The sequence below is a fragment of the Carassius gibelio genome, chromosome A7 (genome assembly GCF_023724105.1).
Source record: "Carassius gibelio isolate Cgi1373 ecotype wild population from Czech Republic chromosome A7, carGib1.2-hapl.c, whole genome shotgun sequence".
Taxonomy (NCBI): Eukaryota; Metazoa; Chordata; class Actinopteri; order Cypriniformes; family Cyprinidae; genus Carassius; species Carassius gibelio.
The window spans coordinates 29,146,429-29,218,517 of NC_068377.1; the positions used below are offsets into that span (position 1 = coordinate 29,146,429).

General features: G+C 36.8%; 2 long non-coding RNA genes across 3 annotated transcripts; one reads left to right on the forward strand and one right to left on the reverse strand.

The window, feature by feature from the left end:
- The first annotated feature begins 16,325 nt into the window (after positions 1 to 16,325).
- Positions 16,326 to 18,627, forward strand: LOC128016326 (uncharacterized). 2 transcript variants are annotated; one of them, XR_008184143.1, is made up of 5 exons: positions 16,326 to 16,434; positions 17,183 to 17,298; positions 17,417 to 17,501; positions 18,008 to 18,126; positions 18,247 to 18,627. It is a non-coding gene; the product is annotated as an uncharacterized LOC128016326 (long non-coding RNA). The 2 variants fall into 2 exon arrangements; XR_008184142.1 differs by lacking the exon at positions 16,326 to 16,434 and having other exon boundaries at positions 16,455 to 17,298.
- Positions 18,628 to 20,197: 1,570 nt separating this feature from the next.
- On the reverse strand, positions 20,198 to 23,044 carry LOC128016327 (uncharacterized). The gene is made up of 3 exons (XR_008184144.1): positions 22,913 to 23,044; positions 22,123 to 22,222; positions 20,198 to 21,391 (listed from the first exon to the last, which is right to left on the reverse strand). It is a non-coding gene; the product is annotated as an uncharacterized LOC128016327 (long non-coding RNA).
- Between the last annotated feature and the right edge of the window lie 49,045 nt (positions 23,045 to 72,089).

Here is a 72,089-nt window from a genome sequence, read left to right on the forward strand (position 1 = left end):
GCTTGCCTCTGGTGATTACGTTTTGGTTGCACCAGCAACTAAAGCAAACTCTGAGGTGTGGAAAAGTTTTGACCATGCTTATAATGAGAATAATGAGTGAATAATGACGCACCATCAGTGAGCGCAGGAACGCGCTGAAGACATATACAGTGGATTCAATCATTTTCCTCCACAAAAACATGTAGACCTAGCCTAATCTCTGTGAGTAAAGGTTTTTCAAATGATAACTAAATATTCATTGAGTCTTAAATGCATAATGTTGACAGAGTATTTACGCTAATGTTGGCATTATTCTTTTATTAAATAAAGCAAATCCGGCGGAGCCTTTATCTTAATTTCGTTATTGCCAAATACCCATCTTAATTTAAAATGTATCTTAATTTTTTTTTTATTGGTGCGTTGGTCTATTTATAGGTTAAATGAGCCTATGTCTAGAATGCTGAGATGTTACGATGTGACACAGGACTTATTTTATTTCTTTATTACAACTTCCAAGTGGTCTAGTCTAAGTTAGTTATGAGTAAATTATGTTAAAACATGAATAAATTGCTCATTGTTGGCAAAAGGCAAAAGAGCTGTGTGCGTGCGCACATTTGAATAATGTCGGGCTGTAAACGGGTTCGGGCTTTAAAAAAGCTGTCAATCAAAATGTACTTGTCGGGCTCGGGCCGAAACCTGTCGGGCTCGGGTCCTGTCGGGCCTAACTTTTAAGGCCCGATTACAGCTCTACTGTGCAGTGTGGGAGGCAATTATGGAATAAACATTGCATGACATCCGAACCTTTAAAGCTGCAGTAGGTAACTTTTGACGCTCTAGTAATTAATAAACAGAACTGCTTGCGTGTTGCGGAAGAACATCGTAGCCGGAACTACTTCTCTCTGTTTATGTCTATGAAGAATCACAAAGGTACTGGGTTACTCCGCCGCGGTACCCCCGAAGCAATCTAAAATAGTCCGAATATAAACACTTATTATAGGTGCACCCTAGTGATTCAGTACAGGCTAAAACACGGTTTGGAAAATGGATTCATGGTGTACTCACTCATTATATATATTTTGTATACTTTGTACACAAAAAAAAGTTACGGACCGCAATCGGGAGCGGTTAAGAGAAACAACCAATCAGAGCTGCGGTCTGTAACTTTTTTTTTAATCAAATAAGTGTTGAGGATGTTCCTTTCATTATTTGGAAAATAAAAAACATACAATACTGAAAAATACTTACAGATCTAGGAGTGTTTAGTTCATGTTTGTTGCTTGGGGATACCATGACAGACAGCTTCCTTGAATTCATCTTGAGTCAAAAGAAAATAGTATTTTCTCTTATCCCTTTATATCAGCTTTTTGCCAAAATTGAATGTGGTTGTGATCATCTTGACCCAGTGGAGACTAGGCCCAGACTCTCTGCTGCTAAATCGAGTGCTGCCATGTTACAAAAAACTGTTTACTTTTTTCATGTTCAGTTCCAAAAAAAGTCTTGACGCCGTTGAATGAAGCCCTTTTAAAGCTGACGTTTAATTTTATTCACACTTAACCTATTTAGGTAACCTTTCTCCAACCAAGCTGTCCCCTGAGATGAAAGATCATTTTTGAAGAAAAGACCTGGCAGTACGTCAACGCTAATCTGGCAACGAAAGCAATAGAACATTACATAAGTAGCCGCCATTACTGTTGTGGGCTGGTGTAATTGATGTAATTGATGTTTTTGTCCTGAAGTGACTTGTGTTTTCAAACAGTTTAACTTGCAAATACATTAAGGCCTGTGTTTCAGCACAATTTAATATTCAGAAATAAACTTGCTAATCTTAGTCCCTACAGACTGTAATTAATTCAGTGTTATGTCACCAAAAAATTACATATAGCTAATGTGCTGACTGTCTGACAACACTAGAGGTCTTTAGCTATAAATTAAGCTTAAACAACACTTTTTGTAAAGAGAATCACAAGTGGCCCTTTTATTCATTTCAATTGACTCACCATTGCCAGTAACCAATACAACAATATACTGTAGAAAACAAACTGGGAGTTGACTTGTTGTAAATCGCTGCCATCACAGTACAAAAAAATTAAAGAAAGTGAGATTTATGCTTTTGAAATCAACCCCCAAGTCTAACGTAATGTCAGGTCTGGAAATAAGATTCAGTTATAATTTTCATATGCTCTCCCTCTTTTTGGCAGACCCATTCACGTGCAAAAACTACTAAACCCCAAACCATTGAACTTTAGGTAACAGCTGAGACCTATTTGCATCTAAAATTCACTACAGAAAATACAGCTGTCACTCAGATATTTTCCTGTTGCCGAGCTTAAATGATCACAAGATGAGTATAAGAAAATGCACAGTGAATCTAACGTTACTTGGTTCTTAAAGTGCGATGTCTGACCAATTTTTTCTATTTCAAAAATGACTGTTATGTGTTTGCACTGTATCTCACCTCTCTTGTAAAGTGATTTCACCACACATGAACACATACAGTGACATGCATGCACATCATTTTTCAAAAGATGGTCTCTAGTATATTATTATAAAACCAGCACGCAGTGTGATTTCTCCCTCCATGTGCCAGAAGACCTCTCTTTGCATTGATGAATGTCTTTAGAGTCTACTGTACCCAGTAGCCAGGTACACCCAGTTGGCTGTTTCCATTAGGTTGCCGTGGCAACATGTATTAGATATGATGAATTAGGTCAGTAAGATGGATGACCTGTCTTGGCATTCATGGCAGAACATCTTGATTCAGATGTCTATTTCTACCTTTTTGGAAATTAATAGGTAAAGAATCTGATGAAAAATAGCATAAACAACAGTTATTGGTTAATATTCTGTGTGGGAATGTCTTGCAGATGGCTGTCACCCATGCAAAGCAACATGGTCATGCTTTTCATAAATTAGAGAACTGTTCACCATCTATGCGGATTAATGGGTAATACAAAATGTTTATGATTCATTAAGTGATCTGTATTATATTAGTTGATATTAGGTATTATGTATGCTTATTTCTCCTATGTTTGTTTGTTTTTCACTTTTTCCATCATCTAGTGCTTACTTTAAGGTAATCTTTAAAGACTAATAATTTAATTACACTGTTTTGTAGTCTTGAGCAGCTCTCAAATTGAATAATAGTTTTTCATACTGTACAGTATAATGCTGTAATGCCTAAATTGACTTAATTTATAAGGTCAGATTTACTAAATCAGTGGTTCTCAATTTCAGTCTTTCCAATACCATCACTCTGCATATTTTGCATGTCTCTCTTATTTAACACACCTGATTCAGATAACCAGCTCATTAGAAGAAAGCTGTGCATGAACTGTTTTCCCATTGTGTCCCTACACAATATTCAGTGCTCCCTACTCACTGAGCACAGGAAATCTTCACTTCAGAACAATGGCTGCATCTGAAAACTGAAAAATGCTGCCTTCGGAGGACGCATTCCAAGGTAGGCATCAAGGCATGTCCGAATTCAATGTTGGCTTCAGTTCCTGTCTCCAGAGACGCCTCCATTTGGCCAATTTTTGAAGGCAGCATAGATGTATTCTTTGCAGCCTTTGATATCCCACAATCCTGTGCGTTCCATTCTGTTACAGTTAAGCTAAATAATAAGATGGCGTCTGAAGGTTGCGGTCAGTTTGTGTTTAAATGTACATTTTTGATCAACGCTTTTCACTTTTGATGTCATTACTAGCAAGAAATTAATGTTGCAGTATTTAAATATTTGCTTAGTTATCACCAAAGCTCTCTATATTTTGCTGGATCGTTAAACCACCGTTACATTGCCTCAGAAGTTTCACAAGGTGCCTTCGTACAAAAATGCTGACTGCAAAGTCATTGCCTAAGTTTTCGGATGCAGCCAATCATTCAAAGATTCCATTCAAAGATTTGAGTTAGCACAATGGCACACAAAGCCATTTGACTTTCTTACAGCTCTGGTCATTTTGATTAGCTCAGCATGAAAAGATCTTTCCTGGAGCATTTCAGTCCTTGGTAGTGCAACTGAAGCAAACAATTAACTATGGGTAGCAAGGCACTGTCAAAAGTCCCTTGGATAAAGTTGTGTACAGGCACAAGTAATGAGATGGATGTCAAAGGATTTATCAATGCCTAGAAGCACAGTGAAGTCTATTATTAAAAAGTGGAAGGTATTTGGTACAACACAGACCCTCCCTGGATCAGGACATTGCTCCAAACCAAATTTATTTATTTGTTTACCTTTTTCTGACATGTTGGTGTTATATCTTTTACTTGGATGTTATAAGATACACTGAGTAAATGCAGCTTGATGAATCAAAAACAGTCTGTCTTCATTTCAGGCTGTGAAGCAACAACATTTGATTATTTTAAAGGGGGTGATTCTTTTCTCTAGCCAATGTATACGCTCCAATCGAACTGGAATTGTGGCGGAATATCTTATGATGTCCACTTGGCAGGGCACTTAAAGTTATGGTCGAATAGAACAAACAAAGAGTAGTTTTTAATCACCGAATAGTAGTTTTCTAAAAGAGTAGTTTTTAACACCAAAAGAGGGTTAGCACTGGCTTAAAAGTATAGTAAATCTGACCCTTAGTGTTTTATTTTTAATTATTTAGACAATATAATTTGGAATTTTATTTAGAGCATTGTCCATTTATCTGGCATTAAAATATATTATTGGTATTGGCCAAAATTTTTATATGACTGCATCCCTAGAAACATAATTTAACAATGTTTCTAAAGCACATCCAAAAAGAAAAGACAATACCATATGTTCTGTTAGAAGCAAATTTATTATTTATTTACATTTTATAAACTGTGTGTCACTTTGTTTGACCACAACATCCACGTCTTAAATGCAGCTCATATTAAGGCATTAACTACTCTAGGAACCTGTGGGCACACCATGAACACCAGCAAATCCAAGTACAAATGTAAGACTCATACAATAGAGAGGCAGTAAGATACTCCTTGAGTACAAATAGCTCTCTAGTTGTTGTCTACATCATACACTTTCAACATAATGCATTTCCACCAACCCAGCCAGAGAAAATATCATAGCTCCACTTTATTTTTCTTGCATGGTCGGTTTTCCTAAACATCTATGGCTTGAAGAAATATCAAGAAAAATCATAATTCAAAATTTGCTTGTGTGTGCGTGTATGTTAATGTGCCCGTCTCTGTCTGTGTGTAGTGTAAGCAAATGGAACTGGGATTTTTGAACAAAGGGAACATTCAGATGGTGCCATAGAGACAATCACTCCCGGGGATGTTAAGCCATCGGCGCTGGAAAAAGTTTGAGATCCAGAGAGCAGAAGCAGGGGTGTGGGATCTCGTGGTGTGTGCTGTACACTGATTCATTAGTGGGGTAATATTCAGAATCTGCTCCTTCATTTTTAAAATAGCAGAACTGTATAACGTTCTGTAACAATTCTCACACCTGAGTTTTGTTTTAAGTTAATCAGAACAGAATGCCATTCTCACATTTTATTTATTTCTTAAACTGATTTTTAGCAGAACCAAGACAAATGTAATCTTATTCCTTAATGAATAACCAGAGTGGTTATTTTTAGTGAAACAAAAACATATAACGCAACCAGTGTAGTTCAGTAACCAAACAAATTGTTCTTTTTAGTGAATCAAAACCATACAAATGGCTTCCTAAAACCTCACAATCTTCCCTTGAGTCCACACCTTTGTGATGTAATGACACTTATTGGGTAGAAGTCAGTTTGGGCTCAGCAGAAGTGTGTATTGAGGGTGCATAGCAGCCGGAAAGGGCTTTCTGAAATCTAAAATGTCAAATGGAACACTCTACAGTGTCGTGGACTTAACAGACAAGCATACACGGCGACCATTGTAAGCCCACAAGAACACAAGTTCACTTGAATTAAGTCATTAAGGACAGGGCCGTTGTAGACTGAGTCAGTTCTTTTTTGTAAATCAAAAACGCATCACATGACATGTGTAGTTCAATTGCTGAACGAATGACTCTTATGAGCCTGTTCTTTTTAGTGAGTCAAAGCCATATTAATAAAATGTTTTGGGCCCGGTTCCCCAAAACGTTCTTATCGCTAAGTAGTTCTTAACCTATTCCTTAACCTCTCTCTTAACCTTATGGCACGATTCCCAACACGTTCGTACGCTAAGTATATCTTCTGTAAGTCACACTTTCGTAAGGTTGGTCTGGACCATTCGTAAGCTCTCTCTTAGCGTTGTTTGAGCTCAAGAAGCTATTGTACAGCAGTCTTTAGAAACCAGCGCAGCGAAGTACAAGTCAAACTATGGTATGTTGACAATGTTGTGGCTCAACAACGATTCTATGTTATTTTTTAAGACTCATTATAAATTATGTTTGCAATGGACACAGGCCTATTTATGAAGTTGACTTTATGTGGCATCAGAACTAATATGGTGTATTAGCCTAGGCTTTTTCGTAATGTAATTAAAGCGAATTGGCAATCAAATTTTTGATCATTAAAATCTGGCAAACAATTTGGCTCTAAATGGCTAAGATCTATAAATGGGTAATCATGGTTGTGTCCAGTAAGGGACCAACTATAGCAGCAATCCAACGTGTCCTTGAATTGAATCAAAGACGGACGCGGAGCTGTTTAGTCCATGTCAATTTTTTTATTCGGCAAAACTTAAACCCTTTTGACATTTTGCCTGACATGGCAATATATATAAAAAAATTTGCCTCCCAAGACAACTCATTATGGAGCTGCTGGACCTTCTCAGACCTGCGCTTGCCAGGCAAACGCGGCAGAATTTTGCCGGGAGTTACATCCTGGTGGATGGCACACTCATCCCTATCACCAATCAGTGATTGATCAGGCGTACATATCACGAAAGGGAGTCATGGCCATAAACGTGCAGGTTATAGTGGACCACAGGGGTGTGATCTCCGACCTGGCGGCAAGGACCAGCAAAACTTCAAGTTCCTCTGACGAGCTTGTTGCCCTTTTTTACGTTGCTTCCCCCACCCCACAACTCTCTCGCTCTGTTCAGTGTAGATAGGTTGCTTTTTATTAAAAACATAAACCAATTGCAATCTGCATTAAACAGAAGTAACTGCAGCTGCTTGCCAATCAATTCTGATTGTAAAGTACCTTACCATTAATATAAAAGTGTATTATATAATTTTTAAAAGTCGTTAAACCCATGTCAAGAAGCGGCACAAGTGGAACAACGGGATAAGGAGGGTGGATGATTAGCGAGGGATACCCGGTTCGTCTAACCGTCAAAACATATTGTGTGAACATATTACTGACCATTTGATAATTTAATTTATAGTCTATATTCTACTCATAACTTAAACTATGGTAAAATTAATGTTACTGGAATAATTTGAGGAATGTTTCATTTGCATAGAACGTGTTGTCTTTCTTAACGCTGTATTGCACCTTCGCGTGAAATGGAAAATCGATTCCTGAGCAATCGATGCCAACTAATTCAGCACCCTCACTTTGGACAGTGCTCTTGTAACGTCGGACGTAAGAGGCAGCGTGTTAAGAAGCTTCCTAAGGGACACTTCGGGGAACACTCTTAGAAACATAAACAACTTTGGTAAGATATATCTTTCGAGGTCTTCTTAGTGCGCAAAGAGTGAGCGTTATCGGGGAACCAGGCCCAGAACTGTAATTGTAACAATTAAATTCCTTATAATGCACATCCTTTTTTCCTTACTGTTGACATATTTTATGAGGTGACAGGGCTCCAAACTGTCTACGGTCCAAACTAAAACGGTTGCAAATGTGACAAATGTCGCAAATACAACCAAAAATTTTAAATTGTGAGTGAAGTTGTTGCTGAGGTCACCACTGGTGACAAGGCCTATGTATTTACAATTTATAACTTAAACACTTGCATGTAATGCCTTTTTACTTGATTGTTTTGCGATCGCAAAATTAGCAATTTTCAGGTATAAAACTGAGACGATGTGCATCAAAGTTTTAGTGGAACATTTTTTTTTTTTTTTTGTTTGGAGCGCTGGGTGGGGTGTGTGAGAACATGATACAAATCAAAGTACCCGAGTCAGTCTGAACTGCATCTATATCAGATTTCCAGCATGTGTACACATCTAACTGTTTATTTCTTTTTACTAGCCAGGTGTCATTGCACCCTTAGGCTATGTTGCAGTGGGATATTCAGAAGCAGGGGCCCAGTACCCGAACAGACATCCCACACTGATCCCCTTTGGTGGACCACAGGGGCCTACGGAAGTACCACCCTCTGTGTCTTCAAACTGTACACCCCCCTGCAGACTCCCAAACTATGTCCACATTGGATACTGGGATCCCTCAGGGCATGAAGGGCAATTAAGCTCAGTACAGACGCCTTTTCTTAGACTAAAAAACACCCTGGTACCCACAAAAACCGGCCCCCGCAGTGCATGGTATTTATTTGCCTCCTCACACACGTACACATATGCAGACACATTCTTGACTAAGTACATTCTCATACCTTAACCCACATTCTGCCCAGACTCTCACACCTGGAACCAATGTGTGAATGACCAAGTGATGGAAGGTATGAACAAATGAACAAACAAGCAAGTATAAAGAGGAGTAATGAGTCACGTTATTCACCTTTATTAATACACATGTACACACAGACATCATTAGAGCCACCCCATACCTCTAAAATACCTGTGCATTTTCACAGACCTTTATCTGAACAGTTACCATCTAAGAGTAACACATTATCCATCCCTCCTTTTTTAATGTTTCATCCTAAGGGTTGGTCAAGAATTGTGATTAATCATTGATACATTAGAATGATTATACAGTATATCTAGTAAGCATTCAATGATTGAATGTCTAGAGATACACAGGCTTTTGGTGTATACATGAGCAGGTTTGTGTGAGTTTTTGTGTGCAGGAATCATTAGGCATCTCTTATATTGACCTCTTTTATGGGTAAACTGTTAAATAAAGTAAATAAAGGCAGTCTACTAATATTCGAATGAATATTAATAATAAAAATAAAGTCTAAACGTCTACATTTTATTTAAACTTTTGTATGCCAAGATACAAAAGTTGTAGTGCTGTTATATTTTAGTGCCATTCCCTGGAGTGTTAAAGTACTTAGCTAGCTTGTCCAGTGGCCACCCCATAAACTTTACTGCTCAGACATAATCAAACAGAATATTTTAATTGACTTTCATTAGGTTTTACAAGTCGCCACACTTTTTAACACACAGGCACCTCTAAAACAGGACAAACTAAACCCAGTAAAGCATGGATATAAACATAAACTTAATTTTAACCACTGAATGTATTGCTCAAGCATGATAAATAAGTGTAACTGCCATTAAACTGAGCCTGTAAATAGTTTTCAAAGTGGAAAACCTATTATTTAGAGTTGTATTCCAGATTATTCCAGACTATTTCTCTTTCATATTCACTGGTCTCCCAGGATTCCTTCTCTCCATGCTGCTGTTTCCTGCAGAACACCTTTGTTCCCCTCATTACCATGAGATGGTGCTAATGTAGTCTTTTGTGCTTCTGTCATGCCCATTGTTTTCATAAATATAGATGTAATTCCTACATTTTGTATACTGCTTAGAATGGCTTTTTTCCCTCTCACATTATTCGTTCACATTATCCGCTCGTTCGTCACATTGAAGAGAAAGTTTTATTGCGTTGTCATTTATCTTAAGCTGTTTATGGTTCATAGATATCTGAAACGCGTAAAGATTTATATAGAAAAGAAGATAAACTTCAGAATTAATCTCATTGAATAAGTAGTTTGGGCAAAATGTGATTGCACAGTTCAAACGACGAGTGAAAGAAGCAGGGAGGAGCGGGTCAGAGGTCATTGTGTCTCCTGTGCACATCTCTCTCTTTCATTCGCAGGGTTTAAGTGGTTGTATTATCCTCTAAGCCCTTGCTCCCGTGTTCTTCCTTTCTCTCCTATTGCTCTTTAAAGAGTAACCAGAGCCAGCGAGAGGACAGCGGGCATGCAGAGACAAACACTCTGGGCCAAAAAGTGAAAGAGAGAGAAAAAGGAGAGAAAGACTGTGAATGGAAGGAGAGGCCAGCAGCAAATGGGGCTGTTTTAGAAAGTGGGGTAGTTAGCAGATAAAAACTGTCTCCAGACTGTAAAAAGATCCTTCCTCTTCTTCTTCTCTCCCTCTTCTTTTGCCCTCCCTCTTTTTCTACAAAAGAAGCACCGTTTTTTCTTTGTGCCCTTAATTGGGCTCGGAGACAGAGAGCTACTCAAGGCCGTTGAGACCCCAGACGCCTTTCTACTGTTCATTCATCTCTCCTCTCTTTCTTTCTGTCTATTACTCTGACCCTCTTGCTTTTGAGCCCTCACTTTCTTTTCTGTCCCTCTCCCATCTCCACACCCTGTATCTCTCTCCTGTCTTCTATCTGTCCCTCAATTTTCTTTTTGTGTGGCTCTATCGGATTCTCAGTGGTGACGTATCTGTTACTTTTCCTTCACATTAGAGAAAAGCACACAAACACACGTATCAGTAGGACAAGAGATCGAGATTGTGTGTGTATATGTGTGTGTGTGCGTGTGTGTGTGTGTGTATGTATTAGTGATGCACTTTGCTGAACATGGGAAATTGAGGTGCAACTCTGTAGGTTCACTGAAAGGTTGATACATTCAGAACCGACCACACAAAGAGAGACACACGAGAAGTGATACCAAAAAGCATCAATGCCAAAAAGAGACTCTGTAACCTCTATATTTCCCTGTATGACAGAGACAGTGAATTTAAAGAAAATGTTTGTTAGTAGACCAAAATAAAGGATAACAATTGTTCATTAACTTTCAGAGGTTTGACATTTTACAGGAATTTGTTGAGGGTTAGTATTACACACAATGTAAATAGTCACACACACACACACACACACACACACACACACACACACACACACATATATATATATATATATATATATATATATATATATATGTGTGTGTGTGTGTGTGTGTGTGTGTTTTATTTACCCTTGATTAGGGGCTTAACACTCCTCATTACGCTGCATATATGCAGGTTTTGTTTGTCTTTTTGACAGTTTTCCTGAGCAGATACTGAATTTGATTTCTTTTCTAAAAGTGTTTGTGGACCACTAGAGGTTTATTTCTGAGTCTGTGAGCACATTTGTATGTCTGCTTGATCTGTTCACTCAGATGCTCGATGAGTTGACAAATACAGAAGGAATCATTCTGGCGGACCATGTCCTAGTGGTTTGCACTCACACTTGCAGAATGCAGATTTGAATTCAGTCTGTCTTGTCATGATATTAATCCCCTTCACTTTCATGTGTCCTAATTGTTGTGTTGAAATGTGGTAAAAGGTGATTTTTTTTTTTTTTTTTGCCTTGTGAAAGAGTTTAAATTCAGCATGAGGAATCATTTGACCCCATCTTTCCCTCATCTTCCTCTCCCAACTCAAGCCCCATCTTTACTATCCAGAGACCTGACTCTGAGTACGTTTTGGAGGGAATCCCAGACAAAAATAGTCTCTCTTTGTTTTTGTTTTTTTTAAAAAGGAGAACCAGAGACAAAAAGGAGATGAAGAACAGAATGTCAAACCGTCCGTTCTTTCCTCTCTCTCTCTCTTTGGGATGACGCCAAAGGATGCGCTGACTGAATAGCATGACTGTCCTATTGGAACTGAATAGCATGGAAATCTGTTACCCCCTCAGGTGCAAATGATTGGCTGCACAGTTGGATTGAAATGTGCGAACATGATTGAATAGTGTGAGGTCCAAAAAAAAAAAAAAGAGGTTGGAAGCAAGGGATTAAAAAAGACAATTGTGAGAAGAAAATAGTACAAATTTAAGTAAAAGCAAAGGTCAGATAATGATCTCTCTTCCCTTTATTTAAATGGAAAACCACTCCATGAACTCACCTACGGCCTTGACACAGGCTCTGAGCTTGACCTCTTTAATAGTCTGGCAACTGAATAGATCCCGTCCCATAAACTAAGTGTTCCTCGTGATTTTTCTCGGCTGTAATAGAGAGAGATATGGGAATCCTTGTATTTCCCTCCAGCGCCTGAGTGGAGCTTTTCAAAATAGGACTTTGGAGCCTGTTGTGGTCCACAAAAATTAATGTTATTTGTTCTTCATCCACCTTGGGGAGCACTCGACAATATGTTTTTACACTCATGTTTCTAGTTTCTCCCTCTTGTAGATTCAATTCATAAATAAATCAAGGCAGTTGAACTCAGTTCTGTCTAGGTTGAAAGCTCATTAGGAGTCTTTTAGGGAACTGTGTGTTGTGAGTTCTTAAACTGAGGCCACAGTTATTTTAGAAATTGTAATTAGCTGTCCATCTGTTGCTCTGAGTGGCTGTCAAAACCTTGGGTCCTACAGGGGACCTGCTGTTTCAACTGACCAATTAAACATCTGCATTCATCCTTTCATTCTGTCCATTTACCCAGTCCTAACTGCTCATTTAATTTGCCCGGTATTGGCAAGTGAAAACAGAGTTAGTTTTTACACGTCTTTATAACCGTGTAACCTATACAACAAAAATACCCTTTTAATTTTGTCAATATTTTGTCATATTCTTTTAAATTTTACTTTCACTTAAAATATCATCTCATTTCAAACAAAAAACGATTTTTTTATTTATTTATTTATTTTTTACATTTTGTAAGTTTCTTTCTTTTGTTATTTATCATCTGTCTAAGTTTATTTTTATGGAAAGAGCATATTCACAATGTGACTTACACATTCTGAAGTAACTGAACTACTATAACGTGCTTTTGTGCTATTACAGCATTTTGTATATTATATACTTTATAGTATATTCATATTTTAAAAGCTTTTATTTTTATATTTACATTTTTTATTTGCATTATACTTTTAGTAATTGTTATGCAAAATATTTATTTGGCTTTTAGGTTTAGTCATTTAATTTACTAAATTATTTTATTTTAGTTAGATGTCAATGTTAATGTCAATGTCAATGTTTAACATTTAAGTTTTTCAACTAATATGTATAATTTGTTTCAACCTCTTTTAATTAACTAAAACAAGTTTTAAAAGTTTGTATCAGTCACAACATTACATTTATTTATTAATATTAAATGTATGTTTAATATATCTGATTAATTGTATATTTGGGATTTGTTTGGAAAAGCTAGTATTTTAACAGTGTTCATTCAACCTTAGCTCACACAGCTTTGTCTTCATCAAAAAGCATTAATTGCATTGTTAATAGCTTGCACTGCTATTTTAAATAAGTTTAATGTGCATTATTCATCTTATCTTTATTACTGATGACAAATAAATAATAAAAAATGACAATTTGTTCTGGTATTTTTTTGATGAGCCTAACAGAGTGACATATGCAATTCAAATTATCCAGAGTGATTACAGTCACATAATTTTTTGTTTGTTTGACATGTTTAATAACAACATATCACACCACTGAAAAAAACCCTCCATAAACTCTTTATTCAGTTTCCATTGTGCTAAATTCTCTCTTTCATCTATTTTCCAGTCTTTCCCCCTTTTGTATGCTTTAATGATCCTTCAAAGCTGTATTTTATGTTTCAGATTGAGTGGAGTGAAAAATGAGAGAAAAAAAGAGTGAAATGAATTGTGACAGAAGCAGTAAGAGTAATAGGATTGAGTCTGAACTCAGCAGGTTAGTGCTGCCCTCCTAACTGGACTCACTTCCTCTCTTCTCCTCTTCCCCACTGCGAGGTCAACCAGTCGTCCATCAGATCATTGGCTGATCCCTTCAGAATGATAGATTCGGACATGTCTCTGAGACAGGAAGTGTAAAAGACAAATGATAAATAAAAAATTTTAAAAAAGCTTGCAGCTTAAAGATGAGGAGAGTGAGGATCTTGTGAGATGTTTGTTGCCTGAATGGACTGGATCCTAATGTGCAGGAAATTAAACAGGTTTGTAAATGCAGTATGTTGTGTTTAGTTCAGGGTTCCTTAAATCTTGCCCTGCAGAGTCTAATCAAACTCACCTACCTGTGATTTTATAATGATCTTGAAGACACTGATCACCATGCTCAGGTGTGTTTTATTAGGGTTAGCGCTAATTTCTGCAGGAAAGTGGATCTCGTGGGCCAGGGCTGAGTTTCCCAAAAGCTTCATAAGCCTAAGAAGTTCATAAAAATGATCATAAAACTGATCTTAATATTACGGCCTGTTTCCCAAAAGCAGAGTAACTTAAGTAGCACTTGAAAATCATCGTAGATAGACGGGTGCATCATAAGAAGACAGATTTATGTGGTCACCTGCAGGACAATTGGCGGAATACACCTTTAACTTGATTAAGGATTTGATAAGGATTTGAATGTGCTTTATTGTACACTTTGTGACTCGTTTTCTTTCTTTTTTTTTTTTTTTATTGTTAAATGAAATGATTAAAAAGGGCAGTAAAAGTAGAAATACACATCTAAATTAAATGACTTGCTGCATGAAAAACCATGTATTTGACCCGGAAAAAAATGTCTCTCTCTCTCTCTCTCTCTCTGTATAAAGTATATTATATATTATTATGTAAAGTATAATATTATGCACTATAAAATAATATAATATTGTATTGTATTACAGTTATTATATCCAAGTTGTCTGTCTGGAACGCTACATTAGGTTAACGTCAATAAACCATTGTGAACTACAATTAAGAGCCCTTCTATAAGGTGACATTTCAAGCACTTGACAAATGGATAGCAACTCCTAAGTACCGGTAGCATTTAAAGCACAGCTACTTGCGATTGCTTTACATGCATTTTTGGGAAGCACACGTGAAACAACAATGAACGTGAAAACGTTCTTAAGCGCTAAGATCAATCGTCATCGGGAAACCTGGCTCAGATTTGAGGATCCCTGGTTTAGTTGTTCATCATTAAATGTTTAAAATTATTTATTTTCATCATTTATTTACCACTTTGGTATGTACCCAAATGAGACTTGCATTTTCAGTCTGGCCTAAAAAAAAACAGATATAAAGCAACATATTAATGTTAGCATTTATAATGAATACATTTGCAAATGCATTATAATAATTTGTATCTGTGTTGATGTACTGAATCATACAGTACACTTCTAAAGTTTGGAGTAGGTAAGATTAATGTTTTTGAAAGAAGTCTCTTGTAAAAAAAAAAAAAAGCGAAAAAGTGAAAGTGGCATACAGCCAAGTATGGTGACACATACTCGGAATTCATGCTCTGCATTTAACCCAAAATCCAAATCCAAAGTGCGCACACACACACACCCGGAGCAGTGGGCAGCCATTTATGCTGCGGCATGTGGGGAGCAGTTGGGGGTTTGGGGCCTTGCTCGGGTGCACTTCAGTCATGGTATAGTTGGAGAGAGCACTGTACATTCACTCCCCCCACCCACAATCCCTGAGACTCAAACTCCAACCCATTCTCACTCCAAAGGCGTCAAAAACCGAAGCATGGTCAAGCGCCCCTAGCGTCACTTTTATGACGCCAAATGTGACTCTCGGCGTCGACTATCGAAGCACTACGACCTTCATTGCTTTCAGTGGGAAACTTTTGGCGTCAGAATTCGACACGAGGACATGAGATGTTTATCGCTATGAAATCACGTTCAAGAAGTCTCATTCAGCACACATCGCGCGATACTTGCTATCAGTTCCACAGTTTGGGTGAGTAGTCGTATATACGCTCTTTTAATGCCTTTTATCAAATGTATTCTGTCTTCTTTATTAATCAGATTAGTGCCATATGTTTAATCGCTGTATTATATCGGTCATCCGCGGCTGTCTTTGAGTTTCATTGCGTTTAAATAAATGAACACAGCTGCTAATTAGTGTGATTAAACTCTATCTGTCACGTGACGTGCCATAGACCTTCGATCCGTTTTATATTATTATTAATTTCAGGATCAATGATGTAAGTTGTATTTGTAGTAAAATCATGGTAATCACAACACAATAGTAATAAATGAAATGTGAAGTTAAAACACAGTAAATCATTAGTAACTGTAACTGTAGTTTTACTATGATATATTAATAATCAATACAACAATACAATAATCACCAAACCAGCTATGTTTGTATCACTGTAATGTTAGTGTTTTTATGTGCTTTTATATGACAGATATCACAGTAATCATGTGTTCTGTACCATGCTTTTAATACCTTTTAATGTGAATCCAAAAAAAAAAAAAAAAATCAAATTAAAAATAAATAATAAAACATGTATTTTTCCATCTTGCAGTTCATTCATATCAGTTTATATATATATATATATATATATATATATATATATATATATATATATATATATATATATATATATATATATATAAATATTTTGCTCACAGATCATTATTAACATTCTGTATATAATTCAATTTTATTTTCTCTCCCCTTTTTTATTATTTATATTTTTAGCTGAAAAGACGTAAAGGCAGTCAGCCCAGTGGTGTTTCTGGAGAGGGATTCCTTCAGAAATGGAGAAGACAGAAAGCTGCGGAGGCAGATATTTGCAGCAGTAAGTCTGTGATAGTTTGTCTCTTTTATCAAAAATTCCTGCTGTTATAATTTGTACAGCATTTGTTGTTTCTTAAACTGTTGCACTGTCCAAATACCCACACTTGCCATCTTTTCACTTGACCACTTGATTACTTATTTGAAGTCTTTCCTGCATTTGGCCTAGTGTTCGAGTGAGCATGATGACCACGAGTGTGTGTCGAACTTTTCATGACCTGATGACTGTGTTTCCCAATCCTGATCCTGGAGAACCCCAGCACTGCACGGTTTTGGCGTCTCTCTTATCTGACAAACACACTTTTGAGGTCTTGGAGTCTTCACTGATGAGCTGATGAGTTGAATCAGGTGTGTTTGATCAGGGAGACATCTCAAATGTGCAGTGTTGGGGTTCTCCAGGACCAGGATTGGGAGCCACTGCCTTATGGGACACTTATGTGTTTAAAGAGATTTTTAATATCTAATTATCAATATTTCACATACTGTACTAAACACATCACAGTCTTAATAATCCAGTTTAACACTTGTATGATATTGTACAAGCCCCAGGACGGTCTCATCTGACACTATCAAAATAATTCATATGACTATAGCTTGCTATTAATTACTTGCTTTCAATAATGGATTCATTTAACATTTAATTTTACAGCATCTTTACAGAGGTGTAATGTACAAGCTGCACGTAATTAATAATATGTCCTTCCTTCTGTCTTACAGGATTTTTTCCAGATAATGCTGTTCTTCTTTTTCAGGTCTAAAATATCGAGCTCAACAGCTATTTTAAGAGCCAACCCTCACAAACCTTCCTAAAACCTAAAAGAGCTATTACTGAGTCTCAGCGAATCTTGCCATGATCAGCTCTTCCCAGGTACATTTGTTTACTCCAAAAATGCTCTGGTCTGAATCTTACTTTAAATTAACTTAATTATGTTTAATGAGCAATATTAATTGCACAGAGAGTAAGTAGAGATTATCTTGTTTCACAGAAGAGAAGGAAGACCAAGGAAATGATTTGCTCAGGATGAGGAATGAAGATGGCCATCTTGTGCTCAAACAAACAGAAGTCCTCTGGTATGTGTGTGTTGAAGCAATGTTATACAACATTTTATGATGATCTCTCACAGAACTGGTCATGTCAGCCTTGATTTCGTTTTATACTATTACAATTACAGCATGTTAGCAAAGTGTGACTGGACATTTTTAATATTATGTTTTTAAAAACACACCACCTGTTTTAAAAGCAGACAAGTATCATGAAATTGGTTTAGTTGATATAAACACCAATTGACATTATTTCATTGTTTTGTAAATGTTATGTTATTAATTGTGAATTGATAGTTGATTGGTTTGAAGCCAGGCCTTACACTGCACAGACTAAAACACATTTGTGAGAGAAGTCAGGAACTTTGGAGAAAGATTCTAGAGGAAAAAAACACATTTACTGCAACATTAGATCAGTTCTAGAGTCTCTAAGAACTACACATGCTAATGCAGTCTCATGAGCAAGACCTTTGCTTCTGTAACTTTTTCTTAATTCTTGGAGAATGACATTTATTGCAGTATTTTTATTTGTACAGATGATCTCATCAGCCAAATGAGAGGTTTTGACCAAGTGATGCTCTTGAAAGGAGTGGATGTGGTAAATTGTCTTCAGAGAAAAAGCTTCTCAAAAGGTCTTAAAACAGCTTGAAGAATGGTAAGTGTACAGTACTACAAGGGTCATAGTTGCTCACCCTGCTAAAACCACACAGAACATAAGCTGCGCTCTCTGTCCATTAAACAACTTCTTCTGCATTGTTTGTTTCACTTTGACCAGGTCTGGGATGTTAGGACTGAGAGATCCTCTGGCTGAGAACAAGCTACACCTCATCAGTGCTGGACATCAACCACAAACTGTTTCCAGACACGAGAGAAGAAGAACACGATGGGGAGATGAAACCAGTTTAGATGTGATGATAAGGAATCATTATTTTCTGGAACAGTATCACATGTCTTATATGTATCACATGATCTGTATCACAGTTGACTGGATGGGACTGTGTGACTTTTAAGGACATTTCATCACTCATCTGTGTGAACTGATTTATATATGAGGTTAATGTATCTTTGATGATAATTATTTTCATTGAATCTTATTTGTCTTGATGCTACTTTATCAACTTTATAGTCTATGCTTCAATAAAATGAAAATGGTGAATATTGTGTTCTGAAGATTCTTGGTAAATACATCATTTTACTAGGTAGGCTCATATGTGTTTATTTTAGACTTGGAAAAACGACATATTAATTATTGGGATTATTTTTTTATTTAAGACATAAACATTTTTGATCGGATTAATAACATCTGGGACATCAGTACACCAGAAAGTATTTTTTTATATTTTAGTAACAAATATGCACATTTTTTGTGAAATACAGGGAGTTACAAGATTAATTATTCTGCATTACAATATGGTTCCATGGGCTTTATTGTTACAAACACTTGAGGGATAACTGAGAATGTAGCGGGAATGATCAACGTGGATCTTGTACTGCATTAAAACCAAGAGCACGCACATTACTGATGTCCAGCACCTGAGGAGCAAGATACGGGGGTGAGGAGGACATTTTTACACTGATTTCGGCTAATTAGTTATATATAATGCTAATATATATATATATATATATATATATATATATATATATATATATATATATATAAATTAATATTCTTAGCACTGCATGAATTTGTCCTTGTGTAATAGTGAAGTATCACAATGTGTATACATTGTCCTTGATTACTGCTTTACAGTGGGGAATAGATAATGGCAAGTTGTTGCAGGTTCATCCATTATATTTCTTGCCATTTACTTCAAAAATCAAAGAAATAATCTATTATTTTCATTATTAAATCATTTCTTTCTAATTTTTCCATGTTTCATCAGATGGCCTCACAATGTCCTGTCAAAAGGTATAATAGCCATGATGAATAGAATAGAAAACAGAGGACTGTGAAAACTGTCAGATATAAATGTGACTCAGCTCAGTTTGTTGTTCATGATGAGGAGAATACATATATGTAGGTTTTACTGCCCTGCTACCCCCAGGGGCCCAGTAGCACCCCCCGGAAGAGCCCAAAACTGTACATTTCAAATGGCTGTAAATCAGAGTCCAATTAACATATCAAAGAGAAAATGGGCAGGATTATTACTTATGCTATGCTGATAAAATAATGTTGAGCTCAGTTTTCAGAAATAAATGGAAAGCTGACATAAAGGCATTTTAAATATTGCTCACTGTAAAATACCACATTTCAGCCTGCCTCTCAAATATATCATAGAGGTTTGCACAATAAACATATTTAGATATCCAGTTTTCCTTAAAATAAATAATTTATTTAGTTTCGTTAATAAAAAGTTTTAAACTACATTACCCACAAGCCTCCGTCGTTCTATCTATAGAAAGGCAACACTAGGGGGCTGTTTTTGTAGTTCATTGAAGTTATGCTTAGGGTTAGGATTAGGATCTCGCTAAAGATGTCATTTTTCTCAAGATAGCAACACTTCATTGTTGACTTAATATATTACTAATGTGATGATAGGAGCAAAACATACTTTTTAACATGATGCGCTGTTTAATATGGGTTAAAAGATAGTCCAACCACAGACTGTCCTGAAAAGTCATAGCCAATGGCATCTAAGCTGAGCAGCAGCGTCACACTTCCTTATCCATGTATGACAGATGTCTTTCGTTTTTCGGCTGAAGGGATAGATTCGGTTAACAATAGATTAAGCTTGCTACTTATAAGATACTGTTTTATTAACGTCTTCACCTTCCTCCGTTGTTCAGCTTGACAAACATTGGGCAATATTGATGTGCACATGCCCAGCAGTCGCAGTTGTATCCAACAGATAGATTCCTCTCATTAAATATAAGACACATTTTTAAGATTTGTATTTTTTTTTTTTTTTGACCAAAGACAAATATATTTACTAATCAAATGACGTGCTTCTAAAATTTACATTGTATATTACATTGTGTTTTAAAGTTAAAATTGTTCACATTTGTGTTTCTGTGATTTACCATTCTCTACCATTTGAACCCTAGGAATAAAAACAGAAATTATAAATGAATGAATGAATGAATGAACAAATAAATACATAAAGCATAATAAACATGCATATTTTTGTAAGGATCTTCCATTATTTATTGATATGTCAAACTCATTTAAAGACAACATGCCCAAATTACTACACTGCATCCTCTGTCACCAAGCTCGTTTTTGCCACCATAAAGAATAAAAAGGCAGTTATGTTGTAAACATTAACTATTTTCAGTATGCAAATGAAAATGCTTTTATTAAAAAACAAAACAGTAAATACAGTATGTCTTTCAGAGAACACTGGAAAAAGATCAATTTTATTAAAAAAATTAAATTGACCAAAATGTTATACAACACAATGTAAATGTTTCAAACTCACAAAAAAAAACACCATGAAGACATGCATGTCAAGTGTGCAATATCATCTATAAAACTCAATCAGCACAGCATCAAATAAACACTGATTGTCTGAACAATGGAAGACAGAGAAAGTGTTCAGGAAAACAAACACCTGCTAGCTTTGACATAACATCATGAATTCACTTCATGACTGGAGCTAGGGGATGACTGTGTATGAATATCTCCTTTACTAAAACTCTTAATTAAAGTCTAAAAAGTTCACTGTATGAAGCTTGAAAAAGAGAACAAAATGCTTTATCAATACGAAAAATACTATTTTTAACTATTGTTTTCATCACTGGTTCTGTAATGTATTCATTATGAGCTTATAAATAAAACAAAGTTACATCTTCTGCAAAAATCAAACCACTGCAAAGTCTAATCACTGATCCAGGGACCATATCTGTGTGTGTGGGGGATAAAGAGTTAACGAGGTGAGTCCTTGTGCATGATGGAGCTACAGCGTTATCCTCAAACAATCCTGTAAAACAGAAATATTACATTACATTCAACTTATACATTACACTGTGTTTTGTTTAGACCATAAAAGCAGCCTCTGTAAAGATGCTTTAAAATTAAATGTTAAATGAATCCATTATTGAAAGCAAGTAATTAATAGCAAGCTATAGTCATATGAATTATTTTGATAGTGTCAGATGAGACCGTCCTGGGGCTTGTACAATATCATACAAGTGTTAAACTGGATTATTAAGACTGTGATGTGTTTAGTACAGTATGTGAAATATTGATAATTAGATATTAAAAATCTCTTTAAACACATAAGTGTCCCATAAGGCAGTGGCTCCCAATCCTGGTCCTGGAGAACCCCAACACTGCACATTTGAGATGTCTCCCTGATCAAACACACCTGATTCAACTCATCAGCTCATCAGTGAAGACTCCAAGACCTCAAAAGTGTGTTTGTCAGATAAGAGAGACGCCAAAACCGTGCAGTGCTGGGGTTCTCCAGGATCAGGATTGGGAAACACAGTCATCAGGTCATGAAAAGTTCGACACACACTCGTGGTCATCATGCTCACTCGAACACTAGGCCAAATGCAGGAAAGACTTCAAATAAGTAATCAAGTGGTCAAGTGAAAAGATGGCAAGTGTGGGTATTTGGACAGTGCAACAGTTTAAGAAACAACAAATGCTGTACAAATTATAACAGCAGGAATTTTTGATAAAAGAGACAAACTATCACAGACTTACTGCTGCAAATATCTGCCTCCGCAGCTTTCTGTCTTCTCCATTTCTGAAGGAATCCCTCTCCAGAAACACCACTGGGCTGACTGCCTTTACGTCTTTTCAGCTAAAAATAAAAATAATAAAAAAGGGGAGAGAAAATAAAATTGAATTATATACAGAATGTTAATAATGATCTGTGAGCAAAATATTTATATATATATATAAACTGATATGAATGAACTGCAAGATGGAAAAATACATGTTTTATTATTTATTTTTAATTTGATTTTTTTTTTTTTTTTTGGATTCACATTAAAAGGTATTAAAAGCATGGTACAGAACACATGATTACTGTGATATCTGTCATATAAAAGCACATAAAAACACTAACATTACAGTGATACAAACATAGCTGGTTTGGTGATTATTGTATTGTTGTATTGATTATTAATATATCATAGTAAAACTACAGTTACAGTTACTAATGATTTACTGTGTTTTAACTTCACATTTCATTTATTACTATTGTGTTGTGATTACCATGATTTTACTACAAATACAACTTACATCATTGATCCTGAAATTAATAATAATATAAAACGGATCGAAGGTCTATGGCACGTCACGTGACAGATAGAGTTTAATCACACTAATTAGCAGCTGTGTTCATTTATTTAAACGCAATGAAACTCAAAGACAGCCGCGGATGACCGATATAATACAGCGATTAAACATATGGCACTAATCTGATTAATAAAGAAGACAGAATACATTTGATAAAAGGCATTAAAAGAGCGTATATACGACTACTCACCCAAACTGTGGAACTGATAGCAAGTATCGCGCGATGTGTGCTGAATGAGACTTCTTGAACGTGATTTCATAGCGATAAACATCTCATGTCCTCGTGTCGAATTCTGACGCCAAAAGTTTCCCACTGAAAGCAATGAAGGTCGTAGTGCTTGATAGTCGACGCCGAGAGTCACATTTGGCGTCATAAAAGTGACGCTAGGGGCGCTTGACCATGCTTCGGTTTTTGACGCCTTTGGAGTGAGAATGGGTTGCAAACTCACAATCTTTGGATTTGAGTTGAAAAGCTAACCATTAGGCCACAACTTCCCCATGCGACAACCTTGTATTTGTATTATTATATTACTACAATTATTAAAACAATTATTTTCTATTTGAGTAAATTTGTAAAATTTAATTCATTCCTGTAATGACAAAGCTGAATTTTCAGCATATTATCCTTGAAAAATCATATTTTTTTCTTACAATAATATTTATTATTATCAGTTCTGAAAGCTGTTGTGCTGCTTAATATTTTAGTTTGCAGCTGATACCATTTCTTTTTTTTTTTTTTTTTTTGATAAATAGAAAGTTTCAAAAGAACAGTATTTATTTGAAATACATTTTTTTTATGACAAATGTACTTTTGATCAATTTATTGCATCATGAACATATTAATGAAAGTATTCATTTCTTTAAAAAAATAATAATAATAATTTTGAACTTTAATGTATGTGAATAGCCTAAATTATGGTTTAAAATGTTTACTTTTATTCCATTGTTTTTTATGTAAAAAGAAATAATAATCATTTGAGAGAAGCAATCAAACATTTAGCTGAACTTTCACTTACAGTATATATAGATAGTGATAGGCACATGTGTGATCTTCAAAGAGCCACAGATCACAGAAGAAATGGAGAAAAAAGCTAGAGCTGCCGAGGAGCCTGGCCATCCCAGATCTGTCTATTGATTTTCCAATCAGAGCTTTGGGACTGTGCAAATAATCCCGCAGGAGCTGTAGAGCAGATATGCAGACTTCGCTCTTCGAAGCTAAGGGTTGAAACCAAGGCCAGTCTGTTATTATGGCTGAACTGTTATGCTCAAGTTGAGTTGCAGTACAATAGCAGGGCACGGCTCCAACTGTTGAGGATCAGAGGAGAAGCCCGGCTATACTACATTTATGGCAGCATTTGTTAAAATGTTTAAGGTTTCGAGAAATGCAAATAAATGAGGCATGGAAAACACATAAATGGCACATTTTCCTGCCTCAGATTTAAAAACAAAAAAAAATAAAACTCAGACAAAACTATTTTATGAAGAAAACAGGGAGAAGAAAAAATGCATATAAAAAAATTCTGAGCCTTTTTTGTCCTTTTCATTGATTTAAGTTGAAACAAAAAGCATTGTTTTTTTTGGTGTGTGACTGAAGGGATAGTTTGCCCGAAAATTTACATTTACACGCCGTCAAACCAAACCTATATGATTTTCTAATTCGGAACACAAAATGAATGTTTTTGTGTGTATTGTTTTGGACCCCACTGACTTTCATTGTTTAGACAAAACCAAATCAAACTTTCTACAGAATATCATCTTTTGTGTTCCTCAGAAGAAACAAAGTCCTGTAGTTTTGGAATAACATGAAGGTGAGTAAACAATACCAGAATTTTAATTTGAGTGGAGTACTCCCCTAACTGGAATTAGTTCGACCCAATGAATACTGTGCTTAACATTCTTCACACTGCAGAACACAGTAGCTCAAATTATGGAAAGGTTAGTGTGAAAACACTCGACCGAACACCCTCGCCCAAACACCTTCTATCATCTGAGCTCAGGAGCCCTTCGTATGGAGGTCCCGGTCCCTCTGTCTTGCTCAATCAACAGCCGTTGAGTGAAAGGAGTGGGGCAGTATGGGTGGCTTTCTCCGAAGGAGCCCCCAGAGACACTAGCACGTTTACTTAGCCACCGTTTTGAGAAAGGGATGAAATAACAAAAACACAGAGAAGCAAAAGGCTGAGAGAGCACCTAAGTGAGTGAGTGAGTGAGTGAAGGAAGGAGTGTATGAGTTGTCGAGATGGCATGCTCAGTCATTTTTTTTTTCACAGAAAACAGTGAGAATGTTACCCACGGGTCATGGTGTCAGTGGGTAGCATTCAACAGTCCTCAAATTGACATTGATTATAAAAACATCAATGTTTTTATATTTAAAAAAAAAATAATGCTTGCACAGATGAATTGTGCACAATAAGGTCAATATCATGCATTTAGAAAATACATATGGTAAATTTTCAATTTTATTTCGACTTGTGCATGTGGACGCTTCTAAAGATAAACTACAATAGACTGAAAAAAAAACTCAGCATCCATGGGAACACTTTATTTTAAGTACTAATTCTCACTATTAACTAGTTGTTTATTATCTTGCATGTTACTAGCATATTAGCTGTTTATTAGTACTTATAAAGAACATATAAATACCCTTTTCTGCATAACCATATTTTAGATCCAACCCTAAAAATAAACTTAACAACTACATTATACTAATTAATAAGCAGCAAATTAGGAGATTGAGTTTTTAGTTAATAGCTAGTTAATAGTGAGAACTGGTCTCTAAACTAAAGTGTGACCAAATTCATAAATTTTTCCATAAAGTGTGGTTTTACCATTCATACATTTTTGACATTGAAACACACAATATCAATATATTCACATTTTTATGAATCCTGTGAATACTGAATTTATGGGTTCATGGTGCTTACTGGCATGCAAATGTTTCATAATTTCCAACCAGAAATTAAGAGTATTTGTAAAAAGCCTTTCATATTAGATGTTGTCAACATATTGATACCGCATGTTTCTGTGTCTATCCAAATATATACAAGCTTGCATACAGCGATGAAATTTAATGAGATCATGTGGAGACAAACCCCTCCTGCTGCTTTCTTGTAAACGTGGTCTTGGAATTGTTTGCCAGCCATACACTTGCCCTTTTTACCTCTAGTTGAGTGCTATAGAGTAGACACGTTGCTTTTGAAATCAAAAAGTTGATTGATCAAAGTCTTTCTTTTTTTCTGTTGTGCCAAACATACATTTGACAGAAGTCAAGGATATTGAAATACGTAAGGTTGAGGGCTAGAAAGTTTCTACTTCTAAAAATTGTCTAACTTTATGAGCCCTGTGTACCCAGACACTTGTGTTTATGACTTTGGCTTTTACATAGGGTAAATAGATGAAGTGAAGCCAAAATGGTTGAATCAATAGGAAAATTAAAGCTAGAATATTCATGTCTCCTTGGAGAATTAAATTGGGAATCAGCAAACGGAGATGAGTGGAAGAAGCAAAGGGGCCGGCATCCGAGTGGGCTGAGAAAACTTCTGTGGGGATGCCTAGGTGCCTGGCATAGGAACCCAGAGAGGAGAAAAATAGAAAAACAAAACTCGGGAGGAAGCAACAAAAACTTGACAGCGAGCTAACAATTTCACAACTACACTGGACTAGACTGAGCAGCTGAGCAATGGCTAACTGGCGAACAATGATCTGGCACCGTTCGACACCAAAGAGGGGAATAAATAGAGCGAGAGATGAACAAACATTGAATTCAGGTAAGCAGAATCTAAAAAATTAAGAGCAGTGAGGGAGGGACGCCACAGAGAAGTGCATGGCGAACGATCAAAACAAAACACCATGGACTCACAACATGCAGACATATACAGAACACACCAATTGAAGGACAGGGTAAAGAACCCGAGAACATGACAGTACCCCCTTAACGGACACCACCAGGTGCCGCAAGAAGGGTCTCACCTCATCGCCGACAGAAGTCCTCGACCAGTGTCCGGTCTAAAATGTCCCGGGCCTTGAAACCAACTCCTGTCCTCCGGACCATAGCCCTCCCAGTCTACACGATATTGAAAGCCCTGACCCCTAAGTCTGTCAATACTATGGGAACACTCAGGGATTCACAAATATGACGCCACTAGTGTCAATTTTTTTACAGTAGACATTAGGCTAAATACTTTTGTCTAAAGCAACCTAAAGTGCATTCAAGCTCTACATCATATCATTCAAGCTCTACATCAATCCATTATCATGCTGTACTGTTTGGATACAGATTTTATTTATTTATCAGTATCACTTTATTGGCCTATGAGATTTGAATGTTGAAGAGTCTGAAGCATTTTACACATCCACATTATAAAGGTGTCAATTTTCCACTTGCTCCCTCTGTGACAGTATTTAAATGCCTTGGGTGTAATAATGATCTCTTGACTTGGAGTGTTTGTGCGATTTGTTTTTAACTCAACATATGGTGTGGTTGTTGAATCTGTGGGGAATCAGAATATAAATATACATCCACATTCAACTGAGGTTATTGGTCAGCATTGCTAGCACCTTGTATACAGATTTTATATGTGTCCACTGGTCATTTGGAAAACAGTTTGGGCAGCCTTTAGAAGTTATACAGCATCTCCAATATGCAGTGTTCCCAAGCTTTTAAGACACAGCAGATGTAGAGATTTGGGCTGCATTGCTGTGCCCCCTCCAATGCTTCCAACCACAAACATTAGCCACTAGTGCACCTCTGGTGTTTGAAACAAGGTTGGAAATGGATGGGTATCATCTCCACAGATGGGTGTTGATGTGTTTGCAGAGAAAATATTGTAAAACGGAAACTTTCATCTATCTATCTATGCATCTGGATATCATGGATAGATTTATGAATGACAAAACTTGCCCTTTAAGGAAGTTTGTTTAGTAGTTTGAATCATTCCGTATCCATTTCACTCACCCCATATTTCACCCCTTTCCACTAAAAAGACTTCATTCATATCCATCCTGTAAGGTACTACTACACATTACTCATTATCAAAACCTCACCTCAGTATGTTTCTGATTATCAATCCAAGATCATGTCTTTTGAACTTTATAATGAATTACATGTGTACACATAATGTAGATTTCAGGCAAACAGCTGGGCTATCTGTGATCTTTATTAATAAACTAGAAAGACTGACATAAACTTCAACAATATAACATTTGCAGTGTATTTCTTGTGTTTTGCATTGTTTCTCCAAATGGACAAATAAGCGAGAAAAGAGGGTCACATAACAGCAGGGGAATGTAACGTTCATTACAGAGCACTGTGCTAAATAGTAACACATACATAAAGAGGAAACAGATTTAGAGTGTTTTCTTTTTCTTTTTAAATAAATAAATAAGTCTTCCTGAGCTAGAGTTACAGCTCAGAATGTAGGGTGAGGATTCGCCTTTGGATGACCTAGCTGGCTTTTGTCATCATCATGATAGTTATGGATTCCCCAGACCTGAGAGCTGGCCCTGTGCATCATAAGCATGCTAGTGCGCCAATCCTGAATTTACAGAGAGCTTATTGGGATATACCTGGTGTTCCCATCCTTATCCAGGCATGGAACAGGCTTTATACATCACAAATGAAGATGAAAGACAAACCAAGTCCCTGTGTGTGTTTGTGTTTATTCAGTTTCCATGCTATATGATGTATTTAACAACTGGGACATTAACTGAAACACAAATGAAAGATACAGGGTAAAAACTATTGGATGAATCTCAAATGAAATAAGTGAGTGAGTAAGTGAAGTGAGTGAAGTGTGTATGACCTGAAATGTGTATGACCTGAAAACCATTTGCAGATCAGTCATCTGTAAAAAAAAAAAAAAAAAAAAAAAAAAAAAAAAAACGGTTCCCCCATCAGAAGTAACCTAATAATTAATTGTGTGCTTAACTATTTACAATTGTATGAAATATTTTATAAGTATATCATTATATGACAGCATACTAGACACCCCATTCTATTTGGTGATGTCAGTATTTCCCCAACTAATGGAATTCACTCTTTGTAATATTATCAGTACAGTTAATACAGGGCTCAACAATAAGGATTGCCCAGTGATTTATTTATTGATCATCTACCTTCATTTTTACTGCCTTGTAAATGTACATTTGTATTTTTCTGTGATATATTCAACAATCTGCTGTTTTGTCTCCAAGATGAAGTTGTTTAGCAGTCTACAGATGCACCGATTGCAATTTTCTTGGGTGGTTACGGTTTTTGTAAGTGTGACCTGCCGATACTGATTTTTGCAGATTCCAATTTTCTCTTTAAGAACTATAATTGACAGCACATACAAACAAAAATCTATGCACATTTCAATGCAGAAATAAATAAATAAATAAATAATAATATTTAAATAATATGAGAAATTAATAAACATTACAACATTACAATTCCCCCAATCTGGACTAAGTTACTCACTTAAAAAATTCTCAAAATAAAGTGCTCTGTGACTGGAAAGAAGTAGAAATAACGATTAACTGTCATTTCTCACTATGCTTTTTTAAATGGTCATTTTTTTCCCCCTAACCTTAATAAATATGTCATATTTCACATAAAATTCTTCATTTGTTTCAATTAATTCATTTTGAATAATAAGAAACTGTATAGTTGTTGCCATTAAAATCAGCATCAAACGCCATCTTTTCGCTGCAGGAAACACAGAAGCTGCATCTGAAGTGGCATTAGATGTATTTAAATAGACTGTTTAATGAAGCTGAGGTGCCATAAATGCATTTACAACACAAAATTTCAAATGCATAAATAATAGATTAAAACATAGTTTTACATATTTTTTAATCATACAAATAAATGTTGGTGAAAATATATAATACTTCATATATTTATATTATGCAATAATACTTTAAAATATGACAAAAGCATCAGTAGGTGCGGCAAATGATTGTTTTAATGAGTGAGTCATTTAGTCATTAGGCTTGCATCAGATGCATCAGCACTGTGCAGACCGTTCGGAGTATAGGCAGGGATACACCAAGCCGACTTCCCAAATGGCACCCCAAACCCTCACAGTCTTCCTCTGAGTGAAGTAATGCCACTTTTACTGTCGAGTAGAAGTCTGCTGCGTAGCTTGCCAAAGTGGGGGCTCGGCAGAGGTGTGGATCGAGGGCGCATACTGGCACATAATTTGTAGTCGTGAAAAAAGTGTTCACAATGACTAACAAATTCGACAAAACTAGTCTGGGCCGAATATGAGGAAGTTGATTGGTGTATCTCTAGTTTTGTCGAATTTGCAGAAGTTATTTGTGTTATTCATTGTGAAAGTAAGAAATAACAGTGTTGACAACTACAAATCAGTCAGTATTATTTTAAATTGTATGCCACTCTTTTCAAGTTAAAGGGGTCATGACAGATTTTTTAATTAATATTTGAGTATACTGCTTGAGGTTCACTTATAACCTTTACATTTTTGCACATTTATTTTATTAATGTTTAAAAATTTATGCAGTTACCTTATACCTTTATCATTTCAGGCCTGCTGCAAATTTTCTTGTAAATTCTTTTTTTATTTGTTTATTTTAGTGATAAAAAAATATTGTAATAAGTGTTACACAAACACATCATACATATACATTTTAGTAACTGCATTACTAAAAATATTATTTTTAAGTGCACTTTTGAGTTGATGTCCAATTTATAGCTAAAGTTCATTAGAGAAAACAACTTTAAAACATCACAGTTTCTCATGTCCATTGGTTAAATGTACAAGTGAAAGTAAAATAAGGATGATTGATCCATTTTTTTGTATGTATATATGTATACGGTATATATATATATATATATACATATATATACATATACATATATATACATATATATATATATATATATATATACATATATATATATATATATATATATATATATATATACATATACATACATATATATATATATATATATATATGTATATATATGTATATATATATATATATATATATATATATATACATATACATATACATATATATATGTATATATATGTATATATATATATATATATATATATATATATATATATATATATATATATATATATATATATATGTATATATATATATATATATATATTAAAAACAACAAATAAAATAAAAATAGAAATAATTCCTTGAGCATTCCTTACCATCAGAACAGAACAGAACTCCTGAATTGCTGGTTAGCTACAATATGTGGCACTTTAAAAAAAAATTAATCACATTTTTGTAACAGGTTGTGTTCATCTAATTTGATTGGATGAGTTGTACTCCAATTCTTGTTGTTCAATAACAGCAGTAGGATGTTTCACTGTTTGTATAGCTCCACGTGTCAAGAGATGCAGACCAGAGTATGTTAGCAATGAAAAACGGCGAGAAAACATTGTGTTTTTGTATCCATAGACTGTGATCATTTAATTGGTTTGGTTTGGAATGATTCAACTTCTTTGTTAGAGTAACTCCATTCTGTGTAGTGGCTTCTAGGGTTTATTAGTCAGTGCCCAGTCATTGTGTTGGTTATGTGTCACAGGAGGTGGTCATACACTTTCACAATGTCAACAGATCTTGAGATTTCTTACTTTGTAACACCATTATGGATTGTCATAAAAGTTGTTTGTTAATCACAGCTGCATCAGAGTTGTGAGAATGAACTTGAACCCTGACTGACATCCAGTGAAATTCATGAGGACTTGATTCCACATCTTTCAAATGCTTCTACATACTGGCATAGAGAGTGAGAGATTTTATTATAGAGAGCGCTAACCTTAACGTGAACTCTTAGAAGGATGAGTAGAATCACAGATATGTCCTTGGCTTTGCTTCTCATATCTCCATGTGTGTTGTATTTGTAGGGTTACTGTATGTTTGTTGAAAGAACCTCTCCTTTATTTGCATCTTGAAATGTTGAAAGGTTTCTCTCACAACACTGCTAAGCTGTGTGTGACAGGGATATCTTCATATATTAGTGACCTCATTAAAAATATCTCCTCTCTATACTATTAAAGTAGGCTACTCTATTAACCCTGCTACACCTGACTGGTCTCTGCTTTTGAACATGTCTGTTTTCATAACATGTTACGAGTTACCAGAAACGTGAGTCATAGCCTCATTAACCAATCTCTACTTCTTTACGTCATTCAGATGTTTGGTCTAACATCTGAGAAACATCCTGACCAGCATCAGATTGCGATTTGGTCAATCTGACCCCCACTGAAGGGGAAACCTTACAGGATCTGTTGGGTCACTGCTGGGAAGGGGATTTCTAATGACTACAAGCTTCCATTTCAGTGATGCTATGGATATGGAGTTAAAAACATGAAAAAAACTGCATCAGAGAAAGGACAGCCAGTTAGTTTCCCATTGTTACACAGCTCATCTGCAGTGCACACTGTCATTGCACTTGGAAGAATGTTATAGAACTGGGTTTGGATGAAGGCCATGTGCTTCTGATAAGCACAAAACTCTTTCTGAAGAAATATATATTTATTGCTGAACTTGCATGCATATAATGTAGTATTATTTTCCTTTAAATCTAATTTGTGTTGGATAATTATCAGTCAAATTTATTTTGTAGATTATGGGGAGGAATCAGTTGCAGTGTGGCAGTTTTCATCTCAGAGTAAAAAAATATATATATAAAAATATATGTCACTTAAAAAGCATCTTTGTTTCACCTAATTTTACTTAATATTTCACAACTGTTACTTTAAATCCCACAATAATATATTTGTAAAATAGTATTTCTGATAAGCATGATATTTTTTCAGAAAATGTGGTTACAATTAAAACTTCCTCATAATTGCAGCTGTTTCATAATTGCAACATTATATCTCACAATTGTGAATTTTCACAACTTTAACAGCTTTCATATTTTCTTTTCTGTGTCTCCTAATAGTTTTTTACACTTCTAAAACAGTGTAAAAAAAATTTTTATGTTGAACTTCACTTCACAATTACCTGTTTTATTTTTCTCACCAAGTCTTTCACAACTGTACTATAAAGTGAACAGATAAAATGATTCTAATCTCACCCATTCGCACAGTGACAAAAATGATCTGGTGCAATTCTGCCCATACTTCCTGGAAAATGAGCCAATTATGAGTTAGCTATGGGTGATCGTACATCCGCTGAACCTCAGCAGCTTCGGAAGGCAACATGCAGAGATAACTGAGACTTTGTCAGATTCTATTATAGATAAACCCACATCACCCAAGCACCATTCCACAAGAGACCTGGTTTCCTTCTCAGTCCAGTTAAATCATTTTTAAAGTTTGTTGTTTCAAACATGACCATGACTACACTGTCAAAACATTGTAAGCATTCTGCAAAATCATTGTGGGCTGTTCTTCTTTTGCTTTGGAGAGTGAAGTGGATAAAAGAATGACTTAATGAACTTGAACTATAGCAACCCTTGACCTTCGCAGATGAGGCTGGACAAACAGATGGGGTCAGGGATGTGCCGGTCGCAACCCTGCTGTTTTCTATATCAGCAGGGAAGAGTGGAACAAGGGTCATCATGTCAAAGGTCACAGTTCATCGGAGAGGGAAGAGTAACACATGTAAGTAGACATTAACACTCTGAGATATTAACTCACACATGCAGAGACTGACACTCATATGAGAGAGAGAGCATGTAAGTGAAAGAAGGAACCAGAAGGAACGGGTCTGTAGGTCTGCATCTGGATAACAGATGGCAGTTGAGTCATGCTTTGGTCACCAGGGGTTGGGAGCTGTCTGTAAAGGAGGAGAGGAGGGTGAAAACAAACACACTTTATTTTTCTCTTTCATATATTAGCTGTTGTTCTCCTGCTTTCCCTTTTCCCTCTCCCTCTCTTTCACTCACTCGCTCTCACACACGATCTCTGAATACATAAGAATTGTGTTCTCTCAGGAGAGCAAGCCCCCATGGAGAGGCAGATTGTTCCCAGGTGCAGCTGACCTGGGGCTAAACCTGACACCTGACTTTACTGTGCTGCTGACGAAGAGTTCGGCTCAAGGGTGATGCACAGCACACTTCTCCATACAAAAAATAAATAAATAAAGAGTGAGAGTCGCTTTATCCCCTTAACATGCAAAACCTACATTCATTTAAAAATGTTATGTCAAGTGGCTCCACTTCACGCGTCCGATAGAAACGGTTCTCGGTTCAGTGTACGAACAAATACGAAACAATTATTATTTATTATTGTTCTGTGTAGTTTGAAGATAAACGTTTTTTAATATGTATCCCATATATATATATATATATATGAAGAGTTCAGATGCAAAAGCCTCTAAATGCCATCTGAAATTTTCATCTGAAATTAGGATTTTTATCAGGCTCCTATATTTATGTTCAGTTATTTCACTTTAATAGCCTGGAAAAGGACCTGCACATTGCCATTAAAAGTAAAATGACTCAACCTAAGCATAGGAGCTTGATAAAAATCCTAATTTAAGATGCAAATTTCAGATGGCATTTAGAGGCTTTTGCATCTGAACTCTTCATATATATATATATATATATATATATATATATATATATATATATATACATATAATTTATTTATTTATTTATATTTATATATACATATATATATGTATATATATATGTATATATAAATATATATATCTATATATATATATATATATTTTTTTTTTTTAGGAAGAGGGTGGGGGTCAAATGGGGGGGTCAAAGCAGTTTTGACCCCCCCAAGACCCCAATGTCATATTTGACAATTTCCTTTAATGATTGGACAGTTCAAGTTTAGACAGGAGAGAGGAATGGGATCAGAGCTGGACAGCTAACTTTAGACTGCTATATGTAGTCTTTATATGGACTATACTGTAGCTCTGACATGCATACTTATTTTGTAATATGTTATTCAGCACTTTTATCCATAGTGTCCTGTAACATACTCATTGAGGTTCAGTCCTCCTGAAATAACCTAGCGTTAGTGCCTTGGTCGAATCACAATAATAATGTAAAACACAATTTAATCAAAACAAAGATAATTGGTGTATGTTTACAAGAAAATACTATTTCAGTCTTTCTACTTAAAAATAAAATAAAATCACGTTTTATTTAATGTTTTATATTTTTCATTTCTTTGTAATTGTTTGTGAAATATGCAAGCAATTTCTGAGTTAAAATTGTTTACTGCTTTTTTAGTGTGGCTCAGTGATGAATATAACCTCAGTACAGTTCTGCATATGCTCTGACTTGTACTGTAGTGTTCTCCACACTCCACGTAGCATAACTTATTTACCTGTATTTGTCATAACATTGATGTTATCTTTTAGTGTCAGTAGGTAGATACTGAACCCAGTGGAAAAGGTCAGGACCTGACAGGAAAGAAGATCAAATCAGAAGTTGGTGAACAAGAAAGTTGTGATCTCTTTTGATGTTCTGAAACATGTAGGAATATTTTGTCTGGTTTCTTTTGGCATGCCCTGCATTGTTCAATACAAAGGTCAGATAACCTCATCTAAGACATCATCTAAGTGTGTGATCTGACATGAAAACATGAATGTTTTATGAGGGAAAACTTGCACACAAATCATGCCTCAGCTTTCACAAGAAACAAAATGTATTTCAGTTCCATGGAGCCTAGGGTGGCACTCTGTTTCAAAATAAGAGGAGGTGGGGGGGGGGGGGGGGTTCATAGGGGACAGGATTCAAAGTTTTAAGCAGTAATTAAATTAAAAGAGACAGAAAAAGTGTTGTCCTCAATTGGTTCAAAGCTGGGCCCTATACAGAATTCCTTTTAGACCTTTTGGTTACAGTTGATAAAGCGCTTAAGCGCTATATTTTAATATTTACGTTGATAATACAAATGATACATTAGGACTTGCGTTTACTGACCTAATAAATACTTTTGGATTAAAGGAAAAAATCACCAGCCCACTCATCGTTTTAATCATACACTAGATTTAATTATATCCCATGAAATCGATCTTACTGATATAGATATCACACCTCAAAGTGATGATGTTACCAACCATTTCCTTGTATCATGCATGCTGCGTATCACTGATATTAACTATATGGATCAGCTTTACCGTCTATGCAGAACTATTGTTCCAGCCACCAAAGACAGATTTGCAAATAAGCTGCCTGATTTATCTCAACTGCCATGTGTACCCAAAAATACACATGAAGTAGATGAAATGACTGGCAACATGGATACTATTTTCTCTAATACATTAGAAGCTGTTGCCCCCATCAAATTGAAAAATGTTAGAGAAAAACGTACTGTGCCATGGTATAACAGTAATACTCACTCTCTCAAGAAAGAAACTCATAGTCTTGAGCGCAAATGGAGAAAAAATAACTTGGACGTTTTTAGAATTGCATGAAAAAACAGTATGTCCAACTGTAGACAGGCCCTAAAAACTGCCAGGGCCAAGCATATCCACAAACTCATTGAAAATAACCAAAACAAACTTTTAATTTAGCAAAGTGGCTAAATTAACAAATAACCAGACACCACCTGATACAAATATTCCATCAAAGCTTAATAGTAATGACTTTATTAATTTCTTTACTGATAAAATAGATAACATCAGAAATGCAATAACAAATGTAGATTCTACAGCGTCTAATACTTCAGTTTCATCCATCACACCCAAAGATAAACTGAAGTGCTTTACAACCATAGGACAGGAAAGCTAAATAAACTTATCACTGTATCTAAACCAACAACATGCTTATTAGATCCTGTACCCACTAAATTACTGAAAGAGTTGTTACCTGTAACAGAAGAACCGCTTCTCAACATTATTAACTCTTCATTATCTTTAGGTCACATCCCAATTCAAGCTGGCAGTTATTAAGCCTCTTATTAAGAAACCACAACTAGATCCTAGTGAACTGGCAAATTATAAGCCAATTTCAAATCTTCCATTTATGTCTACAATTTTAGAAAAAGTTGTGTCTGCTCAATTAAACTCCTTCCTGTGAAAAAAAAAATGTCTGTATGAATAATTTCAGTCAGGTTTCAGGCCCCACCATAGCACAGAAACTGAACTTGTTAAAATTTAAAAAAGACTTGCTTCTTGCTTCAGATCAAGGCTACATCTTATTGCTAGTTTTACTTGATCTTAGTGCTGCGTTCGACACCATAGATCATGACATACTCATAGATCAATTACAAAACTATACAGGTATTCAAGGGCAGACTCTAAGATGGTTTAGATCCTAACCGTATGATTGCTGCCATTTTGTTTATTTAAATCATCTCATTTATCACCAGTAAAATATGGAGTGCCACAAGGATCTGTCCTAGGTCCTCTTCTATTTTCAATATACATGTTGCCTCTTGGAAATATTATTAGAAAATACGGAATTAGCTTCCACTGTTATGCTGATGATACTCAACTATATATCTCAACGAGACCAGATGGAACTTCTAAATTATCTAAGCTAACAGAGTGTGTTAAAAATGTAAAAGATTGGATGACCAATAATTTTCTCCTATTAAATTTGGATACTATTTAATGGACCAAAAACAGTACACAGAATCTAGTAGACTGCAGTTTGCAACTAGACACATGTACTGTTACTTTCTCTACAGTCAAAAATCTGGGTGTTATATACATGTCTTTTAAAAACCATATTTTCAAAAACAGCATTCTTCCATCTAAGAAATATTGTCAAGCTACGAAACATGTTACCTGTTTCTGATGCAGAAAAGCTAGTTCATGCATTCATGACCTCAACACTGGACTATTGTAATGCACTTCTAGGTGGTTGTCCTGCAAATGCGGCGGCTAGAGTCCTTTCCAGGTCAAGAAAATATGATCATATTACCCCAATTCTACAGTCTCTGCACTAGCTACCTATTAAGTTCCGTATCGGTTACAAATTATTATTACTTACCTATAAGGCATTAAATTGTTAAGCTTCTGCATACCTAACTAGCCTTATACCATGCTACAATCCATCACACTCCCTACGGTCACAAAACGCTGAACTTTTGGTAGTTCCTAGGATAGCAAAGTCCACTAAAGGAGGTTATAAAGCTTTTTCGCATTTGGCTCCCAAACGCTGGAATAGCTTTCCTGATAATGTTTGGGGTTCAGACACACTCTCTCTGTTTAAATCTAGATTAAAAACACATCTCATTCTCCAAGCATTCAAATAATGCATCTCATAATTGGTGACTACAGTTGTATCTGATCAAATGCGCATTTTTATTCTTTAGCTTGGGTTAAACTAATTAATTTTTCATTGGTTGGAACAGCAGCTACGCTTATTATGTCTCTATTTGTTTCTCTGATTTGCCACGGATTTACATCTCATTACATCCGGTTTACATTATGTTGTGCTGAAGTTCTAACACTAGGGGGTTGCACTTGGCAGCCCAGACACCTTTGACATCATTGACAGAAGGCCGTTAATTGGTGATAAAAATTTGCAAAGCTGGCAACGCACCATACATCTAGGTAATAATAGGCCAGCGTGGCATTTGCTTTCTGTTCTTCGGAGCAATCACTTTGGGAGATGCAGTTCTGCGTTCACCTCTCAATCTCCTCATCATTGGATCTTTGGCACAAGGAGCAGTTTCTGCCTTGCCCATACACAGATATGTATTTTGAGAGTACCCCTGGGTGCTTCAATGACAACCTTTTGAAAAAAATTTCCACTTAACCACTGCTCTGAACAAGATGGCACCACGGATGCTCGCCTTAGAATTGATGAACATCACACCACCCAATATTTCACCAGTTTTCAACTATTCCGATGTTTTGCTGGACATTATAGTTGGTGCAGGAACAATGTTGCTCAAGCGTTTTAATTTGCGCACGTGTGGGAAGCGAGCCGGCTAGACATGGGGCTTAACCCAACACCTGACTTACTGTGCTGCTGACAAAGAGTTCAGCTCAAGAGTGACGCATACCACACTTCTCCATACAAAAAAAAACATACATTCATTTAAAAAATGTCATGTCAAGTGACTCCAATTGACTGTATAAGTAGCTTTAGCCATTGAAATGAAGAATGAATTCAAGATTACATTTTTATGATTGATTTCAGGTAATGAAGAGGGGGAATAATATATTTTTCCAATTTCATATTTTTGTCCATTTGCTTTTAGTATGACGGGACAGTTCAAGACAGGAAGCAGTATGAGAAAAAAAAGAGAAATTAGATCAGGAAAGGGTTATTCAAAGAGCTAGTGCTTTGTTGAGTGTTATATGCTAAGTCTAGGGGAAGGAAGCAAAGATGAAACCATAGCAGATAGCTGGGAGGGTGAGAGTGAGTGTAGGTTACGTCAAAAGATGACATGTGGAAGGTTAATTGATGTGTCAGGGGCCATGTTGAGGTTAAGAGTGAGGAGGAAGTGATCCGAAGTGTGCAGTGGAGTAACAAAGTACATGATCAGTGGAGCAGTGTTGTGTGTAAATAAGGCCCATTTGGTTGCCTGATTTGTGAGTAGTTTGTCAGTAGTTGACACTCGGTTGAGATTAAAAGAGACCAGCAGAGTGTGGAAGTCTGCAGATAGAGGTTTATCTAGGTGGATGTTGAAGTCTCCCAGCATAACTAGGGGAGTACCATCTTTAGGAAAGGTTGAGCACACACACACACAGCACATCTAATTCATCCAAAAAGTTACCTAGTGGTCCTGGGGGTCGATAAACAACTACAACTACAGTGGTACCTACAGTAGCATCCATCTGGCCAATCTCTGAACTACAGCAAAACTTATCTTATGAGGACAAACTTCTCTCTGCTCTCCTGAATAAATAAGGACTTTTCAAATACTGCTGATCTGTATTTCATGGAAACCTGATTGAAGAAATTCCAGACAGCGCTACTTTTGCTGGGCTTCCAGCTGTTCAGAGCAGACCACGATGCAGAATCAACAGGAAAATCATGTGGTGGTAAAATCACTATCATACTAAATAGACTGAAAAAGCAGACTGATGGAGGAAAGATGCGCCTCCAATCATTGTCCTGGGATTGACTCGGGATCAGGAGCCCGTCCTGGGCTTGACTCAGGGATCAGGAGCCTGTCCTGGGCTTGACTCAGGGATCAGGAGCCTGTCCTGGGCTTGACTGGGAAACTGGCATTGGTGAATTGAAAACCCCCTCAGGACTGGACGAGGAAACCAAGGATGAAGGAGGGCTGGATGGGACCAGCGGAGACGTTGGAGAGATGAAAGGGGAAAGTTCTTCCAGTTCAGATTCCCAGACTGTACTATCCTCCACCTCATTTTGACCCATTTGGCGCTCCACATTTTGCTCCCTCATGGTGGGCAGTGTCGCCAGCTCTCGCACCTGGTCTGACGGGTTGCTCTCTGGCTCTCCGTCATCGGTGGGCTCTGGGTCCAGAGTGGACTTGGCGGGATCCTCCATGGGACAGACGGTGAGAGGTGAACCAGTCCACTCCACAAATGCGGTGAATTCCTCCCGAGAACCATCTTCGGACGACAACGCTCTGCACTTGGAGTTCAGGCTGGCGTTATAGAAGGTGCAGAGCGCGTGGTCCGGGTAGCTGGTGGCATTCGCTAGCAGAAGAAACCATCTGGTGTGGTCCTCAAGAGAACATCCTTCATGCTCCGGCAGGAGGAGGAGGAATTCGGGGCTATAGAGGGGATCCATCAACACACTACAGAAAAAAAAAAACTGTGAAAAAAACGGAAAACAAAACGGAGGGAAAAACACGCAGTTTTAAACTTTTTTAGGTCGGGTCTTCTGTTACAGTTTACGCTGCCGGAAGGAACACGGAGCCGAGGATATTTTATTATATCCAACACATGGAGCACAGAGGTAGACACACGTAAGTGGTTAGTAGACCCAACAAAACTGAACTGAAAGGACAAGGCTTAAGTACAGGGGATAATTAGGGAAACACAGGTGGATGGAATGACTAAATTAACAGGGACATGGAACACATGGGGAATAGAATAGACACACCTGGGAACTAATCAAACCAAACACGGGAGACAGAAACTGGGTCACAGGGTCAAAAACACACTGAATAAGTCCAGGGGTGTAACAGAGAGATTGTGTCTCATATTTACAGTACATGAAATCATTATTAAATATCACACAAGAAGTTGGCTAAGTGCAATATCATATATAAAGAAGGTGTTTGTGTGATATGATGCACTGAGACTCCTGTAAGTCAAATGTTGCATGTTTGATTTAGAGTGTGGTTTTGGTTCTCAGTGGGTTCCTCTTAATGGGCCATGGTAGACAATTTGTAGTCTATTACAAACAGGAAAGAGAAGGATTGCATTGATTGAAAGGGATTCATACAACGCAGAGTTTAGCGTCAATAATCTGCCATAGAATGGGCAGCTTCGATAAATTTGCTAATAGTTTCTCCAACAGTATTTCAAATAGTGCAGTAAATTAATTTATTTAAATTTGTTGAGATAAGTTCCTGTGCTACAGTTTAAAGGTTTGGAATTGGTTTTTGTAAGAAGTCTCTTAAGCTTACAGAGGTTGCATTTATTTGATAAAGAAGAATAGTATTATTGTGATTATGAAATATCATTACAATTTAAAATAACTCTTTTCTGATTCATTTACTTTGAAATGTATTTATTTTTCTGATGGCAAAACTGAATTTTCAGCAGCCATTACTCCAGTCTTCAGTGTCACATGAGCTTTCAGAAATCTTTGATTTTAAAAAAAAGGGATGCTTTACAGTCATTTGTAGTAACAGTAAATGAATGTCTGATGCTTTTCCCCCTCACAGCACTGTACTATGTCTCTTAACATCCTTAACAAGTCATCATGGCCAAATGCTTGCAATGTGTGGATTGAATGGAAAGTTCTTGTCTAGCCAGTGTTATTCTTGCTCAATGGGGAAGGACAGCTTATATGGTAAGTTATATTTAGGTCTGTATGAGGCCCTGTATGCATATACCTGTACTGTATCTAAACTGTTTGGTTCCAACTTATATTTTGGAAGAAAAAAATATCTCAGGCGGAACCGTTCTAATACTGTATCTCTGGTTGTATGCTGCTGGATATGTGCTACAAAAGCTGATTCCATAATTCATTGGTGAAACCCAAAGGCTGTTATTATTTATTGATTTTGATGGATTTATGGATGAGTGTCTGTACTTGTACAAGTTCTTCCATTCAACATCCCACAGAAAATGTACTTGCTCCGTTCTGCACATCGCCGTTACTTCCACAGGAACCATTAAAAACGTGATAAGTTTAACATGGTTTGTTTTGTTCTGTTTTTATCGTTTTTCTGAACAATCTGTACCATTGATTACTGTACTGTTATGCATCTCACAGATGCATGTTTACATCCAGTGTCCATCAGCTCCTCATTTTTAAGGTCCTTCTAATCAGCTGTACAATAGTGGAAGCACAAATGTAGCAAAAGTTCAGTCCATAATCTGAGTTGACTTCACAATGAAATGTGGAGAGGTCTTTTTAGGGTGAAATGTATATGATTATCCACAACATGCCAGATGGCCACATTGTCTCCATGCAGTGAACTTGAATTCTTTCGGGGTTCACCAAAGTTCACCTGCTCTAGAAAACATCGTTTAAATGGATTGAAAAGGACAAACTGCAGGTTCACAACTTTAGAAGGTAATATCACATATCATATAGAGCAGCTGGAAGGAAGGTGTCATTTTTCTAAGCTAACTCTACATCTATTTGTCAAAGTGATTTATGGAGAAGTGTAAGGTGTCCAGTCCAAGCATTTGCCGGAATACCAAATTAAATGAATCCAGGAATGCTTAGCTTAAAATGGGGCAGCGAATAAGAGAAATGGGGAGACGGCTGTGATTCTATTTGTGGATAATTGACCATAGGGCCAGAGATGGTGCACTTCTGAAGCTTGTAAAATGTAATATATTGTTCTCTGCTCCATGGTGCGAGGTTATTCAAACAAACCACATTAATGCAAAGTAACATACCGGTAATCATTCAGTGTTTTACTGGCAGCCTTTACAGAGTTCTCCAAGGTCATCAGCTCTTTCAGAGCAAACGAAAATAAGTGGTTGAGTTACAGACAGTGAGAAGGGCAGGTCGGTGAGGTCCTGAAACGGGTAGGGGGTGAAAGGGGGAAAGACAGAGGTTAAGACAGAGCAGAATGGGGTCACACTTAAGAATATAGGGAGATAGGAATTAATAGCTTTGGATAGATGTACTGGATCTATGGATTTACCAGTTGTTGTTTTTGGTGGCTGTGTTTGTTATGTGTTCAGCGTTTTACTAGGAGACATTATTATTGTGTGTTTGCCAGCACTTGTCAAACCACCTAATTGTAGAATTACAATCATGCAAACTTAAAGTTAAACAAACAGTCCACTGGAGCAGGGCTTGAGAAGGACAGGGAAAACGATTAGAATACATCTAACCAGCTTCCCTGCTGTGTTTTTTCTTTCTTGCTCTTCGTTACTCTCTCTCAATCACCTTTTCCTCAAGTATTCCAAAAATGTGACAGTCTGATGGTATTTACAGTATATCTCTTTCTGCCTCTGATTTTTTTTCTCTATTTCACTGCTCTCCCACAATATTGTTATGATTGGCAGTGTGGTACGAGTCCTGGTGCTGCGCAATAACCTCCGCGGTGTGTGGTACCGGGAAGTAGACCTGACACGCAGCAGCAGGCTTTTCTTCATGTGGTTCTCCATTTGTCCAGCACATAGAAGATGCACAGAGAGATGACAGTTGTAAATCTTTAGAATAACAGAATGGCTTTAGTATTTTTTTTGGCAGTGTCTGCTCTTTGAAGACGTCCATCAACGATGTTTCTGCCAAGTGGAGAGTTGCAGAAGAGCCACTGTAATTTTAATGTTCCATTTGTAGATTTTTAGTGATTTCAAAATTATTAGTTCTACTCAAAGAATTTTTTAAAAATCATAAGATACCACAGCAGTAACTTTTAGGAGACCAATGAGCTAATAATAGTTTTATATAAAATATTTATTTATATAACTGTTTGTACATATTTTATTAACTGATAAATGGCTTTGTAGTGTACAGTATGAAAAAATGAAAAATAGATATTCACTTTAAGATTTCCTGAAGATTACATTTAACAATTATTGTTTTTAAATATTATCCTTAAGTGAGCATTAGGTGACACAAAGGTAATAGAAATAAAGGAAATTTAAATGTAAAAATTAGAGAAATTTTCACAATTTACAATCAATATTAACAATGTTGGCCAAAATTATAATAACTTTAAAATAACAAAAAATCTCAAATATTGAGCATCCCTTCATTTAGGTGATATATTTAGGTGGCATTGTGTATTTTTCTCTAAACTAGAAGTTTTGGTATTGTAAGATGCACAGTGATTATGACCAATGGTTGTTTACGGAAATATTTATTTTGGTTTCTATATCAACTTCAGTAGAGGTTAATAAAAAAATAATGGTTTACATCACAAATACTGCATTGGTTCTTCTGCACAAATTGTGTACATCTCTTTCACTTGCATCTGTTATGCAAGAGACCCTTTAACCACCAGCTCTTCCAGTTATCCTACGTGGCTTTGGGGAAATTACAAGTTCTGGGAAGCAGTGGTAGATGGACGCATAGCTGGCCGTGCCATACAGTCAAGTCTACAGCCATCTCTGTGACAACTCCAACACAAATGTGTCTGTCCTGTCTCCGGAGCCTCTACGGCTAATAAAACTAACCTTTACCAGTGCATACCAGTCTGCCTCTCTTTAGAGCAGGCAGCTGCAGAAATCGTTTTCATCTAATTAAACCACTACTCTCTGAGGACTTCATGAAGGAACAACGCAAGTGGATCCAACTTCAGATTTGCTGTATCCAAAGGAAAGAAAAGTAGAGGAGAAAGGGTGAAGAGGGATTAACCACATGAGCCCCCAGACAAGTACAGGTAGAAGCACCACCACTGAAACCTGGAAAAAGTCAAGATTATTTGGAGGGGGGCCACAACAGGAGACTGGTGTAATAGAGAGAAACGAGCTCTACAGCGAATAAGGTTAAGATGTGGTGCAAAGGCTCTCAGCTCATGAACACCAAAGGCACAAATAAGTGTGTGTGTGTGTGTCCATTTGTTTGGTATTGGCCATAAATGGAAAAGGAAAGCTTCCAGGGTCTCGCTGATTGCATCCAATTATGAAATGGAGGGAAATTAAGGTTAATTAAACTAAAAGGCTCAAACTGTGTGGGACTGAAACTATGTACCACAGGCTGAGTTTCTTCGCCTCTATTCAAGTTATTAAGCTCATTTCCCTAGGCCTACTGGAATCATGTGATGGCTGGAGCACAACGCAAAACTGGCCACTTACCAATCCAGCTGTGCAGAGCATAGGCCTACAGAGAGTGTGTTTACAGATTGAAAGATACACAACTGTTTAAAATGTTAGGGTTAGTAAAAATTATTAATAAATGTATTTAGCAAGAATGCATTAAATTGATCAAAAGTGACAGTAAAGACATCTATAATGTTTCAAAAGATTTCCATTGCAAATAAACACTTGACCTTTCATTAAGTAATGGGAAAACATCAGGCATCACGGTTTCCACAAACAATTAGGCAGCGGAACCGTTTTCAACATTAACAGTAAGAAGAAATGTTTCTTAAGCAGCAAATCAACATCAGAATGATTTCTGCAGGATAATGTGACACTAAAGATCTAATTAATTATAGGTTGTTGCTATTATTATGCACTTGTGGTCTCAATATCATTGATTGGGTGAATAGAGTATCTGTTCAAATAATGACTTGTAGATCATTTGGGATCATATACTCCTTGATCTACCATTCAGTTTGAATATACTTTTCAGGCCATAATTATAAGAATAATTCAGTCAAATTAACAGGTTTCTGTCCCTGTTTGACAATATTTTTTTTCCTTCAAAAGTCTAAATACAGTACAGTGTGTGAAAGTGTCTGTAATTGTACACAAGAATTCAGGAGTTATAATTGGCATAGTTAAAAGTGAAAGCTGCAAGAGGAATACTATTCAGAAGGCCCAACTCAACTCTTATTATTCTGTGTAAATTCTGTTCATGACTCTTTAAAGGGGGGGTGAAATGCTCGTTTTCACCTAATATCCTGTTAATCTTGAGTACCTATAGAGTAGTACTGCATCCTTCATATCTCCAAAAAGTCTTTAGTTTTATTATATTTATAAGAGAAAGATAGTCTGTACCGATTTTTCCCGGAAAATCACGAGCGCGAGTAGGCTTTTGCGTTGACAGCGTCTGGAAGCTGTGACATTACAGTGAGGAAAAAAACATCATCCAAAACAAACCATGGCTACCAGTCAGATTCAGCCGTATATTTATGATCCAGAATCAGATCCCGAGGCTGAAATTTAACAAGAGCAGCATCAGCAACGACATCTCTATGTGGTATGTATTGAAACTGTATATATTTGCTTAGCGGTTTTGGAAAATGACTAAGTTCCACTTTATGTCGTCTTTTTTTTTTCTTTTTTTTTTAAGCTGTACATGTGGAAAGTGCAGTTTGATGACAACATTGCATGTTGTTTACTTGATGTGCTTACACGCCGATAGCTAAGTTAACAACACAGAGATATATGAAGCAATTTTACTCACCGCATGCGGTTCCAACACACGATCGTGACCCTTTTTCGTTGGGACTGCATTATCCTTAAGAAATAAACGATACACAAATCCGGTGTCAAACTGGGCCTTGTTTGTAAAACAAGCATCTTCGAAATGCAGGGAACAAACAAAAACACTTGCACAACTCCGTTGATGCTCTGTAAAAATAAACTCCATCCACTGGTCCCTTAATGCTTTTTTTTTTTTTGCTAATCTGTGCAGGGTTGTCTTGCCCTGGCAACCAAAAACACACTCCTTTTGTGACATTTCGCTCTCGCTCTGATCAGTGAATGTCTGTTGTGCTCTCAGTGCTCTGCTCTACGGGAGCGCGCGCTCTTCCGGCAGAAGTGCCCTTAGGACCCATATAAGGAAATTCCTCTCCGTTTAACGTCACACAGAGCTATACTCGAAAAAAACTTTCCGAAACTTGTGACAAAACGTACAACTTAATTTTTGAAACTTTGTCCATGTTTAGCATGGGAATCCAACTCTTTAACAGTGTAAAAAACTCAGTATGCATGAAATAGCATTTCACCCACTTTAAAGCCAGTGTGCTGTTTTATAAATTCTTTCTTGACCTGTGAATGCAATCAAAGTAAATATTAAAAACTCTTAATTACAAAAGTTTTCTCAACAAATATACAAATACAGTCAATTGAACTTGACAAAGAATGAGGCACTGAAATGCAAACTTGAAAATAACCACAACAGTGTGTGGTGAAGACATAAGGCAGCTAGCCTTGTACTATATTGTGATTTAATGACTTCCAGGATTTGGTTGTTTGTAAGCTGGACTGATTGATAACCTTGAGCAACTAAAGTTTTGGCCAATTGGATACCCAAGACAAAAAGAAAATGAGCCTCACACTTCTTCTGACCATTTATTTTCAGATACTCTCAAGCATATCCATCCATCCAACTAAATGGCCAGAATCACCATGTAAATCAATGATCATTACAAATCTTGTCTTGAGAAATAGGGACAATGAGCATGAGTATTATAAAAGGAAGTTTTTTTTTGTTTGTTTGTTTTTTGTGTGTACATTAGTCAACATTTGAAGTGGATCAAAACCTTTCATCAAAGTTGTCCTACAACCAAAATATGTTCTTGTCTTAGGACAGCTTTGATGAATGTATACTGAACTAATAGACTCGTTCAATAAAACAACACCACTTTTTTTAGATAACAAGATTATTCAAATCATAAATATATAGGTATTAAGGTATTCTAAACATTAACATAATGATTAATGACTTGACCTTTGCTGAGATTAGCTGTATATTCCTGTTCCCGTTTACTGTAATATACTAAAATGGTTCAAGTTTATTTTTTATGGATATAAGTGTGCATAAAATCAATATCTGTCAAACGATCTATTTATTTTTTTTTGGCAACTTTTTGTCTTCATAGACTGCACGCCTTCAATTTCATTTGAATGTGTGTTTTTTTTTTTTTTTCATGACTGGCAGAACATGATATGCATATTAAAACATTTCAGGAAACACAACTGTTCTTACTGCATTTAGCCCAGTTTAAATATTCTATAACAGTTACCTTTTATACTGTCTTTACCCATTCATCATGAAGAATGAAAAAAGGAGAATGTAGGCTACAGTAAATAGCCCAAAATGAAATATTACTTTTGTTACGTACTGAACAAATTAATGCAATTAAGTTTAAACTGTCAAACCAGTTTTCATTTTTAATAATAGAATGTTGTAAAGACTCTAACTTTGGTCCATCCAAAAGCTCTTTTCATGACTCTCACTTTACAGCTCTAGGGAATACAAGTATGTCTACCTGCCATCATTTTATCTTCATTTAGAAAGGAATATATTATACTCTTCATAGTAAAGCAAAGGGTTAACCTGACCTAACCCGAGATAACCTTGGTGTATTCTTTAAGATGTTATAGTGCAATGTCTTTCGCACTGGTTTAGTCTCACCTGGAGATGAGGAGTAAGGGTCACTCACACTGTGAGACTCTTGTTTGCCTTAAAGTCCCTGGGAGCAGTGAGCTGAATATTCAACCTTGTCTTCTCAGGGGAATGAATGAAAATACTGAAACAAAGACTAAATCAACAGTTGCTCTACTTATTCTCTCAATGGTACAATGAAACACATTATGATTTTTTTTCCCTCTCCGCTTTAGTGAATAGCATCTACTGCTCCGTTGTCTCCTGCCGTCGTCATGATTAAGATTATTTTCTCGTGGTGAACCCAGAGCGCTGTGTGATTCTTGGATGCCACGCTGCCAAGAGGAACAAGAAATAAATCTCAGGTGGGATTTATTTTGTCTGCCGCCTGCGGCAAAAGAAAACATAATGCCTAATAAAAGACTTCCTTCTAGGGGGAGCCTTTGCAAATTTGCAGATTATGACATACGTATAGGAGGCCAGGAGATTGTGGAGAAGCATGAGGTGATTTGGGGGGCAGGGCAGGGATAGTGTAGTGGATCATCTATAGACTGATGTTAACATGCATTTTAAGTTTTAATGTGCTTTGAATCAAGCATAGGTAAATTACAGGCCTGTGGTTAATTTTTTTTAAATAAAGGGCGAGCATGATGCACCCTGGGCGGTCTTGATTAAAAAAAGCAGGACTTTATAACCTGACTAAAAGGTTTGGAGGCTTGGAGACTTGGAACAATCCTAGCTATTTATCAGCAGAGTTGAGGTGAGTCCGCCATCTCGGGTCCAAAAACAGTATTCCTGTGATATCTCTCCTTGAGAGTTCACACTTCTGAAAAAGGGCAACAAACCAAATACTGCAGAAGTGTATAAACATTACATTTTAAACATTTATTATACACTCTGGTCTTTAAATATGATACCCCTTCTCCAAATTCCAACAAACGACAAGGCTCAGTTCAAAAATGGTGCAAATTTTATAAGCCATTTCAGTGTCAGGCCACCCATATATGCACTGAAGGTCTATTCAAGGCTTTAATCACATGTAACACATCATCACAAAATGAGGGCACAAAGTCAGAAACATTTCTGTTTTACATGTCCCTGGGTTACGATGAACAGGAACACATCTTTCCAACAACTTGGTGGTTTGGTGTCCATGACTACTGGTGCTGAAAAACAGATTTTTTTCTTAAATATTGAATCGCTGCTGTATGAAAAATTATTGTTAGCCAATATTTGCTGTTTAACTGCATGCAAAAGGTAATCCAAATATATCCAAAAAAATAATCATTTTATAATTTTATTTTATTCATTATATATTTTTCATTCACTTTTAGAATTTTAGGACTTAAAGTCTTTAGCAAATCTTAAAATGAATATTCATTTTTCTAAAGGTTGCAAAGCCTAAATTCACATATAGCATTAAAAATGATTTTAGTTTTAGTGTTTTCATTTTATTTTCTTTAGACCATACAGTACTGAATTGTGATGATCTGCCATTTATCAGTCAACAACCATAACATGGAAATACTGTAATTATTGGCATGTCAGCAAGAATATTATAAATGCATCCCTACAGAGACATGGGCTTTCTTTTACTATTCTTAGTCACAGTAATCATAGTATATCTGGAAGAATGATAAAGCAGCTAGGATTAAATCACTATAGTCTTTATTTGGAGCTTCACCAGCAGAGATCCATCCAAATGTTGTTTCTACGCTGCAGACATGCAGTAATCCTCTTGTCTTTTTTAACTGTCTTACCCCTTCTGCCTGTGTAGTCCATTAGCCGATAGTTACCCTCTGTTCCCCCGGCCCCCAGAAGAAGAAGAAAAAACCTTTGCTGTCTACATAGTGGAAACTCTTTGCAAACTCCAGTTTGTTCCCTGTGCTATGGTTTTGCTCAATTGAAAAAAGAGGCCTGGAAAGGAATTAAAACAAAGGACAAAGCAACTAAGGTAACTATAAAGTTTACTCTGCTCTTCTCCAAATTTACCGGAGACTTACTTTAATGTGTTTCAGGAGGAGAGGATGAATTTGCATGTTGAAAATATCACAGCTCAAATATATTTACTTGTACATTGATAATTTAGTAGTTTAGTGAGCATGTTTGTGAATATTTTGAATAAAACAGGAAAAACGAAATAAAAGCGATCCATGTGTCATACAGATCTATTGTTGCTGCTTTGTGTCACATGACAAGCATGAGGCATCGCCATGGAAACAATAAGGGGGTACAAAAATAACAGTATTCTAATTTTATTCTAAAATAACAGTAGCCTAGAAAACAATGGCTCAGCTAGAATATTTTGATTAGTAATACCTTTTTCAGGTTTTGATACCCTTTGAAAGCCCTTTCCAAAACCGTTTGTCCATAGCTTGAACATAATAAAAGTTATGGCTATCTAAATTTGGCTGATAGATGTGATTTCTGTGAATGGAATTTTGAGAAAAACAAGTTTAAAGTGATATTGATTTTATTTTTGTCACTTTTTTTCACTAAATTAAAAAGTTTATTTTATCAAGATATTTTCAGAGATGATAGACGAAATGTTGAAGAATAATAACTGAATAAACCCCTAATTTTTACAAAAAACATTTTACATGCAACCTATTTTGAGAATTTCCTGAAAACGTACCAGCATGACACCCAACAGGTTTTCCCAGATTGCATCACAAATAAATAATATGTTTATAAATTTTTTCTTAGGCATAGATCATGATATGATCTGAAGCAACATTAAACTAGTGGGCTTTTGTTTCTTTTCACCAGTTTGATAGTTTGAGGCATTGTCTTAAAAGGCACTGTCTTTAAATAGTATGTAAGGTGCTAATCATGACAGGTCAGTTAGATTACTATTCACACGGAGGTGTTATATTCATAACAGCACTTGAATTGTTTCATTACTGCTTTGTGTGTAAAATTCTGAAGCCAACAAAGGAAATTGAGTGGGGAGAATTCCAGGCCAAAAGTCTGCAGATGAGTCCTGCTCCTGGCCATGTGTTTAGCATTAAGGAGACATCTCAGGACAGCATTTTTGTTCTTGCATCTCTCTACTGTCACTCACCTACACTCCAAATACGCCATAGGGGACAAAAATACTGATGAAACTGATTACATCATCATCACTGTCTTCATTTTATGTCCTCCCTTGTCCATGGTTTGTCCATTTGAATGAGAATGGGGAGGATTTTTAGTGTTTTGATGGATGCTGTAATAGAATATTTTTAAGACCTGTCATATTTGATAAAAGCAAAGTGTTTATTGCCATAGTGATGTCATAGTCAGGGACTGAAACTAACTTGTGTTGCGTCGTGTGAGAAATTTGTAAATGTAACAACAAACTTGTTAATTTAATTGTAGAACTTCATGTATTTACCACCATTTTCACACTTTACGTGATCCACAGTTTGAAAACCATTGATCTGAGGTACCTGGCCAAATGGATTGGTATCTCAGATGTAAAGCAATGTACAGTACCACAAGAATACTTTTCTAGGCACATTTACAGGATATAGCACAGCTAAGTCCTCTAGAGTCCACTGCACTTGGTTTAAAGTTATTTACAATTCTCAATACTCGGGTCACTTTTTCAAAATTCTCCATACAGTTCTCCTAACCAAATGTCAGCTCGTAACCAACATTCAAATGCATTAAAACTCCCAAACACTACAAATGTGTCTTTCAAGTCATTCTTTCATAACACTAGCAAAGCTTGTGACCTAACAATGCACTGTCACACATAAGACAATGACATAAAAAACACTGACGACTAATAACTTTACATTGTACAATGTTTCTATTGTAAAATTTCGACTCTCTTTACTGTTTAGAATTCACTGCAGCACATGATCCATGTTTAGAATAAATGTGCATGTACAGAATAAAATTATTTCGGCATTTCCCCTTTGTATATATAGATGGTAATTAAGTTATAAGACCTGTGTAGTGTAGGTGTTCACATACAAATAATTGTTTAGTTTTTTTTTTTTTGATTAATTAAATAAATATATTTATTTTTGGTTTAGATTTGGAATATATTTCAATATTATTAATCTAGAAGTGTACCAAACTGCTGTCTTATTCAGTTTTGTATTATGTTAGGTTAGGTTTTAAACTTAAGTTTAAGTGTTTTGAGAAACCTGTGTTAGCCTGCAGGAATATATAAAGTTTTGGTGGTGTCTGTGTCTGAGTGAAAAAATTATTAATGTAATTTAAAAGATGTAGCCATTGAGTGCTTTCTGTGCCAAAGCAATGCTAAATGATCCACAGTTAGCCCACATAAACTGATGTTGTGCTCACTGTTTGAAGAGTTTTGAAAAATTGTTCCAAGTATTGAGAAAAGTGTTCTAGCATTTACTACATTTACTTCATTGTAAGCTGGCATTCTTTAGGCCTTTGAGCACTGGTCAGGATGCAGAGGGAGTAATCTACCTATCATCATGACAAACAGATTCAGAGGATTCAAAGTCACGGACCATGTGATCCCAAGTTCGCACAAGGAAAAATAAGAAGAAAGATGAAATTGGTGAATTTGAAAAGAGGAATGCCTTGGCAAAAATATAGAAGTCAGGGCATTTTAAATTGCTGTCAGCACCTGACAGATGTTTGGATCTACTGCACACGCAGGCTCTGGGGAACAGCTTAGTCAAGCTTGTGAAATAGTTCAGAGAGAAGGAATGGAAGAAAGAATGGCACAGTCACGGTTATTTCAAGAATTCAAATCTGAGGCAGAGAAAGCAGCTCCAAGCCCACACCGCAGAGTGACGAATTTGAGAAGCTCTAATCACAGTCAAAGAGACATGTAGGGTCTGCAACTTCGGTCTTTGGTCATGAGAGGCAAAGTCTGGCTTAGTCAAGTAAATCGAATCCATCCAGACAAGTGTGATCCATGCTGGAGAACTCTGGCTTACTTTCCTTGTAGCATTGCCGTGTTCATAATTACTGCTGGAGGTGGTTTCAAGCCCGGATGCCAGAACTAAAGGATAGGGCTGAGAAAAAAAGCTTTTGATAATTGCTTATTTATTTACAAAGCACTCAAGAACTGGTATATAACAAAGTGACACCATGGCAGTGATTTCATCATGTTTAACTGGCAGCACATGAAGCTGATTATATCATTTTCACATGGCAGAGATGCAGGCCCACATTATACTAATCGAGACTGACCACCTACTGATAGAAGAGGCAACCACATTGGCTGGAACAGAAGAACTGAGAGAGAAATTGTCCAATTCCAGTGAACCCTTGGCATTTTGGATCAGGCATTGCCTCTGTTTATTTAAATTTAAGTCAAATACATCTGTTTCAGAAATCATATTATCTTAGAGTAAGGTTTCCAAATCACTATCGCTTGCACAATGTTATCCAACAGTTTTGGCGTCACTAAATAGTAACAGTACACCCCAAAACAAAAGGAATGTCTCATGAATGTCTGCGACTGCCATGCACTCTACCGAAATCTTTCTTGGCAGGATTGAAAAGCAAATGTTTTCTTCCTGAGACCCTGAAAATGTCTAGACTGGCAGAAAGTTGATGTTACAAGAACAGAACTGGGACTGAAAAAGGCTTTGCTGATGTAGTGCATAAAGGTCTTTTGCTTCTCTGACCGTTTTTCTTATGAGGAAACACCTTAATGGTTGTGCATATGAACTACTCATATGGTATGTCATCTATGATCCATATTCACACACAGATTAAAGGGATATGTCACTAAAAAACAAAAGGTCTGTTATCATTTACTCATTGCACCTGTATGACTTTCTACAGTGGAACACAGAAGATGCAATAAAAGTAAATGATGGTTTATGTTGTTATGAACCTCACTAACTTTCATTGTATGGACAAAATATTTTATTTTGTGTTTGACACAAATGACAGATATTTCAGGAAATAATAAAATTTTCATTTTAGGGTTAAAGAGCTTAATGTCAAAGCTGCTGCATTTGTGCAATCCTAGACTCTTGAATGAGAAATCACACTGACAGCTCTCAGCACAGTTCTTCACAGACTAAGACTACAGTCTTTTACATTTGTTTGAGATCTTTCAGGGGCTTTTTAGAGTGCTAATGATGTTCATCTGAATATATACTACAGTTTGTGTTCAGCAAAGATGCATTAAATCAGCAGTTCTCAATTCCAGTCCTCGCGCCCCTCCTCTTTGCGTATTTTGCATGTCTTTCTTTGTTAACACACCTGATTCAAATAACCAGCTCATAAGAAATGATCTCCGGGCATGAACCGTGTTCCGATTGACATGATCCCTTTCGCTTTATAAGACATTAATTGATGGACTGCAGATGTGTTGTGGATTATTGTGATGCTTTTATGAGCTGCTGTCATTCTGATGCCACCCGTTCACTGCAGAGGATCTTTGGTGAGCAAGTGATGTAATGCTAAATTTCATCAAATCTGAAGAATATCAAATATAAAGAAACAAGCTCATCTACAGATTCATTCATTCAGTTGACTGTCATAACTGGTTTCCAGAGGCTTCTGTTTGGTCTGAAAGCTTTTGTTTTATGTGGCCTAGTCAGAGAACACCAGATTTTATTACATGATATCATTTAGTTGGAGCTTGTAGTGGTTGAGTACCCATATGTTTTAGGCCTGTAGTTGTTTTGCTTATTTATTTCTTAATTATTTTCATTAATATGGCTGTATCGGAACATTAAAATGGGGCACAATTTTTATTTTAAAATTTTTAGGTAAATTCTGTAGGATCATTCATTCCCTTCCTCACAGTAATAGTGAAACCAGTCTAAATAGCAGTGGTGACTTGTGGAGACTCACTTAATCAGAGTCCTGTGTTTAATTTAGGAAGTTTTAAACTAAGGTTGACCCAGAGTAACACTGCTTTACCAGAACCAAAATCAGGGAAGCTAGGCAATTAAAAGTTTCCTGACCAGTGAGTGGATATGAATACATATGCTGTCATGTGTTTGCAAGATTATTTAAGCATTATTTTTGGATATCCCATTCAGAGATGCTGTTGACCGATATTTAAACTTTGAATCTTTCTGGGGGTCAACAACAAAGAACACCATCTGGTGGATCCCTAAAGATTTGTATTCAGAAAATCCCTTTACACAACTTTGCATTCAACATCAGTAAACAGCTGTATTCACACAAATAAATTAATCTTTCTCAAAAAAATAAAAAATAAATAAAAAAGCTTATTTGATGTCTAGCCTAAAATTTGTTTCAATTATTGTTTTTTGTTTTTGTTTTTTCGTATACCTTCCAGACAATTTTAGATTGTAGGTGTGTGATAGTCATTTTATTGCTGTATTGGCAACATGCATATTACATATGGTTACATACAACATATTACAACAAAAAAAGAGGAAACCCATTTTGTGCTTATGGGCTGATGACTAGAACAGAATCCTTTCGCTATCTAGCAGTTTTCCTTTCTCTTGCTCTTTTGCTGCGCAATCACAGTTGTATTTGTGTCTTGGGACCAAAAGTCCACTGCCATGAAACTGAATTAGTGTCTCCAGATCCACAGGCCTCACCTTCTTTTGATTATCATTCTCCTTTTTCTTTTTAAAACTCTTTTGTTCTCCATTTCTTTCCTCGTAGCTTCTCATTTCTCTGTGTGCGCAGTCCAAAGCACATTCGCACAATGTGCAGGGACCTCAAAGTTCCCAGGAATCTTTTTCTTTTCTAAAGCCGAGAATGTCTGAAAGTGCTGTTAAACCACATTGTCATTAGTTGGTTACATCAGAACAGAGGGAGACAGGAGGAGATTTTCTTCAATCACAGGCCATCTATACCCGGCAGACATGCTGACTGCAGCTGTGCTTGTCTTCATCTGGGAACCGTTTTCTCAAGCTCCGCTCAAGCCCTTGCACCCTAATAGGCTGATAATCCATACACGGTTATACAACATGCGATCTGGCCTCTTGCTGTGTGTTTATTATTTATGATTTTTCTGGGAAAGGGCTCACACCGCAGAATGTGTTGTTAAACTTGTGCAGATGGAGGGGTTCCTGTGTTTCATTGATTACTCTTGCATTGATTGTTGAGCATTGATTGAAGTGGAACCCCATGCATGGTGACCTTACTTTCAACTCCAATAAACAAACTCTGCATGTGTTACACAAAACTCTCAGACATCATACTCTGTGATGATGGAGGTCTGTTTCTGTCTTGGCATGTTAATGTAGAATACTTCCAATGCCCTCTCTGTAGCTTTATAGAAAATTATATGTCCCTCATGAAAGACGCTGTTCTCTAGACCCAATCTAGAAGAGATATTCTTAATAAAACTTTAGACTCATCCATGCCCTCCTAAAACACCTAGTTTTAACACCCCCCCCCCCCCCCCCCCCACACACACACACACGTCTACGTCACAATGTGGGAAGATTTGCATAACACTGGCCAAACGTTCAAGCAAAGAAAGCCACTGGCACCATGTTGTAGAGACACTGTGTGTTTCACTGTGACAACGAAAATACTTTGTTTGGCCTTCCAAAGAGGACACAACTAAAAATCTGTGGTTAAGTTATATTTACAACACTGTTCCAGAACAGTTCAACCCAAATATTCAGATGTGTGCAGCACATTTTATGGAGGAATGTTTTCTGATCCTGGGAGAATAGAATAAAATCCCGTTCTGTTCTGACTCACAGTCTGTAAGTACGTTTACATATGTAAAGGATTTGTCACTGACGATTCAAACGCAAGTTTTGAGCAGTGTAGAGTAGCACTTGTTTTTGTCATTTCTGTGATCACAAATGCAGACATGGTTTTATGTTTATGTAGAGTGATGCAACACAATGCATAAAAAGACAGTGTAAGTCATTATAATCAGTAATTATGTCCCCACTGGATGCAACAAATGGCTCGTTTGTAATGGGTTTGATTGCTTTTGTCTTGTCGCACCAGAAATGATTGTGTCTTTTGAACCTCAAACCACATAAACACATTTCATTACACCAAATACACAAAATAATTAATTAATTACAATTAATAATAAATAATTTAGCAGCATCATATGACCCCTTTAAAAATATGATACCCTTTCGCTTTGATGTATACATGTACTACACACACACTACACTCCACCTCTTTGCCTCTAAAAGTTGCTTCATGATAATTTTAGGGTTTCTATGAATAGCAGGTTGACATTTTCACCGCAAGCCCCAAGCATTTAACAGCAGCATTTCAGTGCCCCTCAGTGAAAGCCCAAAGAAAAACACTTTTTCCTTTTTTTCCAGCATACTTTCCAAAGTGCCGATGTTGCAGAAGTGTCACATTACAAGAGCTTTACCTCTGTTTTTAGAGATGTTGCAAATTGTATACGTGTGTGTGTGTGTGTGAAAGAGAGAAGAGGCCAAAACTAGAGGTCTTAAAAGTTCAAAGCCTGGAAAGTGAAAAGTGTTTCTCCATCTCCCACAGATATCCTCATTCTCTCCCTCTGTTAGCTACCGAGCTGGAAGCAATTTGGTTGTTACTGACAATCAGTTGACATCTGGGATTTCTGACAGTAACAACACACATATTTCACCCTTCCATGATCTTAAAATGATAAAGGAAACGTGACAGGGCCAAGTTTGGGCCAGTTCCCAATCTGTCTAACCATCCTTATATAGAAAAGAATCACCCCCCCCCCCGTAAAATAATCCCATTTTGTTGCTTTGCCTGCCTGAAATGAAGATGGCCACTATTTTTATTTTATGCAGCTGTATTTACTCATACATAGGGTCTGTGTTGCACCAAAAACCTTCCACTTCTTAACAGTAAGCTTCACTGTACAAAATGTCAAGATGTGATTATTTTGGGGGGGGGGGGGGGGTGGATTCTTTTCTATACCCACTGTAGATGTATGGCATTGTGAGATATGTCTTAAAGAGTGTTTGTGCACATCATGTGTGTTTCTTTCTTGGAGCGGTCTGATGTGTTTCTCTGTGTCTTTATTTTGCCTGTACTGACATGTTTATATGCCCTGGCTCAGTACACTCTAACCTCTGGCTGTCCCCTCACTTGATGTTACAGGTGGAAAATGTTGTTTGTGTCTCCGTCTCTGTCTCTTTCCCTGAGTCCCTGAACAAACTCAGCCAAGCTGATACATCACATCAATCCTGAGGGCCCCATCTTCTCACTGTCTCTCTCTCTCTCTCTCTCTCTCTCTCTCTCTCTCTCTCTCTCTCTCTCTTACACACACACAGGTCCTGTTTCATGACATGCTTTCACATTTTTCTGTAATGCCTCGCCATTTTATCACAGTAACAACTTACTCTATCTATCTTGCTGTCTTCTCATCTGTCCATCCATCTAGCTAGTTGTACATATGTCTTACAAACATTTAGGTTCAAGACTTTTTCAAAACTTTCAAACTGTTTAAACTGAAATGTTAATTGACATTGTGCATCTTGTTTGCTACCACAGTTCTAAATTAAACTTTGGTAGCAACACTGTGACCAATCTACCCAATTCATGCTGCAAATAATAAAACCAACAGTAGATCTGTTTCACCACATCAACAACATTTAGTCGATATGAATGGGAGTGATTTCATTTTGCTGTGTCATGCAACCGCATGCTTGCTTGAAGATTTAGATCAGAACACACTCTTTCATTTATGCCCACCCCCGCTGAACCCGCCACCCACCCTGTCCAAACCTGCTTGTTCCCTGTTCCAGAACCTCATAATTTACAAATACAGAATTTTCATCTCTTTCTTCCACCAGTTTCTTCCTTTATTCTCTCTTTTTCATAAACATGCTGTACACTCACCTGTCGTCTTTGTTATACAACACTGTTGAGTCAATGCATTTGTTGTTTGCCAAACCAAACAAATCAGTTCACTATCAGACGACTAACTTTTGAGGCAAACTGACGCATGTTGTTTTTCAGCATCTTTTGGTCATCTGTGTTTTTACAGGCCTGTGATGAAGACCAAAGGTATGACTAAGGTTTTTATTTACACCATCCCTTTCCTCTTTCCTTTTATGCCTTTACCTTTTCTAAACTTTGCTTAAACTCTCACTTTCATGGTTTGCACACATTGCCTTTTGTCCATGTTTCCCTCATTTCCATTTTCTTTGAGAAGGGGTCATGCTTATGTCTGCAGTCTGCATTTCAGCCAGTCATATCAGTATGTCTGCAATACCTAAATCCAATTACATAGTCCGAGAAAAAAAGTCTAATAATGGAATGTTCATTTCTCATGAAAGAAATATGCAGTTAAAATGTTTTATTCATATTTTTTCCAGTTTTCTTTATAACCCACAGATCGGAAATTAATTAAAAAGAGGACCATATGCATAAACCCCAAACACTGGAGATCAGTAATATAGTGTGATATGACTTAACACTAAGCACCAAACCCATAAAAATGTATTTCATAATCCAGTAATATTTTTTCAGCCTTGTGCTTCCATTCCGGCATGAATTGTGGGTGGGGAAGTGAATACACAACACTTTCTGCACCTTCAATACCACGACTGAGCAAGGCACTGAACTCCCAACTACTCCCTGGGTGCCACAGCATAAATGGCTCCCCACTGCTCTGGGTGTGTGTTCACCGTGTGTGTGTGTGTGTGTGTTCACTGCTGTGTGTGTGCACTTTGGATGGGTTAAATGCACAGCACATATTCCAAGTATGGCTGTATGTCACGTGACTTTCATAATAGCCTATTTGTAATGGTGTGTGTGGCACTGCCAAGCAACAAAAATGTACCTAATCAACTGGAGTCAAGAATGAGGTGGAGAGGGTAATGTTTTGTTTATTACTTTTTTTTAAGTATTAGTATTAAGTATTTTTTATTATTATTCAGTATAATTTTGCTGCTATTGGTTGACCGTTTACATTTTCTATCGGAAAGCCTCTCATTTAGATGATGTGGTTCTTGTGTGACATAAGATTCATGTTGTGTCTCATCCTCTGTCTCTTCCCTCCCTTTTCTCCTTTTATTGTTTGTGGAGTTCACCCACCCTCCCCCCCCCCGCCCTCCCCCCAGCCCATCATATCCCAAAGTTCCCAAAACCTGAGCATCTGGTTGTGCCTCAGCACCCACTTCCGACCACAGTTTTCAAACAGGGGTAGAGGGCCTTCATTCCCGAAAATAACTTGGACAGGGAGAGACAATTGTATACTGTAGCTCTCAGTGGCAAAAGTGTTTCAATGTTAAGCATTACTGCAGTATAATGAATGTGAAATATGGAGAACTTGTTATGCCTCTGTTATATTATCATATGACCTTAAGCTTCTTACAAAGTTCTTTTCAAGCTCTTATAAAAATGAATGCTTTTTTCATTCTGCAGAGCATGACACAGAAGAACAAACAAAGGGAAAGAGTTAGTTAGCAAAATGCTGTAATCATGCTTTTGGTGTAGACTAAGGCCTAAACACACAGTCCATATGTAATAGTGAGTACAGGCAGTTTGTGTTTGTAAATTTTTTTAGTGTGATGCTAATTTTCAAATTGTTTTAAATATGGTTTAAATGTTTTATTGTACTTTATGTTTAAAAAGAAAGAGTGTTTATGCATTTATAAATTGATTATTTTCGCTTGGCATAGCCTACCAGTGTGATGACGTCATCGCACGCATCTCATAGCAGCCTGCGCGCCAGTGATGCTCATTCGTAGTAAATGCAAAGACGAGAAGCCATCACAAATGCGTTCTTCTCTTCATTGTCTTGTTACTTACAGGTAACTGCAAAGTATAATGCAAAACACATTTTCGATTTAAGCATAAACATTTGTTAATAATACGAACGAGTTGTGTGTGTGTTTAACGCAGCTGTTTAGTTATTTGAATAGTGAGTCATGAGTTCGTCATGTTGAGCACATGGTTAGCATAAGTGCCCCGCGATTAGCGCGAAAGTCCCTTATAACTGTAAAGTATACATAATATTTGAATATATAAGAGATAATATTGTTCCATGTTATAAATTATCTCTTAATTTACATACGTGGTCATTTATTCGGCAGTGATGTCTGTAAACTGTGTTAAGCATTACAGTTGAGTGAATGTAAATGAGCTAATTTCATATGTCTCGTCATTCAATTTAATGCATCAGATAACAAACAGAGTGTATGTTCTTTACTGAGAATATGGATTAGATTCTGAATATGTTTTACATTATCATTCTCATGTTATTATTTTAGATAAATTGTAAAGTTTAGTGGAAGTGTAATATATATAAATGATCAATTAGAGTGTCACGTTGGCAATTGTAAATGCTGAATATGCAAAATGTTAAAGTTGTAATGTTAATATTCAGGCATTACTATGGAAACGTCAGATGTGTATTGACAATGAAGTGTCTTGAGCAGTTGTAATATGCATTGCTTTTATTGAGATTCGTAGTAAATGCAAAGACGAGAAGCCATCACAAATGCGTTCTTCTCTTCATTGTCTTGTTACTTACAGGAGTACTACACATACAAACAAAGCAAAGTTCGTAAAAAGTCTCTGAGCTAATATAGATTCATATTCATAAAACATCTTTTCTTTGTAACTTCATATGTAGCTAACTCAAATTGATTTATTTTATCTACATGAAAGCTTTTAATGGCCGATACATAAAGCTTTTAAAGCGTCATGGCTCCCAAGCATCTCAATTCGACCCAGATCTCTCTAACAAAAAGACATAAACACATACGGAGAAAACTCTCTGCAATGCTAGGCTGTTTATTTGGTTTTTGAAATCAAAAGAATTGCACAAAAATATTGAGAGTGGAAGTTTCTCAACCATGTCTTCAGCTCTGCCATGTCATCTAGCTTGCTTGTAACATGCGAACGTTAGCAAACATAGACAGTTTTTTTTTTCTTTAAAAGGGTGCAAACTCAATAACTTAATCCACAAAAAATATACATACTGGTAAACAAAACCAAAAAAAAAAATGATAGCCTGTAAGTCACTTTGGATAAAAGCATCTGCTAAATGCATAAATGTAAATTTAAAAAAACTGAGTCCTGGAGGAAAGTGTGTCTGTTACAAACAGATATTGAGCAGCTGTAACTAGCACTTAATGTTAAATAGATGGAACTCAAACCCTCAGTCAACAATTCCCATGTTGGTCCATTCAATACATCTGTCCCTACTACAAGGTCATTAGGCTTTCATTTACCATTTCCCCAAATGACTTTTTCTTAGGTCAGTCTGGGGTCAATCCAATACTCAGCAGAGGCCTGAGGAGAACTGGTGTGGATCTGAATGGGTAAACCAGATCAGATTTCAGTCACTCTACTCCACTTCCCCGGCCCATCAAGCACCCCTGGAGAATGAGGTCACACAGAACATACACACACATATACATATGGCTGTTTCTTCATCTATGAACACTTTTGGCCTCGTGGACTCTTAATAATGAGTCTCTTTAAACACTTTGCACACACTTTATTTGCTCACTAACAATATACTGTCTGTATAGTGTAGATTTCACTGGACAATTTTCTCACCAGTGTCATTGCCACCACACCTTAAATGAAGCTTTGTGTTTGACAGCATTCTGTGATGGAAATTAGATTTTAAAAACATTTGAATAAAATTACCATTAATTTAATTCATTTTAGTATAATCTTACAAAATTCTTGTTTAAATATTACACACAAAAATATTCTGTTCACAAGTAATATTTAAATTGACCCCATATATACCCCATATAACCCAATAAAATATTACTTGACTGCTAGTAATAATATTTTGATGGTGCTTTAGTCTTTCCTGCAGTCTATTATACAGCATTCTGTTTATATTCCCACATTATTGTGTTTTGTAATATCCTTTTCTGTGGGCAGACTTTCCCCTCTCTTTCAAAAACTTTAAAAGGGAAATTACTGGTGTTTATAAGGTGTTAATGGCCAAATTAGTTTTTGCCCAAGTTAATTCAAAGCAGTCTCATTAAAATCATGTACAGTACGTCCATGAAAGGCTATTAAACATGGGTGGAGTGGGAGATTTAAGTCCTGGCATGCGTGCTTGTGTCTGTGTGTTTTCTCTGGCTTCCTCAAAGAGCCACTTGTCCTTCGCGGTATTGTTATTCACATGAAGTTCAGGGCCATTGTTTGAGCTTTAAACGGTTTCTGGTGGCATTGCCCTGTGGCTGTCTGAACCCTGGGTCTAATTTCAAACCTCTGCTCTAGCGGTATGATGTAGTAGCCTTGCTATGTTGCGGTCTTGCCCTGTGTGTTGAAAACACAAGCTTGTAAAAACAACACGATTGAGAAGAAAAGAGCTTCATGGAAGGAGGACAATAGTTACCTTGAATGAGTCCTAGGTCTCAGAAGCTGGCAAGTGAACATGCATGAATGTGTGTGTGTGTGTGTGTGTGTGTGTGTGTGTGTGTGTGTGTGTGTGTGTGTGTGTGTGTGTGTGTGTCTGCAGTCATTTCACAGTTTTCTCTCCTCCTCCTCCCAGCCACCACCACTTCTGATTATTTTACTGGGAAAGAAAAAGTAAACATGGCAGATGTGTGTATGTGTGTGTGTGTGTGAGTGCAGAACAACTGTAGTTCTTACAGGGAGCAGCCAGAGGTAGACATAATGACTCACCTCCCGGCCTGGTCAGGTACGGGTGAGTGACGGACACGTCGACCAACATACATACACTTCTCACTGCCATGACGGTGGGCTGATGGCTCTGTTGCTCCTCTATTTCCACCATTATCTTGAATTTATTGTTGTCTGGGATTGGCCGATTCTCTCGTGGTGCCAGATATGGCTGATGCCAGATTGTAGTATGGCCAGCCGGAGGTGGTCATGTTGACTCACAGTGGGTAAAGTGGGTTGGAGACACACATCCGAGCTGAGAGGTGGTGATGGATGGATGTGGTCATTCAGAGGTAATAGCTAACACAAATGATGGTGATTACTGAGGTTACTTCAGCACTATAGGCAGAAGGGTATAATGAGGGGAAGCTCATGGATCCGCTGGACCACCCACACCTGTAGAGAGTAGAACACATTTACAAAAGGAACCAAGTACAGGGCTTAAAGGTCATTGAGAACAACACTGACAGAAACAACCTCATACACACGTCTTATGAAACCTATTGAACTGTCTTTCAAGGCTGCATTTTATGGCATTTTGTTTTAATAACTATCAGTTATGCAACAATAATGGGAAAAGCACTAAACAAATTAAAGGAAAAGACAGGTTAAATCAGTTGTTTTAAATGCTACATGCTAAAGTGAATGTAGGCGTTACAACCTACACTTCATAATGTACAGTATGAAAAATAGAAATTAATTTTAAGATTTAAATTTTAAATAGTGTACTGTAAATTAAAGTATTGGTGTTTTTAACGACTAAACGTGGAAGTCGTGGCCTAGTGGTTAGAGAGTTTGAACCTGCAACTGCTCCCCAGGCACCGCAGCATAAATGGCTGCCCACTGCTCCAGGTGTTCGTGTGCGTGCGTGTGTGTTTGCGTGTGTGTGTGTGTGCATGCGCGTGCGCGTGCACACTTTGGATGGGTTAAATGCAGAGCATTATTATTATTATTATTATTATTATTATTATTATCAGTTATTTATATAGATAAAACTAGTTTTGGTTTTAAATCCTGTTCAATGTTTGTTTTGGAAAGAAGCATCTTATGCTCAAGTCTACATTTATTTGATTAAAAAAATACAGTAAAAACAGTCATATTGTGAAATATTTTTATAACTTAAAATAACTGTTTTATGTTTTGATATATTTTAAAATGTAGTTTATTCCTGTTATAACACATCTGAATTTTCTGCAGCCATTGCTTCAGTCTTCAGTGTCACATAATCCTTCAGAAATTATTCTAATATGCTGATTTGGTGCAGTTATTATTGTCAATACTGAAAACAGTTTGTGTGTGTATTTGTTTCAGTTCCCTATCTGTTGGTCACTACGAGTTATGTCGAACGACATATAAGGTTGTGGCATTGGGACATAATGTCTCCGTTCCCACCATCAGAGAAAAAGGGTTACGTATACCGAGACATTATTTTTGTGAAAACCATGATACATTTTTTTATATACATTTTTTGGTATCAATTTAAGTCTTTGCTTTCAAAAGTCACTCTCCATCACTGCACTGTTATTGTGAAATAAGAGCAGGGCCTCAGCATTAACAAAGGAATAATTGTCAAACACATTTTTCCTCTCTTTTTATTTTCCTCTCTTCTTAGCCCCACATTCTCTGTTTCTCTCTCGTGCTCTCCCGCTCATTCTGAGAGGAACAGCAGTCAGCAGAGTACACACATTTAAGACAGCTGTGAAAACAGATTGAGAATCATTTTTCAAGGTGGATGAGGAAGGTAATGGGTTGACGTGCAGGTGTCGTGATTCGCACTCTTACTCAATGAGGCAAGGGAACATTAAAAGTAAAGTAGCCATATTAAACCAATGGTGCTCCAAGATGTGTGCCACAGCTGGAACAGTCACAACACACATCCTTCAGACTGCGGCCAGATGAAATAGAAAACTTACCTGCAGGATAACCAAGCTGTGATAGAAATGGTGAACAGCTACTGACCATATTATGATGTTACACTTTTACTTTACATATAGACAGTAAGAAGAATCATGAACCGTATGTTCAGCTTAAAATAATGTGAAGTGGAATAAAACTACTACATTTGTTAATTAAGATACAGTAAAGACAAGTGTGTTGTATGGCACCTTGGGATAGATCAGCACCTTGGACAGCTCTCAGTTCTAAACTGTGTGTGTGCACGAGTGAGCGTGTGCTTTTGTGGTTTGGTGGGTGTGTGCGTGTTTGTCTTGGAATAGAAAGAAAAGGTAAGGGAAAAAAGGAGCAAAGATACTAGGTCTGTGGCTATATTGAGATGCTGCAAGAGGGAGATTCTTGCAGTTCTCTGAAGCTCAGTCTAATCTCACCACAGCGAGGGGCTATAATCAGCTTTACCTCAATACAACTTTCACTCTCTTACACCACAGCCACATTTTTCCATCTGTTCAATTCGTTTTGGCGTGCCATTTCCACCAATCGCTTTATTTTGAGTTTTGGCTTAAATGACAGTTCTGGGTATAGTTCAGGGGGATATTATAGCTGCGTTTGAATGAAGAGTCAAATCTAATAAGTCTACATTACTTAAATATGTGTCGGGCTTGTTGTAGATAATGTTGTTTTATTGGCTTAGGGAGAGCTGCTGTGCTCCAAAAACAACTGTGGTCTCAAATCCCTTGCTATATTGGTCCTAGAGCAATGAAATGTGACCCAAACTGTTTTCTTAATCAGCACTTTTCCATAAGCTATTACTCAGAGACATTCCAATGCACACAGTGAAAGACACGCTTCCAGATTTTGGCTGTGTCAAAATGTCAGAGCAGACAGAGATATAAAAAAAAATGTAATAGACTAATTAGAGTATTTTATCAGAATACGACAATATCAGATTTTCAAATGATATGGCAAAGAATCAAGGAAGGAAACATTTGGTTCATACATGTTAAATCCATAATAATTAACTCTGTGGGCACATTTCCAAACACTTTAGCTCTCACCAACTTTTATCTATTTTTTCTAAAGGGCCCGGTCCCATTAGAATTGATGTATCCACTCGCAATAACAGCATTTATAAGGAGGACAATGTGATAAAAGAAACGGTTAAAAGTCTACTTTACATCTATGCATTCATTACTTCACATCTTATTGTGTTAAAAGCCTGTTGGACTGTATGTGTTTCTGATGAACCATTTATAAGTTTGTCCAGACTCAGAGATTCTTTTTAGTGATACAAGTCAAGTCAAGTCACCTTTATTTATATAGTGCTTTAAACAAAAAGATTGGTGAAAGCAACTGCACAACATTCATTAGGAAAACAGTGTGTCAATAAGGTTAAATGCAGTTCGTCACTGAATTCAGTGATGTCATCATCTCAGTTCAGTTTAAATAGTATCTGTGCAATCATTTGCTATCAAGTCAACGATATTGCTGTAAATGCAAGGAACCAAACCTCCATTGGTGACAGAATGGAGAAAAAACCTTGGGAGAAACCAAGCTCAGTCGGGGTCCAGTTCTCCTCTGACCAGACGAAACCAACAGTTCAATTCAGCAAAGTCAGATTGTGCAGAAGAATCATCTGTTTCCTGTGGTCTTGTCCCGGTGGTCCTCTGAGACAAGGTCTTTACAGGGGATCTGTATCTGGGGCTCTAGTTGTCCTGGTCTCCGTTGTCTTTCAGGGCTGTAGAGGTCCTTTCTAGGTGCTGATCCACCATCTGGTCTGGATACGTACTGGATCCGGATGACTGCAGTGACCCTCTGGTCTGGATACAGACTGGATCTGGTGGCCACGGTGACCTCGGAATAAGAGAGAAACAGACTAATATCAGTGTAGATGCCATTCTTCTAATGATGTAGCAAGTGCATCAGGTGTTCTGGGAAGTGTTCTGAGTTCCGGTTTACCTAATTAATGCAGCCTAAAAATCCTTTAACGGATTTGGATAATAGAAGTATATTAGTGTGTTATGTGTAAGCCAGGTTAAAGAGATGGGACTTTAATATAGATTTAAGTTGCAACAGTGTGTCTGCCTCCTGAACAATGTAGGTTATTCCAGAGTTTAGTACTACAAAGAACAAACAATTATATTTGAACCAGATGTTAAATGTTGAAATTATATTGGTTTTATAATCAGTTTAGAGGTGAATTGATAAGCTTCTATTTATGAATATGTCTTGTGCTTTTGAAGTGTGTTGTCACATACTACAAGACAACAGAACAATTCTTTTCTTTCTTTTGTTTTCACACTGGCTGTGATTTATTATCAGTAGTTTCAGTTGATCCCTATCACATAATGGCACCTGCGTGGGCAGAAATGGTGTGTGGCCTGTCTTTCCTCCATCAAGTTCATCAAAGTTGAGTCAATTGAGTATGTTTCAGTGGCTGAAAAATTACATCTAGACAGACACGCAAACATCTACACACAATAATCACTGATTGCCGAGACATGAGACAATGTGCCAACTTTACCTGCCATTCAACGTTTCCATTCCATTTCAGGTGAATTTCTCTTTATTTCTGGAAAATAATGACATTCACTCAATACCCATCATGAATATAATCCTGCATATTTCAGAGTGAATCTACTTCCATCTACTTCCATGGAAAAGTATCAATGTTTCCATGAAAAAAAATATAATTTGTATATATATATATATATATATATATATATATATATATATATATATATATATAGTCACGACCGGCTCAAAGCCGTGACAAATGGGAAGGAGGACATAGTCAGGTTGGGATGTTGCAACAAAGATATTTATTAAAATAAATAAAGAACATAAAATAAGAAATCAACAAACCAAAACACGATTCCTTCAAACAAACAAATGCTCCAAGCATCCAACAGAACCGAGTTAAACTAATCATAACCTCAAAATAGCCAAAGCAAAACCAAACAACCGGGAGTTCACACTCCACACCAAACAGAGCTGACACTATATAGGGAAGGAACAGGTGTACACAATTCCGTTGACGAGCCTTCCAACCACACCCACTGACCGGTCTTAGTGGAAGTAACGAGGGACTCGTCACACACCCCCCCTAAAAAAAAGGAACAAAGTAGTTTACACAAATCATAACTCCACAAAGCTTCAGTCCAAAAAAATAAAATAAGATTCAATCCAGATCGCAAAACTCCAGCAGTCTTAACTCTCCAACTCCTTCCAGCAACCTGGCGCCTAGGAAGCAATTTAAGAAAAGAATGGAGACAAGGAAATAGGACAAATCCTATAATATTAGACTATATGAATACGCGATAAAGCATCAGCAGTTTTGTTCTCTGTGCCTTTAATATGGCGAATATCCAACAGGTATCCCTGTAAAACAAACACCACTTCATTGACCTTTGGTTAGGGTTCTGTAATGAATGAAGAAAAACTAATGGGTTATGATAAGTAAAAACCATGAGGTCCCACAGATGAACCCACATAACTTCAAAGCGTTGCAAAGCCCAAATGAGAGCCAGTGCTTCCTTCTCAATCACAGAATAAGTTGGTAAGCACTAAACTTTCTAAAAAAAAGAATCCAACTGGGTGATCAATGCCATCTTCAGAAAGCTTTAGCAACATCTTTTGCTTTTAAAGACGGACACTCATTCTTCCAGTGATTAAACGCACGGCAATAATTACGCTGGTTTTCACTGTCTTTCTCTCCAACAGAGAAACTACGTAGTCGATCAGATGAAGCACGCACAATTTTAGAAGACCTGCTAGGATCATAAGATTCTTTCTTTACACTTTCTCCAAAAGAGAAACAAACAAACAAATGCTCCAAGCATCCAACAGAACCGAGTTAAACTAATCATAACCTCAAAATAGCCAAAGCAAAACCAAACAACCGGGAGTTCACACTCCACACCAAACAGAGCTGACACTATATAGGGAAGGAACAGGTGTACACAATTCCGTTGACGAGCCTTCCAACCACACCCACTGACCGGTCTTAGTGGAAGTAACGAGGGACTCGTCACAATATATATATATATATATATATATATATATATATATATATATATATATATATATATACATATATGTATGCACACAAAAGGCCTATTTCACTTAAATATTGTTCACAAATCTGTCTAAATCTGTGTTAGTGAGCATTTCTCCTTTGCCGAGATAATCCATCCACATCAAAAGTGTGGCATATCAGGATGTTGATTAGACAGCATGATTATTGCACAGGTGTGCTTTAGGCTGGCCACAATAAAAGGACACTCTAAAATGTGAATTTTTACTGCACTGGGAGGTCCAGAGGGTTTTTGATTGTGGCCTGTGGAATTTTGGTCCAGTTCTCTTTAACGGCTCTGCTAAGTTGCTGAATATTGGGAGGAACTGGAATATGCTGTCATATACGCAGATCCAGAGCATCCCAGACATGCTCAATAGGTTACATGCCCAGTGAGTATGCTGGTCATGCAAGACCTGGAATGTTTTCAGCTTCCAGGAACTGTGTACATATCCTTGCAAAATGGGGCCATGCATTTTCATGCAGCAATATGAGGTGATGGTCGTGGATGAATTGAACAACAATGGTCCATGGTTATTAGAACAAGACAATGCCAGGTCTGCATGTGCTACAACAGCGTGGTTTCATAGACACTGAGTGAATAGATTGGCCTGCCTGCATTCCAGATCTGTCTCCTATTGAAAATATAGGACCAGTCAGGAAAAGGAGAATTGGAAAACAAACTGCTGAGCATATGAAGTCTTTTATCAAGCAAGACTGGACAAAAATTTTGCTTGCAAAACTTTAACAATTAGTATCCTCGATTCCCAAACAATTATTGAACATTCTAATTAAAAGTAAAGTTGACAAAATGTTAAACATCCCTCTTTCCCAACCTTTTTTGGAGTGTGTTGTTGACATCATTTTTTTAAATATATTTACAAAATAAAATTAAGTTGGCCAGTGAAAACATGGGAAATTATTTGTTGTACTTGTCAATTAAATAAAGTTTAAAGAGAATGAACAAATAACATATTATAAATTTTACGGAATTTCGAATTAGAGTTGTATATAAAATTTTAAGTAGTTGTGTTTGTATTTTATTGACTTACAGACAAGGAAAAATTGTGTGTGGGGGGTGGGGAGGTACATTGCACCCAAACATATGTACAGCACCAGAACCAGAGTTGTCAAAATATGGAAGATGGAAATGCGATATGATAGTTTAAAATAAACTGCTCTTATCACACTTCCCAGTTATCTGATTACTGTGCTGTTTTCTACATTTTCCTGCCAAGGCAGTTGCTTTTACAGTCTATATCTATTCATTCTTTCACTAACCTCTGTGATAAAAGAAAAATAATAATAAGACAAAGAAAGAAAGAGCGAATGAATGAACAAGATATGATCCTTCAGGACGTGCGTGGGCAGATCTTTCAAGTGAGGAAACAAACAAGTGACAAGCCACAACTGGACCCCATTATGCTTCATGGTTGAATTAGTGTCCGTGTTTGGGGATGAGGAGGGTCACAGGGCACAATCCCCACACACATACAGCCTTATCCAGACCACATTTGCGGTTTGGCCCTAGTACACTCTCATGCACTCACCAGAATCGAACACTGAGATTGTTGTCTTGTAGAAAAGAGAAACAAAGTGAAAAGTAAATAATGGAGGGAGATTGTTTGGTCACGGACAAGCAGAGAAGAAGAAAACAAGTGAAAGGGAGAGTGGGGGGGGCAGAGGAGGAAAGGTTGAAATCAGGGCAACAAAACAAACTTTTCTAAAAGCACCTATGTGACGTGTCACAAAGTTGACAAAAGGTCTTTAGAGACAGCACAGGTCAAATTTGAGAGAGTTACATAAATGTTCTTTAGATTCTGGATTGGTGCAGTTGTAGCTGTGGAGTCCAAAAGGAGTTTGTTGTGCTTTTACTGCCTTAATGAAAATCACAATTTTGGGTCGACATATCTCTACCAAGGTGTTTTGTCAAAGAATGAGGTGACAAAGTTTTATAATATGACCTGCCCCACTGTTTAGTGTTAATATTTTTCTCAACTCACTTGAGTTTCTGTCATATAGAACTGTTAATATAACACAGTCCTAAAAATGTTATATGTAAGTGTTGTTCTGCAATACAGCAGATTGTGTTGTCATTGCAGTCAAAGATTCATGGGATGTGAATTGAGCTACAGCAACTGGGACTTTCAGCAGTTACTCTGTCTTATGTTTTCTTTTCATCCACCATACAAACTTAAATGAAAATATTGGATTCAGACTTCCACAAATTGCTTCAAACCATATCAAACTTGCATGCTTGCCACCTTGTGTGTTTTATTTCCATGCAATACACAGTTTGTTTATTTACTCAGATCTGAGTGATAATTATAATTGAGATTATTGTTATTATTTTTCATATTATGTTCAAAAACGAATACATGACTTATACTATAATTCTATACTATTCTGTCTAAATTGATAATAAAAATA